General features: G+C 26.1%; 4 protein-coding genes across 8 annotated transcripts; 3 read left to right on the top strand and 1 right to left on the bottom strand.

The window, feature by feature from the left end:
• The first annotated feature begins 18,126 nt into the window (after window positions 1–18,126).
• Window positions 18,127–22,742, top strand: LOC113556432. 4 transcript variants are annotated; one of them, XM_026961369.2, is made up of 10 exons: window positions 18,127–18,266; window positions 18,354–18,446; window positions 18,589–18,636; window positions 18,808–18,944; window positions 19,247–19,501; window positions 20,313–20,544; window positions 20,790–21,758; window positions 21,824–21,978; window positions 22,313–22,400; window positions 22,588–22,742. In XM_026961369.2, exons 1-7 carry the CDS (start codon window positions 18,234–18,236, stop codon window positions 21,756–21,758), a joined length of 1,767 nt encoding a protein of 588 aa, XP_026817170.1. In that variant the 5' UTR covers window positions 18,127–18,233; the 3' UTR covers window positions 21,824–21,978; window positions 22,313–22,400; window positions 22,588–22,742. The 4 variants fall into 4 exon arrangements, with proteins under 4 accessions (XP_026817170.1, XP_026817173.1, XP_026817169.1 ...); XM_026961372.1 differs by lacking the exon at window positions 22,588–22,742 and having other exon boundaries at window positions 21,875–21,978; window positions 22,313–22,528; XM_026961368.1 differs by lacking the exon at window positions 22,588–22,742 and having other exon boundaries at window positions 22,313–22,528.
• Window positions 22,743–22,764: 22 nt separating this feature from the next.
• On the bottom strand, window positions 22,765–32,286 carry LOC113556433 (TBC1 domain family member 22A). 2 transcript variants are annotated; one of them, XM_026961373.2, is made up of 11 exons: window positions 31,956–32,286; window positions 31,533–31,635; window positions 31,303–31,427; window positions 25,789–25,899; window positions 24,970–25,032; window positions 24,764–24,903; window positions 24,254–24,382; window positions 24,001–24,181; window positions 23,584–23,766; window positions 23,305–23,528; window positions 22,765–23,246 (listed from the first exon to the last, which is right to left on the bottom strand). In XM_026961373.2, the coding sequence occupies exons 1-11, from the start codon at window positions 31,966–31,968 to the stop codon at window positions 23,112–23,114; spliced, it is 1,407 nt and encodes a 468-aa protein (XP_026817174.1). In that variant the 5' UTR covers window positions 31,969–32,286; the 3' UTR covers window positions 22,765–23,111. The 2 variants fall into 2 exon arrangements, with proteins under 2 accessions (XP_026817174.1, XP_026817175.1); XM_026961374.2 differs by lacking the exon at window positions 25,789–25,899.
• A 6,935-nt stretch (window positions 32,287–39,221) lies between these two features.
• LOC113556240 (striatin-interacting protein 1) lies at window positions 39,222–52,806 on the top strand. The gene is made up of 15 exons (XM_026961066.1): window positions 39,222–39,645; window positions 39,723–39,839; window positions 42,247–42,408; window positions 42,486–42,607; window positions 42,674–42,837; window positions 42,924–43,088; window positions 43,144–43,283; window positions 47,446–47,787; window positions 47,853–47,969; window positions 48,298–48,425; window positions 48,500–48,727; window positions 48,788–48,959; window positions 49,024–49,228; window positions 52,243–52,337; window positions 52,645–52,806. The coding sequence occupies exons 1-15, from the start codon at window positions 39,568–39,570 to the stop codon at window positions 52,804–52,806; spliced, it is 2,397 nt and encodes a 798-aa protein (XP_026816867.1). The 5' UTR covers window positions 39,222–39,567.
• Window positions 52,807–56,174: 3,368 nt separating this feature from the next.
• Window positions 56,175–57,119, top strand: LOC113558089 (14-3-3-like protein). The gene has a single exon (XM_026963603.1). It carries the CDS (start codon window positions 56,175–56,177, stop codon window positions 57,117–57,119), a length of 945 nt encoding a protein of 314 aa, XP_026819404.1.
• The last annotated feature ends 384 nt before the right edge of the window (window positions 57,120–57,503 follow it).

The following is a 57,503-nucleotide window of genomic DNA, read 5'->3' as shown; positions in this document are numbered from 1 at the left end:
AATATAATTATAATGGTCTATAATTTTTATATTAAATCATCATTATTATTATTATTATTATTATTATCATTATATTATTATTATTATTATTATTATTATTATTATTATTACATATTTATGTGTGCATATTGTCTGGTAACTTGCCGCTCTCCTTAAAAGAAAAATCTTCGGGTTTAATAGGAGAGGTTTAGCTAGAAGCCGAGCAATAAATTTAGTTATTATCATTTTATACATTATTTTAATTTGTAATATTTTTCCTTTTCGTTTTATATTATTCCCTTAATTCTTGTATTTATCAATTTCTCATTGCATGTGATCATAAAGTATGCGACATCAATAATATACCGTTATATTATTTTTATATTGTATTTTTATGATTATAATAATAAAATTATATAAATGTATAAAAACATTTTATAATATATGTATGACGCATGCCTATAATATAATATACAAAACACACAAATTCTCATGTAGTTAAGAAATGTTATTCGGTCCTTACTCTCTTATACCGACCTCAAAGTATTGAAACAAATGTTTGTTAGAACACTAACCATCATATTATAGGAATTTCCCAACTTATATAAGAAACGCACATATTATATATGACATATTACATATGAATTTGTGAATGATACATTAAATACTCCTAGTTGTATTTGTTGATCTACAAAACTGTATTGTTTTAATTTAATTTTAGTGTTTACCGTTGTGGTGAATTTAAATAAATAGTTTAAGATGTATTAACATTAAGAAATTTGCAGTGTTTCCTCTTAAAACGAAGAGAGTCTGTTAAGATTTTATGATAACTTAGTTATTACCTAATTTGTTTATGTTTAATATATTCACTCGGTTGGGCTAAGATGGCAATGTACTAAAGTGTTTTGTCGTGAAACATCACTAACATAATTCTAATTATTATGATTTTATTTTATTTTATTTTATTATTATTATTATTTTTTTTTTTTGTATGCCTATGAAATTGAATGTGTGATTGTGATTAAATAAAAATGATTCAAATAACTTTTTTTTCGACTAAGTATTGTTTTTACATGTATATTATATCCATGGTCACAATCATTAAACATTTATACGTGCCTCTGAGGTGCTCAATACAATATAATATTGACAATAACACAATATATTGTTACTGTATATTTATACACATTTTATATTATATACTTATCTTACGGAGCACTACTACAGCTGCATCTCTGCAGGTGACTCCGTTCTCATTAAAAAATACCGTTTCTCTGTTTAATAATTCGAATATTGCTATGACGCATCAGTACAGTTTTACGTTTTAATAGTCGAGTGTATTTAGTTTTCTCGTTTAGACTCGTTTATACACGTGTATATATAGCTGGTATACCATAAAATGTTCCTATAATGCAACTACAAATGTAATTTTTTTTTTACCGGCAGCTAATCATACCTGTTCCCGTATCCGTATTAATTTAATAACCAATGCTATAGCATTAAAATTATGTATATAACTATGTAACGGACAATATTCCTACCCTACGACCTACCAATTCAAACCCGTGACTCCCCTCCCGTAACCGTACGTGCTATAACGTCGCGAGCCAGTGGCGCCGAACCTACATAATAATATGTACACATTGTACACGAACCAGAGCAACCGTTTCATACAATAATTTCGTTCTTTATGTATTAAAAAGGATTAGCTTTTGGCTTTTCCTTTATATATATTGATAATAAACATCTTTTGGCTTCGAAATATTCGTACGAGTCCACTTTGGCGCCGCTGTTCGTACGTAACCACTAACTATCGTATATGAACATACTATATACTTAATTATAAAATCGTCGACTACCGAAATATGTATAACTTATTGAAGCGTTTTGTAATTATGTATGATTTGCGGAAGAAATAGCAATTAGAGTCTGTGAATCAATCTACTGAAGACTGATGCAATGTTCAAATTTATATAATTTCACATTTATACGATTTACGCTCGTATACTATGTGATTACTAGGTTACTAGGGCATGATGGATTACATTACAAATAACATTATTTTTTGGCGTCTTAAGAAAATGCATTCCGAGTATATAATTTGTTTAATTTAATAGATACTTCAAAGGTGAAACTTTTATTTTGAATTTTAAATCATTTTCAGGTTATTAATTTTTAGTGTATATTAAATAATAATACACTTTATATAGTGTACATTAGAAAATTCAAATTATTATATCAAGAAACATTGTTTTAGTAATATTTATTTACTTTAATACCGATTGTCTAAGTATTTTTCATCCATACCAAATGTAAAAAAGGTTGACAAATTGGTACTGCTTTACGGTACGTTAGGTGTCGAATGAATCACTATTGTAGATGTGCTAAATTTGAATTCAATGATATATCACTTTTTATGAAAAACGATTTTGAGTGGAAACGGTCTGTCTGCATATAATATGTGTATAATTTGTGATAGGTTTTTTTTATTTACTTGTGGTACATATATAAAGCAATAGCTATTAAAACCATTTATTTTATTTTTAGTATAACGGTAGATTGTTATACTTTTTTGAGATAATTTAATATTTAATTATTAGAATGATATATTTTTTACCATATTATAAAAATGTATTATACTCAAAAAATAGTCACAACGCGAACGCTGTCGGTTTTACATGCGTCCTATATCGTTATCCATAGATAGTCTTTTCTTTCAAACCCGTGTTTACCGAAAAATTTGATTTTACCACAGCTGAATGCAGGAAAAAATCTAGTTTTTAAGTTAAATCCTTCTCGTTTAACATAAATTAATTATTCTCACTTAGAAATCTGCAATAAATTAGTAATTATTATCAGTCTACCATACACATTACTGTCTCGCTGACTGCCACAGTCGGCGGCGCTTATAATCTTAATCTTATGTAACCCGAAAACGAACAATGCCTTCTTCACCTAAACCATCTGGCCATGGAAATCTTTTTATATTATATAAAAGAAGAACAGACGTTTTTTATGTTCTAATTTTATGACAACACTATTTAACTTTTTTCCAATTTTTTTTCACAGAGGTATTCCAAATACTCTTGAGTGTCACCACGTCACCATTTTCTCTTTTCTATTTTTCATATCCAAGAGAGATTTAAAGTTTGAATAAAATATTTAATTAAATATTATCTTGTACACACACTCAATTGGTAACACATCTAATAAATTATTTTATTTTCTTTCGTTGAACCCATCAAAGTATTTGTACTTAGATAAATCCTAATAATTTTCCTTTGTAGAAATTGTAGTGGTCATATTATCATATTTTCAATATAAACCTATAAGTATTTAATTTGTTATTCTTATTTTATATTTTACCATAGCGATAAATAAGATATCATTTTTTTTTAAATATTCTATTGAGTTTTGCTACTAGCAAAAATTATATACATATTTGTTTAAATATCTCAATAGTTATATAATAGCAAATATATTTTTTTAATTTGTAATACATTGTGTGTGTGTGTGTGTGTATGTGTGTGTGTGTGTGTGTGTGTGTGTGTGTGTGTGTGTGTGTGTGTGTGTGTGTGTGTGTTCAATTCTAGACTGTTTCCTTAAGTATTCAATAATATAACTGTGTACTCAATTGTTTTGGTTTGGTATTGCGAGAAAAAAATATTCATAAAATAAATATATATTACCTATGTACATCTATATATTTGATAAGAACCTGATATATACCTGATAAAGTTTTTACTATATACCTATTTGCCAGTTATTGACATGAGGGGTAGGATCATTGTTTGTCGATATTAAGCAACACCTAAAAAAATTGACAAAGCCGCCACCGATTTATCTAGTGGTTTTAAAATGATGTTTATTTAATTTTATTATGTTAAATGTTTAGATTCCAACATCGGAACTTGTATAGCTGCTTTTCAAAAAAGATTAAATGTACAATACTGCTTTTTTTACCTTTTATCTTTATGTCACTTAAATAATAAAACCGTTTGTAAAATATTCACTCAGCAGTTATTAGTGATAAATGATAATAATATTAACTAAATTATATAATTTTCTGTATTCTACAACAATATTTAAAATTATATTTTGTATGTCTGTGTGTTCGGGTGTGTTGGCAACATGTTACTATATATGCTAATAATGGTCAATCCGACAATACAAATATTATTATTATATATTCAAAAGTAGTGTACTAGTACTAATGTAGCGCAAAATTCCTAAACACGTCTCTGGTAGACGCCGAGGAGATGAGTGGAAAAATGGTGGCGGATCGGTAACGTTATTTGGCGATATGCAATAATATCGTTGGGCGCGATCAGTATGCATAAAAATTGGGACCCCAACAATGATTAGATCGTTCTTTTTTTAAAAAAAAACAGCAGTTACAAAATCATAAATGAATATCATTAAAATAAATGTGTTTACCTTTTTTCATTACATAACTTCTTTAAGTCTATTTCCAAAACCATTCTTTAAAAACGCTATTTTATAATCATAAATATTGTCTTCTTTTCCAAAAAAAAATCCTTTTAAGATACCCTTTTTAAGTCTTATCATATCATATCAGATATGTCAGTGGAAATTATGTGACATACCCTAGGGTATGACAGTTGTCATACTCCGTGTACATTTTCTTTTTCGAATCGAGTTTAAACAATTCCAAAATAATAATATTTTGTAATATGGAAAAACATATATCCTATAGAAAACCTAATAACTCAGTTGTCAAATTATTAGGTAGGAAACCGTTTTTGTAATGATGTTTGAAGCGTTACATTTTGTTTCTCGTCTCCGTATTCTTTTTTATTTTTTTTTTTGACATATTGGCCTCACATCGACATCATCACCCCGTTGACTATATGTTAACTGAACGTTATAAAGTGTCACTAAAAAAACAAATTTTTACATCTGAAATGTTACCGAATATAAATTCGCGCATAAAATTCAGGATACCTTTTATTTTTAAAATACCTACTAATGTTTTAGTGAAAATATAAATTAATACAAGTCTCGTACACATAATAATTGGATCACTTTACCATGGAACAATAATCCTTTTACGCATGAATACTATGAATTGGGCATAATAATATAATAAATTATGACGTGTTCATTATTGTGATAGTTCTTTGCAGATTGTGAAATCAAACTATATAAAAATAGATAAGTATTGATATCATAAAATTTAGTATCTAATACCTATGTAGTATAATTATTGTGTGTAAATTATTATATAATTCATTTATGTATAAGTAACATAAAATTAAGTATGCAATTGAATAATGTAGAAATATCATTGCTATTCAATTAAATATAGATATCAAATAACATAATTATATTAATAAATAAACGAAAAACAACAATTTTTGCTTTGAGCACTTGCGAAATCACTATCATTGTTAAAACAAATTATAATATAAATATATACACATGAAAATGAATTATCAATATAAATAGGTATACTAAATCGTAACCCGTTAAATAAACTCCAGTGACTGGAGTTAGTAACTTAAAGGTTAATATTAGTACCTACTTAAAAACGTAACCTTTTATTATAGATATTAAACATTAACTGTTATTGAAACTTATTTCTAAGATTAGGAAATACTATTTTAATAAGAACTTATTAGGTAGATATAATAATCATAGATGTGCGCACGGTATAAACAGGGTGTGAATAACCTAATAAGTAATGTAGAATGTAGATTGGTAAAATAAAAAATCGCGAATTTTGTCAAAAAAATAATTTGATCGATTTGGTGATGACCCATTAAATATAAAAGGTTCAGTGAAAAAAAATAGTTTCTTTTAAATCTGTATTAACCGAAGCTAGGGGCTCGAGAGCAGAAGGTATTTATGATTTTTAATAATACAAAAAAATGAAGATCGGTCCAATAATAGTTGAGTACATAAAAGTTAATTAATACTTAAAAAACAGTTTACTATATGGTCATTTTGGAGTTCGGGTGAGCGTCGTCTCTCACATGTGGGTATTTGGCCGTAGGCTTACAATAAATGTGGAACAAAGCTGGGGGAGACTTAATATCTAGTCAGCGTGTATAATATATATGTTTCTATAGTATGTACCCATATTGTACATATTATGTTTATTAACTATAAATAATAATGTAACGATCGTTACATTCCCCCTATACTTTTTTTATTTAAATTCTAATATTTAATAAAAAAAAATACTACAATATGAATCGCTTTTGATGTCACACACTGTTTGTTTTCTCTCTCTAGCCCACGTGCATCATAGACAAAACGCATTTACGCAGTCTGAGTAGAACTCGCTCAATTTTGGTTCTAGAGTAAATATATCTATTATAAAATTAAATTTTGATAATATTTCTGAGTACAAGACGATATTATTCGTTTATTATAGCAATATATTCGTTATCATTATACATTTATTGTATAAATTCATACAATTTAATATTGTGTATTATATTATTCATTATACATTACATATGTATTATTACATTATATAATTACTACAAAATTAATAATTAAAATAAACGTGTAAATTGTATTGGAACGGTGGTCCGTGGGTTTCCGTTGCAACCCGATTGTTCTGAATAAATAACGTCAGTATGCCTAAAAGAAAAACACAACTATCTAGATACACATCTCGCACAAGATTGGTTAAAGTGTGCCGAATAAGAGAGACTTCCTCTGAGCATGCATAATAGTGTTGAACATATACTATATCACACTACTGTTACTTAGTAACCATTTTTTAATTAATAACTAAGTATTTACCAATTGGACGGACAACACCGGGCGGAACAGTTATGTCAGAGATATCACAATACTAACACCGTTAGGCGTCTTCTCAACACCTCGGGCGTACAATAGCGACGAAACAGCTTGAACTACGTGCAGCAGCACAACATGCGTCTCACAAACTTTTTGGTTCTATACCACAACGATTTGCGTTTACGAGGAGTATCTGTTGCAAGTGCCGGTGCGGGTCTTCTAAAGTTCTAACGATGACATTTAGCGTCAACGGCGTGTTCCTCGTGTAAACGGCCTGCGGTACATCACATATTATCTCGCAACAATTTTGGTTTCTTGCGTACCGTTTTCATCTGCCAATGGAGTCGGCACGTTTACTTCAAGTCCACAAGCCGTCTCGGTGTCGGCTATGGAAATACTATGTGCCGGGTGGTCCGACCATTGGTATCCGTTGTCGTCGGACTTGGCGGCTCCAGACGACGTACTCGACATCGGAGCGAATGTTTGTACCGGCGGACCAGCTAAATCGCAACACGCTACTTCGTCATCGGCTTCCGGCTGTTCCGATGACTCCGTTGATGGAACATTAATAATAGGAATGTCCAGTGGTCTGCTCAAGGATTCCGTTGCCATGGCCGAAATTTTGGCATATAAACGGTCAATCTGCGCAGGCATTTCGATTGGTTTGGATCCAAGAATGGGTTAGGTTCCAATGTTGTCAAAATATTAGGGATACTCGCACATTTAATTATGTTCATGGTTTTAATGCGTTGATATAATATTAGATACGATAAACTATAACGATGCAAAATTATTCGCTACAACAGTATGTTGTTCAGTTAGTTCTGAATTGGTAATGAGTAGGGAACGGACTTTAATGCCATAAAAATAAGAAAAATATCCTAAAAAATATGACTTAATGCCATGAAAAAAAAAAATGCTTTAATAACAAAAAAAAAAAATGCCCTAAAAATTTGATCTGATAAAAATATATGTTGTAACTTGTATGTATACAATGCTTTGTGTAATTATTAAAATTTCTAATAATATATTTTAGGTTACTTAAAATATAAATACAAATTAAATTTCTAACCGGTTAATTTTATTATTTAACGTATATAAAAAAATTATGTTGTAGCATACGTGTGTACACTGTGTCAACAATAATTACGTCTGGGTTTATCCGATCGGTAAAAACATAACAAATATTTATTTTTAATTTTTTTAGAATAGATGTTAATATATTTTTATCGAATTTTATTCATTCCTATATAAAAATGACTTAAAAACTAAAAATGTCAAAAAATGCTCTAAAAATGTAAGTCTTAAAATGCAAAAAAATGCAAAATAAAAATTACATTTTTTAATTCCTTGATGTATGAAATAAACTTTGTGCTTAGAAAGCAATATTTTCGGGCATTCAGAAAAAAATTCAGTTTACATTCAAATTCGTTCCCTAGCATAGGTTAGGCCTCATTCGCAGGTTGTATACAACAGTAGCATATCCAGGAGAGGATGGGGTTACTGCACTAGAATTAACAATTTTTATAGTCTTATAAATATAAACGCTACAAGTCCACATCATGATGAAAATTAAAAAAAATTATATGAAATCAGAAACTGAGAAAAAATAAGGTTATATTATGCACCACAATTTTTAATATAAGTTAGATTAAATTTCGCAGGTCATGCCTGTGTAGGACAGGCAAGACCCGTAAACACGCCTATGTTCCCAAATATAATGAGACAAAAATGTATTATTGTTTATATTATGTATACATGAAATAAACACTATAGCTAATCATTTCCTTGACGAAAGCAATTTTATTGATTTTGACAAGAAATGGACAGTGTAAAGAAATACGGAAAATAGTATCATAATAGTATAAACACATATTATTACTTTGTGTTTATTTTTTTCATAAAAATTGTATATTTATAATACATTTAAAAAATTTATGGTTTTTGGGGTATGTTTTAAGACCATATTTTTTTTATATATTTATATTATTTATCTATGTAATATATTACATTACTAATACATAATAATATAATAAATGTAATGTCTTAAAAAAAATTAAAACAACTTATCATAATACTAAATATGAATTGTAAAATGAATTGCAATATCAAAAAACAATAATATCATGAAATGTTTTTAGTAACTATAGGTTGACACAATGAAAATTGAATTCAATTTTAACACATCCGTTACAGTGAGTAGTGACTCACTCAACATCTAATGTACAGTTAAAGTGTTAAGTGGTACCCACTTACCCATATTTAATTGTATTATTCTTTAGTAACGTGTAGGTATTTACAAGTTAACATTTCCATAACTATATTCTATAAACAACAATTGTAGACCAATATAAAATACAACTAGACAAGTTATTAAATTTCAATTCACCTACCCCCTCCCTTTCAACGATAAGTGATAAAACCCACCTATGGCTTAATTATTAAGCCTTAATAGATGGTCCTGCTATTTATGAGTCTTGAACGGTTAATTACAGAATACCTGTTTTTGGAATTTAAAAAATGTATCTGAAGCTCATAACCAGTGTTGAAAAAGAACGAGAAACGGGAAAGAGTTAACTTTTAGAAACGCGAACGAAAAGTTAAAAATAAATAAATAATACGCACGTTACTTTTTTAATGATAATATTGTCTAGAAATTATTTAACGTTGTATCACAATCACTTCGTCGGTTGCTAATAAATTACTTATATATTATACACTGTATAGACAATGTCCATTATCCATATAATATTATAATAGTTGTAACTTTGTAAGCGAAAAAATCTTGTCGAAATAAATAAACTTCAATCATTAGAGAAAATCATTTTACTATAATTTTTAATAATTTTAATTTATCAAAAATTGATATTCGATAATATACTTTAGTATTCGATGAAAATTTCAAATTTATACGCTAAACCTGATAAATTTTGTTAAAAATTGGGTCTCCTTAGAAATGTTTTTCTCGTCACTTTTTGTTAGTTTTTAATTATTTTTTTTAGAATTTATTGTAATTGTAAATGATCAAAAATCAAAAGTTGATACATTCAAAGTTCAATCTAAGCCTAATTAATTTTCTGAAAAAAATTAAAAATTTTTGATTAAAAAGTTGTTTAAAAAAAATTTAATGAATCGGAAACACGTTCGTTTTTTGTAACAGAAACGAATTTTATTTTTAAAAATAACTTTCCTAAAACTGCCCTTATCCAAGTGTAAGTATTAACTACCAGTTATCCTCAACTAAATGTATCACTTGCCCTTATTGTGTAAAATATTAACGAATTAGATGATATTGTAAAAACTGTTATAGTCATCTTTGGATACAACAAAGGTAATTTATAAATTAAAAATTTTAACTGATACATCATGCTCAGTGCTCTATAGGATACTATGGCTGATTAATTACTTGTGGCATCACGAGGAAAAAGTCGAGTTGTCGTCGACGATCATCGTATAAATAGGTACCTGTCTATAGTACTTACCTATACGGGCTATACGTCCTACATATATATTGCTAAATATACACTTCTACGGTTTTCCGTATAATGTACAACGTTTTGTTGTAAACAACGACATGTAGGCCGTACATGAAAAATGCTCTTCTATTCAAATGGGAATAAAAAAATAATATATTTATGTTGATAGTGCATTAAAAAGGTAAGTAGAAATATTATATACATATTATCATGACATGTCCTAATACAATTAATTAATTTATTATTATTTCCACGGTGGCCAAGTATAAATGTTAACCTTTTAAATAGTTTCACGTAAATAAACACATTATTGTAAATTACTAAAAATCTAATGAAGTTTTAATTTAATTTGTAATAGTGAAATTTATATTTACTTCATGACAATAATATAAGTGGTTGAAGGTATATACTATTAACATGCATTGTGTACCTATATTATTAATTTCAATAAAATATCAATTATTCAATTACAAATTCTAAAAATAAATTTAAAATAACTTTGTTATAAAGTATATAACTATACAAAAGAGTCCTTATTCAAAATTAATCCTCAAGCAATAAGAAAATATTAAGCACTGACATATTATAGTTAAAAAAAAAACTTACAGTTGTATCCAATTTTCTGATTTAAGACTTTTGGGTACGTAATTAAGATTAAAAATATATTTACAGATAAACACAAAAATAAAAAAAAACTCTAATGATTATATATTTAGTTCATAAATAGCCAAAATATTTTTAATAATTTATTTTGTAGTTGGTATATCTATATATCTTATTAAGTAACACGATGATAATTACTAAACTCAATTTTGTTTAAAAATAGTGAACTGTAAATTTCTCAGTATCTATTTCACAATTAATCATTAGTAACTCTAATATATTATACCTACGGTTTTTATGAATTTAATATCCACAGTCTGTATGAAATTTCCAACAGGAGCACAGGGCTATAGATATTAGATAAGTTATAATTCTACTGAAAACTTTCAAAGCATTAACTTCTTTACTTAGTCGCAATTCACATACCGGCCAAAATACCTATTTACTAAAATATGATACTTTCAAGTTAAAATATACTTTAATTTTGCTAACAAAAACATATTTTTATCTAATATTAATAATTGATTCTATAAAATCTAATAACTAAAAATATATTATATAACAATTTTCTCATAAATTAATTGGATGTTGTTTTGGCTGTATGTAAATTACGACAAAATTACACCTTTTCTAAATGTCGATATGTAAACTGCGGCAAAAAAATTAACATTATACAATCTGCAACAAAACCGATAAGATTCATTATACAAACTGCAGCACTTTATTTTATATAGATAGTATATGTATATACCGATACGATAATATATATGAGGTTTATATATTCATCATGTATACATATGTTATATAATACATAATACATATATCGTTCAATTAATATGTTATGTTGCGGATACAAATTTGTAAGAAAAGTCCAAATTTATTTTTAAATTTAAACGTAATATAGGTAGGTACTAAATATCGGCTACTTCACAAATAAAGATTTTCACAAGTGATAATTCTACTTAGTACTTACGTGCTGTGTCGTTTAATATTTAATTTAATATGGAACAAAACGGCAAACAATTAATAGTGTTAAACAATTTTAAATTTAAATTTAAATATATATAAAAATAAGTGGTTATTCAACATGGAATTGCTCAAAGAAAACATGCAGAGCCAAACTGATCTTAAACAATACAAATATTACTTTCCAAGAAAATTTTCTACAGTTTAGTGTTTACGTTTACATATCGACTTATAGGAAAGGTGCAATTTTTTCGCAGTTTACCATCTCCCGCTGTTTTATCACCTTTATCTATCTACATTATATTTTTGTTTAAAAACAAAAATAACTAAATTTTATTTACATTTGAAAAATTAAATGTATACCTATAAATTATCTACGATATTCTACATCTACATCATATTATATTTGTATTACATATTATAGTTACACAATAATTGTATATATTTATAATTATAAAATACGAATGATAGTACCAATGATAATATTAAAAAATTTTATTATGATAATATAAAACTATTATTTTCTGTGTCTGATTTAAAGTTCTGTTGTTCGACTTTTTACGAAGCCATATAAATATAACCGATGTACGTATAATAATATTATGCATGTCATATAAAAATTAAATAAATAAAAATAATTTAAATAAAATAAATAAATAAATATATTTTATCTGTAATCGATCTGTAAATATTTTACATGATATGAATTAACTTTTTTCGTGATTAGTTATTATACCTTATATTTTATTGTCTACCTATTTGTATTTATTTATACATAATACTTAGAAGTTCTAAAATAGCAATTATAGATGTATCTGTCTACATATTAACATATAAATAAAATAAAAGATGATAAAATTAGATAAATGGATTACAATTTAAATAACATTTTTAACAGCTTTATATACATAATTATTAAAAGAACGCTACACCCCGACACCTGTATGTGTTGTCTCCGTACTCCGTCTTACAAATATAAAACATAGCAAAAACTGTTTTGTGCGGTAAAGAACCAAAAAGGCTAATCATAACTAAAAATCAAAATTATTATCAACTTTATTTCAATCGATGCAGGATAATGGTAACTCATCCTATTAATTATAAAAATTACAAATATACCAATATATAAAATATTTGATAATCAAAACAAATTACAAACAGAACAAGTTTTTTTTTTAGTTTATATAAAATAAAATATTAAATTTTGATTAAGATACCATTGGTTATCTTTGCAGATGTCCAGTGATAATTATTTATTTATTTTAGAAAACCTTGATTAATCTGATTACACGGTAAACAGTGGTTTAGTCACTCGGAGTCGTAATTTTTAACCACATTTTATTTAAATGGCATATTCAAACAGGTGCAGATGACCGGGTGACCGTATCTGTAAATTTATATTTAACTTTATGTCTTAAATATATCTATTCAGATGTGCTAGTGGACACTGAATTATAAAATCAGCCTTGAACTTTAAAGTATAGGAAAAGAACTATAATTCAAAAAAGTAGCCAGAGTTATTTTAACGGGGATGTTTTAAACTTATATTAAAATGACTACGGCTACGTATTGTTACGAGATTAGTACTTAAAAGTTAAAACGGTTTGAATTTAATTTACTTCCAGCTCATTAATAATGGCATTTGTTCAACTCACAAATGTGTTTTTTTAGATTAATAGTCTTAGAGTTTTTCTTTTTCGATTTTTACTAATGAAAATTTATTTATTAGGTGTCTAGGTGACTATATATAACGTGTCTGTCGAGGCATAGCTTACAACTGATGTATAATACAATGGCGTGGTAGTCGTAACCTACTCGTATTACTGGTAAGATTACAAGTTTTAAAAATAATTGTTGATTAGCATTTAAACACTATATATACAATATGATAATACAATCAAAAGCCGCTTACTGTATGACCGCTCTATTGAGTATTATTTTATTCATTAAAAAAATTTTCTATTCGTACCTATATAGTTTAGTTACAATTAAATTTTAAAACAAAAATTAACTATACAAATAAAATTACTAATTCTTTAAAACTTCTTTCGATGATTGTTGATTACTTTTCTTGCTTTTACAGAACTGATTGAGAAAAATGCAAAAATTATCTGCATTTATAATTTCAAATGGGTTGGGTCACATACTCACATTAAACTTTATGAACAGCTCTCACTACAGTCACAGCTCAAAACAAATTTCCGAGAAAATTTCACTAAAGGTAGTACAATTTAAAGATAACATCATTGTTAAACCAATTTACATAATTAATAATTAAGAAAGAATAAGCTTCACTCAGAATAACAAAAAAAGGAATTCTAAAGTAAAATGTATATGTACAGCAATAATGATGTGTTTATTATCTTATAATGTTATATACCTAGTGACTAACTAAAGATGTATGTGAAATTTATAATACGCCAACTTTATATAGTATCATCGACACAATTTACAATCTATGTATAAAATAATAATTGTATAGGTATTATTATTATATATTCATTAATATAAAGTATTATTTCATATTATTAAAAATGTATACATCATAATACATTATGATTAATTTATAAATTATTAATTTATTATTTTATTACCTATCATAAAGTCACTTTAATCCAAAATTTATTCATACCCATAAATTCTAGTAGCTGCAGGTTTATAAATGTAAAAGATTAAAGCTAGAAAGTAATTCACCTTGGGATATCTTTTTGGTTTATCTCTATGTGTAGGAGCTAATTAATATTTCAATTTTAAATTCTAATTTTTTAAAAGAACTTATAATATAGTTAAACGTGCATATGCGTGTTGTTTTATTAAGACGATAAGTTTTGTAAGTAGGTATGTTTGTATAATAATATCAATAATATTTTTGACGCTATAACCTATAGTGTATTCGCCGTATACAAATAATGAAGTAAATAAAAATATAAATAAACACATTCAAAAAACATATTTGAATCTGCCAACAACTTTACCATACATTCGCATTTACCTTTTTTTTAATTGTTTACTCTAATATTTTTCAGAGAAACATTTATTATTTTTTGATATTATATTATATGTATTTAAGAAAAAAGTGATGAAAAGTTTTAAATAAAAGAAAAATTCGATGTAAGATAAAGTTATTGGTAAATTAAAATCTGTTTTAAAAATAATTAACAATATTAATAGACTATAATATACTAATTATTAATTAGTAATTACCTATATGATAGTCAAAAATGGGTACTTTAATAACCGTCTACAATTTTTTGGTTTTTTCCGAAAAATCATCAAGAATATTATGAATGCATTTCATACCCATTAAAAATGCTAAAGCGTAATAAAGTCCAAGAAAAAAATCGGACTAATTCATTGCAATGGGAAATGATTTAACTACGTATTAAAGTACTTATTTATACATTATACACATATCATTATTCATTATGATATATTCATATCGAGTTACATAATAATTTTATAAAATATGATGCTGACATTTGAAATATTATATTACCTAACCATTTAATCTAAATGCAGTAATACATTTTGTTCTAATTTACGTATTACTTTTTAATTTTTATTAAGCTTTGAATTTTAAATATAAAACTTAAACGCATTCTTAGGTCTGATGGTTTTTTCTTTAATTTTTAACATAAATACCTATGGTTTTAAGCTTTATACGATTTTTTTCTGACCTATTTTCGTAACGCTCTTTTTATATTTTTGCTATCATGGTTACTTATCGTCATAAAATAATCTATAGTTCAATGTTCTTCCCTCTCAAAAACATAAACATGATTCATAAGATTTAAAAAAAAAATAACAAATAAATTATAGTAAATGATTTGCTGATAAATAAAAAGTATTTTATTATAATAATAATAAGAAAAAATATACACTAATTTGAATGTAGATTGTATAGTGTAGGTACCTATGTATAATCTGCGCTAGAGGCCCGTATCTGTCGAAATCTTATATACATAGGTAGTAGGTAGGTACTACACTACCACCTACATATATAAGAATTCAAACCACACCTGAACTTTCAAGCTCTCTAGTTTATTCTATTACGAAAATTGTTTTTATTTAATTGAATGTTTATTATGAGAACTTATAATTAATTGCAACCCCAAAGTTCTTTTTATTTACAAACTATATATAACTTAATTACACACAATTTATTATTTCATTATTGGGTATATGATAAAATTTAAAGTTCATCTGTATAGATAACTTGTTTGCGCCAATCACGATGATCGATAATCATATTTTATTATTTATTGCGAATTTGCGAACCATAATTAGTAAGTATCTATATTCTATATCTACACCAATGACGCACACATCACCACCAAATATTATAAACTTAGATAAATATAATAAATAGCACTTGGCAGGTGCATATACATGAACGTGATAGGTAATACAAATAATTACAATTTTATATTACACTCACCTGAGTTCCTATTGCATATCTATAGGTAGATACATTATATAGTACCTACCTATATACGTTCGGGACTTTGGGGTTCATCAAACTATATTTACTATTTTACTTCAGTTAGCGTACCTATTAAAATAATACGTCGAACGTTAGTCAATAAAGACATAAATAAAAAGATAATATTTGATTACACACTTTCCCATATTTCGCATTTATGGTATCTATCGAAATTAAATTAAAGATTTAATTAATAATTAGGTGGGTGGGTGTTTTAAATTTCAAAACTTCAATTGAAAAAATAATGAATGTGAAGAATGTGTTTTAAGTTCCGATAAATAATGTTTTTAATTTGTAACAAAATAATTAACAAGTTAATTATCATTTAAATAAGTAATTTCGTCCAAATTTGAACTAAAATGTCTATAAAAATAGATAAATGTATTCAATATTTATTTGTCATGCCTATAAATGAATAGTTCAAAGCAAGTTAAGAAAATTTGAAATACAACAAAATATCAAAAATTGTTTGAAGAAAAATACGAGTAATAACTAATAATTATAAAATCATAAAATTAGTTTTGCCTCCTAGTAGAATTTTTTTATAGGTCAAAAAACAAAGAATTTTGTATTCAATTTTCAAATCTTAGGTATAAAAACAAAATTTCTTACTAATTTCTAACTACGACATAGTATTTATTTTTTGAATTTTTATAAAAATTGTTGTCAATCAATATTCTAACTTTAAACTCTTTTAAAAAATATTGTGACAATAATAAAAATGATAATATAAACATTTAGGCGAAAACATCAAGTACCAATAGTCATTCGTTTTCAATTAACACAAAAAAAAATCGATTTTATCGAAAATCATTTTTCCGTTATTCCTTTATTCTATTTTTTCGATTATAAAAAAGGACCGAGAATTTATTAGGTATTTTTGACCCTCTCCCCCCTCAAATTGAAAATCGAAAGATTTTTACTGACACAAAAGGTGATGATTGACGGAAAAAATACATTACCAATTATAAAATCAATACATTCATCGCTCCGCTTCGATTCTAAGTCTAACAAAGATAGGTATTTATCAGTGGCGGTTTATCCCAAAAATGGACCTGTATGCAAAACTAAAAAAAGCCCTCCTCCTACATCTTTTTATTCTAAATAATATATATATTTATATTTTGTAACAATGATACACTGTCATACTGATATCAGATTGAGAAAATGAGAACCATTTGAAATTGAAAACAATTTTTTTCATTTTTCGTACATAACTGTATTTATTTAATTTTTTTTTTTTGTGGAACGTTAAGCAATAATGCCCCCCCCCCCTAAGCCGAGGACCCGTGGCATTTGCGCACATCGGACATATGTATGACACGCCACTGGTATTTATAATAAATTAGCTAAAAATTCCACAGATAGGTACATTTGTCATATAATTTCAATATTATTATTAAATTTATAATAACACGAACGTAAAAAAGATAATTTTTTAATAAGTACTTTAAATTTACTTTTTTCGTTTACATACTTACAATAGATAGCCACTCTAAATCTAAGTTCCTGTGACTATTTTTAATCCCAGTTTGTCCCTGATTATATGTAAAAACTGTTTACTAAAAGGTCTGTTTCTATCACTTATTATTCACTTACCAACTTTTTCAGCAATTTAGTGTTTCTTAATTTCTTGTACCCTTGATTATACATTTAAAAATAAAAATAATAATGATACAAATTTCTTTTCTGATCGTTTTGACGAAAAACAAACTTAAAAAGTTCAAAACATTATGTCGTATAACTCGTATTAGTAAACATTCAGCAAACCGTTTATTTTCGTTACCTCCATAAAACATGCTTTGTGACTGATTGTATTGATATCATTCTGATAACACCGCATTTCACTATTTCAGTATTGGATTTGAGTAATAAGCTATAGTAAAAATACATAATTCAAATGCTTCACTGGTATTTACGCTTAAGAATTAAATTCTTATACCCAAGTCAAGATGGAAATCGATGATGAAGATGTTATCATAGGCGTAAGTACTGAAATAACAAAATATCGCAAATTATTTACCACAAAATAACTAAACTGTAGACTACATTTTGATCAATATTTATTTTAGGGCACAGAATTGCAAAAGTACTTAACTGCTGTCGGATACTCTGAATTTGAAGTTTCTGAACAAAAATGTATTGAAAAGTTTTGTCCGATTGAAGTAAGTCTGCAACTCCAATGATATTAAAATACATTATATACTGGACATCTATGCCTTATAAATTATGTTATTTACCTGTAAACATATTATTTCCTTTGACTTGGTAATTCCTAATTATGTTATCAGATTTTATTTTTAATAGGCACAAAAATGTTCAAGAAAAAAAATGAGATCGACCCAAAATCACAAGGTATGTCATCGATAAATGACTCATCATACTTAAATAATTTTTAAAATATGATAGGAATCTAAAATTGTCAAAACCAAGAGGCAATAAATTAAATACTTCTGAAAAAATTTCTTTAACCCGTTCTTTTATTTTACTATGAATTTACTAAAATAAAAATTTAATTCATTTTAGGATTTTGAATTGTGTGTAACATTAATCAAGATAATCATAGAAAGTCAACTTATTTTCAAAGAAGATACTTTATTTATCAAGGAATTTATTCCATTAGAACACATTAAATATCCTCTATTTCTTACAAAACAAAAAAGGTAAAAATATTAGAATAAATCTAAATGAGAGTTATTAACTTAAGTCTTTAATTATTGAATTTTTAACATTTAACATTAACATAAATATAATATAGTAAATCATAGCATTTTTAGTTTGAGTATATTCACTCAATTTTAAGATTAATTTATTATGTTAATGATAGTACAGTTATATCAAACCTAATATAATTTTAAGAATAATGTTTTTAGTAGAATTTTTAATCATTCATCCAGTCTTACACTACATTTAATATGTTATGTAAATAGTCAATAAAATAATTTTTACGATTTACAATTTTCAGTTTAACTCTCCTTGTTTTAAGCATATTCTGTGGTATTATGAATATGTTTTTTTCAAAATACTGGGATGTATGGACAACAGTTGGTTTATTAATTTTTTGGTTTGGATGTGTGTTCATGGATGTAATATATAACTTGAAACAAAATAGAACAATAAAAAATACTTTAACGAAAACCATTCAATCTATGGAAAAATTGTCTCTGCTGATACAAAAGTCTACTCATTTTCTTCAAGAATGTAACAATCTTCATAAAAGGTAATAATTTCATTTATTTTAATTAAATGTATTATTATAACTCAAATTATAGATATTATATAACAATTATTTAATTTATCAAACTATTTATATTAATTTACCATCTTTTAATACACAATCTAAAAATGTGGTTATAAAATAAAAATATTAATCTAGATTATTCAATTAAAAATGTATTAAAATAAAACTATTATAAAAGTTAATTATACTCTATTTTAATACAAGTTGAATTGTCTCACTATAATGCATCACCAGCAACACTAAACCAAATAAACTGATATTACTTATAGTAGTATTATTAGTTGTAAAACCCTAACACTGGAAACGTTAAGATAAAATGTAAAAAACAGTTTAAAATAATAATACTAGTGGCGTAATTGGAGTGTTGCAAATTTAGCATTTGTAAAATCAAACATTTTTAGTACTTGCAAATTTATTGTTATTAGTCATTTGTTCTTAAAAAATTGCAAATGTGCTACTAAACTTCTAAATATATATTATTGTATTCTCTAAAATTTCAAGGTTTATTATATACCTATATTCTACATTTGTTTTATAAAAATAACATAAATTAAATTTTACATAACTTTTATTATTATTTATACCTATCTACACTTAAATATTCCCAATGAATTATTTCCAAAGAATTTGTACACACATATTATCCCTGAAATATATTTTCCCTTTTTAAATTATTCATTGTATATTTGTTTTGGATTTTTCTGTTATAACTTTTGGTATTTTAGATACCCAAAAACACAACACATTTTTGTGTTAAAATAATTTGTTTTATTTTTTTTTTTTATTTTAGTTATTATGACACATATGCAAGTAAAAATCCTAATGCCTTCAATTACTTGTTGATGCCAGAATTTAAATCTTTACTTATAACTGTGTTACAAGAGTTGATCAACAATCTTGTAAATAATGTGTCTGAAGTTCACACATTTTTCCCTCTAAAAGATTCTGTTTCCAACATTGTTTATTTATATCGCACTGACTGCAAAATTGATTTAAACAACACTTCTTTTGAAAATATAAATGTAAGTCTACCTTGAAATAGTAAATATTTTTATGTTTTAAAGTATATTTAATTTAAATAATATATAATGTCGAACATATGTAAAGCACAAAAAAGTTAAGACTTATCCAAAAATGGAATTAATGTTAGAATAATTATTATAGTATAAATTATGGTTTAATTTCTATTATTCTGTTTTAAATATAAAAATATTTATAAAAAACATACTTTATTCAAATATAATTATTTGTTATATCTATATTTTAGAAAGCCAAGTATACTTACTTTCTATTACAATCAGAATTCTTGAAACAGTCAGCATTGTGTTTATGCCCAGCATTATGGACTCCTTACAGTTCTTTTCACTTAAATCGTCTAATTGAAACTATTGGTAAAATTGAAACAGTGTATTCAAACTTATATAATATTTTATATGACGAGTATAATATCTATTCAATGTTCAAAAATAATAATACTATAGAACATAGTAAACAACCAGTTCAAAATAATAACAGAAATTCTGATCTGAAGTTGAAAATATATAGTGTTCGACATTTCTTGCAGAACATGATGGTGCATGTAAGGTTCATGGAAGATTCAATTGAAAACTCTTCAGCATGCAGTGCTGATAATATAAATAATACATTGAATGTTTTAGTAAAAGAAAGCAATGTTTTTAATGAACTTATTTCTTCTTTACAAATTTATATTCTAAAAACAAATAATGATCAAACAGATAAAACTATATTAATTAATGATTCCATTGGTGTAAGTGATCATATAGATACAGAGACCAATGAACCAAGTAAAGAAATCTGTGAAGATGAATTATTTTTTGGTGTATCTGAAGAACCTACGGAAAAAAAGGAAAATACATTTTGTGATGAAATAGTATTTGATAAGTCTAACAATCATAATTTAATGTTAGAATTGAAAGTTGCACTTAAAGATAAACAAGAAGAATGGAAACAACGAGAATGCAAGTTGTTAGAAAAACATCCACAGTTAAATTACTTTTCTGATGACGAAGAATGTAATGAGAAACATGTCCAATACATAAATAAAGTGCGTAAAGTAGCCGTAGATTTGCCTCCTAATGAAAGTTTTCCTATGCAATTGCCTGATAAAAGCTTTGCCAGTGAAATTGCCATGATCGCATGTAAACGGAATACAGCAATAGAGTGTTTTGGTGATGATTCTGATTCAAATATATCTATGGACTCAAATGATTCTTAAGTAAAAAAAAAGTAAAATATTGATTCTTAAATTATTGTTTATTTAATCAACATTTTTTTTTTCAGATCCAACAATCAATTTCTAGTCAAATTATTAAATATTAATTATGTTTTCAGTTTTTGTGATATGATGTTGTTCTATTGCTGTTCTAATCTACTAATCAATTATTTATGTCAAATGATCTTGGCTTACATAAAACAATACTATAATTCCATTAAAGGTATCCTCATATATTTATATTGTTTTACTACTTGTAGTATTCACTTCAACAATTTATATTGTATACCTCGGAAACTTTTTAAAAATCTTCTAAAATTATTTAAAACTATTAATATTTTACATTAATCCATGGTTACTAATTAATTCTACATAAATTGCATATTAATAATAGCACTGGATTAATAATATCATTACTGGAAGTCAATTATTTGTCTACTAGGTTAAAATAAACTTTATATAAACAAAGTAAATAAAAAAAAAATTCTATTAAATACACTTATAAAGGACTGAACACTGAGATACACATTCTTAACCAAAATGTTACATATTTTCAGATTCAAATAATCAAGTAACCATTGAAGTTGCAGCTGGTTTAAAGGATAATATGACGTTGCAATGTACTAGCGTGCTTCCAAAATACTTGTATGTTATAAGGATTTTTATCTTCAAAAATGTGTATAAATAAGTTGATTAATATCATATTCAGAAATTCTATGTGATATTATGAATATAGATGCAAAAATAAAATATTTAAATATGACTTAACATTATAAATGAGCCTATAATTTTATTTCAATTTTATACAATACAATTTAATGTTATTTTCTAGATCTAAATTAACAGAAATGTTCAGATATGAACCATAACTTTGTGAGATAATTCAATACATTCAAGTTCAATACACCTGTAATTATATTATTGTATATATATATATATATGTGTGTGTGAGTATTTATACATTGTTAAAACCTGGTCAGCATCATAAATTAATGATCATTTATTCTTCTTTTAATAAAATAATTGAAATAATAAAAATAAATATATAGAATTTTCACACTAATGACAATAAACATCAATTCACCCTGTATTGGGAGCACAATAACAATACAAATATTAAACAAAAATAAACTAAATAACTTAGACATTAATCAATATAATATATACAGTAAACTTAATAGTGTAAAATGTATAAATTATGAATTTCAATTTATTTAAAATTAAAATAAACAATGAAAACGGCAGAATAATCAATAATAATAAATCATAATTATCTTAACTAATAAAAAATAAATACGGTTTGCGGTATATGTATAATATATATAAAGATGAGGCACCAATATAACAGAAAAATTATCACCTTTTTGTAGTCAAATGATTTGGAGCATCTGCAAATGTAAACTTCAATCGAAAAGCTTCAGCCACTAATAAACTGATATCAGTGTCTGTCCAATTTTGAGTTTGCAAATTTTGTAACATTATCATAAGACCCTAAAAAAACATTCTAGTTAATAACGCAGAATAAGACAATCATTTAACATTTTATTACCTGGAAATCTTTTTCTTCTAGTAATTCTTGTCGCCAATGCAACAAAAATGCAGCACATACATAAAGCTGAAAAGTAGCAAAACAATCAGACTCTGCTAGGTATGTATCCCATAACCTTATTGAACACCTCAATGGTAATTCTCTTGTTAATAAATTGTTCATCCATCTAAATGAAAATTGTAAGTAGTCGATTCCGTGTTTCATTAAATGTCCATGTAATGTACCTAAATAAATATTGAACATTAACTATCTCATAAAAACAAATAAAACATCACTCACCATCGATCCTTTGAATAAGTTCTTTTAACTGATTAACTTTATACTGAATTCCAAGCTGGGCAAAAATATAATTGTCTTGAATACCATCTAAAAACTTAGACAAACACCAAAATGAATCAGCTTCTAAAGAGTCTCGATTTTTCTTTGATATTGAGCTTACATCAAGTGTTTCAATATTTGTACCTTAAAAATATAAGTTGGTAATTATTATTATTTTTATATATATATACGTTTTCATTCATTAAAGTTAATAATTAATAATAATATAAACAAAATTATATTCTCTTTTAAAATAAAATATTATTTTGTAAAAATATTGTACTTTGGTTTTTAAATATTTCAAATACATTTTTTTAATTTGAATGTATAAGTGTATAATTTGACAGAAATTTATGAATAATATTAATATACTAGTACCTATAGGGAGATATTCCTGTAAAAAGACAACATAAAAAGGTGTAACTAAATCATTCATGCCTTGAACATAACCAGACGCAGGATGTCTGATCGCCCAGATGAATAAGATTCTTTCAAACATTTCTTGCACAGTTGTTTGTTGGAAAAGAGGAGTACTCATACGTGGAATATCAATATGAATCTAGATAATAAAAATACATAATCGTAAACATCAATTTAATTAAAAATGAAAAAATGTTTTCTAGATACAAACCTGTCTATAAGTGTCTTTATACACTTCATCTTTATCTGTATCATAATATTGTTTGACAAGATTTGCATAGTCAATACGCTTTCGATCAAGAGCTTGTTGTCTGCGTTCAGCGCTAGTTGGCAAATAACCCTATAAAATAAAAATAAAACATAAATCAAAGCTGTCATTTTTGTAGTATAAAAGTATGCATCTTCTTTATATTTTACAGTAATAATATTTTTAATTTCAATTCTTTAGATAAACTTATCAAATATTGTAAGTACTTTAATTAATCAATAAAATATATAATTGATTCTGTGCTATAATAATATTAATTATTCAAATATCCTTCTGCTAAATTGTTTTAAATTAAAAAAGTGAAATCATGTGGGTTGCGAAAGATTTTTTGGGAGAAATTTGAGTCGCGGTATTAAAAATATTGAGAACCACTGTATTAGACAATATTTAAAGGTATTGTATGCAGTAATTTAATAGACATTTATTTTTAAGAGACATTTTTAAATAGCTTACTGCTAATAATCTCCACGTCATTGGGCGTACTTCTACGGGTACACCAGACCAGCTAAGTTTCTTCAAATCTTCTAACTGTAATAAGTTACTTTCAAGTAACACTTGGAATTTTGTTAGTTTGTTAGCATCAACTTCAGAATCTTAAATTATAAAAATAATACAATTCTCATTAAATAGTTTAAATGTGATTTATGATTATAACTTACTGGAAAAATTTATTCTATTTTCTGTGTGTCGAGATTCTTTATTAGTTTGTGAACTAGATTCTCCTTGTTAAAAAAAAAAAAAAACAAATAAAAATACATTAATATTATTACTACTATTTTATAAATTTATGTAAAATGATAAATTATGTATTTGACAACAAATTTACAATATAAATGGTAAAAATTAAAGAAAGGGTTTTTTTATATAGGGCATACATATTTCATATTTATTAATATCCATAATTGACTAAATTATTTTTCTAAAAAGAGTAATGTTAGTTATTAACTAGTTACATAACTACAATTATATACATATATTGATACGTAATTTCAAAAAAATGTACAAATTCCAATCAGCTCATAAAATCCCATTAAGCCTTAATATAAAATATTTCTTATCTAATTTGGAAATATATATATTTAACTATATTCTGTATTATGATTTTTATGTTAATATAATACTACTTTTAGAATAAATACTTATGCTATTAGTTCTTATAACCACACTTTTGACATTTTAAATGCATAATGGAATAGCTATAAACTACAATCTGTGTAAATAAATGAATATGGTACATCACATTATATTTTACTAGTAATAGGTAAATACTTAAGAATAACTATGATTATGTATGAATTATTAATTATTCAAAAAAAAATTGATGAATTAGTCCTTTGTGTTATTGATTTAAAAACATTGACAAATTACAATGACAATTGACGTAAATACAAACAACACAATTTGATAAGAAATGATAAACCATATAAGCCATATTTACAAATAAATAAAGATGAAATTCCTAGAACAATAAGACTTACGATCAGAGTTTGAGTAGTTTTTTGATTTATGAATTTCCTCAATCGAAGCCTTATGATTATTAATTACATTGACAGCAGCAGAATGGGCCACACGCTTTGAAATTTTCACGTCTGAAATTCAATGGGTTGAAAACACAAAATAAAACTAAAGGGTGAAGTAATAAACATTACTAATATGCTAAAAAAAATATGCATAAAGTAGTATTTATAACTAAAATTGTTTGAATAATTAAAGTACCAAATACTCAATTCTTAATTGTCTGGTATTATATTTTTATGCAAAAATGATTAACATTTAACTAAAAGTTTTAAAAATAAAATTACCATGGAAAGATTTAAAAAAATAAAAGATTATCTATCAACTACAAATAAAATAGATCTTATCATTTTAAGAAAATTGTTTGTATTGATTCATATATTAGAAAATTATTCTTAGATTGAGGTACATGCATTTAATTTGATTTAAGAAAATGCATTAGAAGTTAAAACTATCTGCATTAAACATCTAAATATTTGATATTTTTATTGAATCTATTAAAATCATTAATTTAAGAACACGGTACCTACCTATCATTGCCAAAAATAAATTTAATTTTTTTTAAATCATTTGAGAAACCAATAACTAATAGGTGATAATCAAAAAATGCTATCTATTGTAATACTTTTAATATTAACTTTTCAAAAAATGAACTTTTAACTTAATTGTGTAAGTAAGTTTTTATTACTACTACAAATGTTTTGATGATTATTTTTCAATTATAATGTGTTTACATAAAATAATTATTCCATTTATAAATTATAAAGAGGGCTTAAAATACGGACAACAAACATTTTTTTTTTTTTTTGAGGACCAATATCCGCTTGACTATTTTATTGGTGAAGATTATCCAGTATTTTTCTTTAATAATAAAATTAAATGTAATAACAGAGTATGGAAATTATTATATTAAATAATATAAATAATATAAATTTATGAAAATTACAAATTATATAAAATATAAACTAATTTATCACAGTCCTCAAAAATTAAATCATTTTACATTTAAATTACATTCACATTAAGTATATCAAATTGTCATAATTCAAACAGTACATTAAGTTAACAAATAAATTATTATATTTAAGTTTTAATTAAACCACAAAGAAAAATAAATAACAAAAAAATATAATAATCAATTAAATATTAACTAGATAATTAATATACAAAACATTTTTATTTTTGAATTAATTATAATTACATTTAAAAAAAAAAAATGATTATTTTAAATGCTAAAAGTTATTTTATATATATATAAATGTTTATAATTGATTTTAAATAAGAATGGTATTATAATTATAATAGTAATCAAATGGTTATTTACCATAGAAAATAATTTTAAGAGCAGTTAAATTTACTCCATTACTCCATATTAGACCACCAATCAGTCAAATGCTCAATTGCAACTATGGCTCATAAAAATTAAAATGCACAATGTGGCCATAAAAGTTATTTTTACTTTTTGATTTCTTTTTTTTTTTTTTGACAGATGTTAATTATATACATGTGTGTCATGAGCAGTATTTCAATTAAATTTAGTTAAAATATACTTTGTATTATCGAATACAAAATAAATAATAAAATATCCAAGTTTGTATTTTTTCAACTACAACAAACTTCAAAAACTTTAAATATATTTTATGAACTTTTTTTACAATTTTACCAAAAGTAAACAGCTGTTTTGCTACTTTTTGTCACCTTTAATTCAAAATAAGTTGGTTAACCAACTTGAAGAACAGAATTACAAAACCAATATATACATGACATGGAGATCATCAATTTATTTAAAGATTTCTAAAAAAACAGAAAAATACAAAGAAGCACATATATTTTACAAATCACCAATAAGCACACCAGCTACTAAAAGAAATTACTATCTCAAAACTAATTATTATTCATATAATAAAAAGAAAATCAGTCAGTTATTAATATGTTTTATATTTTCAGTGCCAATAATTTGATAAATTTTGTACTCGAATTACTTGATATTTTTCCCATACCTGGTTATACGAATATACATGTTATATCCATATTCATAATAATAATGAATAATGTATTATTATTAATATATTCTATTATATTTTTGTTAGAAATATAAACGTAAATAGTAGATACTACTGGCTCTTATATATTACTGTATATTGTCTGTCATTACTATGACAAGGTTCAACCATAGTTTATATTATATACATAATTTATGTACCGAATTCTTATTTGTAAGTTCTAATGCCTGTATTAGTTGTTTTATAATATTATATAATTATTTTTTAATTAATCAATTAATTTTTAGTTCTAAGTTCTAACACATACTTTTTATAAGTTATATTTTGTTATTGTAAAAACATATTTGTCAATCAGTAAATGTATTAAAGAATAAGATTGAGTTACCATTTATTTATATATTTTTTATAAAGAAAAGCTAAACTATTAAGATAAATTTAAATTTATTTTGTTTAGTACAAGAAGTACGATTATTATAATATATTAGATGAAAAATAAATATTATTTGTAGAATGTGTTAACAAATCATTTGATGATAATATGTACCTATCGAAAAAAAATTGTATTATAAATAAGCTTAAACACATCATCTAATTTATCATTAAAATAAATTATATCAATTTTAAAAGTACAAGTATTTTTATATTTTGTTTTGAAGCAAGTTATAAGCATTCTTAAACTGTATATTTTACAGGTAATACAGGTAATACTTTTTATATTATTTCTACTAAGAATTATTGTATTAGAATTAAAATTATATTTTCTTTCTAAATGTATAACAATTTTTAATCTAAACTAATTTTTTCAATGCTTTAGTGCTAATATATTTAAAATTATAATGTAACACTAGCTGCCTGGTAGTAACACTAATGAAGCTACATACGTTTTCAAAACTAAATTTATTTTTACAATACCATGCATACAATTATTTTTCCAATATTATTATAGCTTTAAGTATATTTAATTATCATTGTAGAAAAATTCATTATCCGAGATCAGGAAAATCTTTTTATTTTACATTTTTTTATGTAAAATGCACACATAAATTTGTAATGAATCCAATTTTAAAAATTAATAGAAAAGTAAATACCAACAAGTTGGTTAAGAAAAAAATTATTCATTTATTAATTAACATGAAAAGTACATAAAACTATAAACACCTAATGTAAAAAAACTCATAAAATACTATTTCATGTTCATATATTTTTATACGAACCACATTTAACATAGTACATAATATACCTAATAAATAATTATAATTTAGGTTTGAAAATAAAATATAATTAATTATTTGTCATAGTCAATTACTAAATATCTATTATTCAATGGTATTATTTTACATACTATAAAAATTATTAAATCTAACAAACAATACACTGTTCAAAACATATTTCTAAAACACAGATAAATAAATAAGATAGATTTTTAAAATAATTTACTAAAAATAAAGGGAGTGATAATTACAGATTTAATTCATTTAAAATGAAGTACATTTTGTACGATACTATTATTATTTTAAAATACATATAATTGAAACTATAAGTTTCATAGCCAAATTATTTTAAAAAACACTTAGAAATTTAATTCAAACTTTAAAATAATTAATAAAATATGAGGTTCTTTAATTTATAGTATCATTATTTTTCTAACATACATTATTTAACATTTAAAAACATAACAGTAGACTATACTTTCTCAGTCATAATCTTAAATTAAATCTTTCCCTCAGCAATAATATACATATTTATAAATTAGTGCTAAAATGAATTTAGGCCTATGAAATTTAAGATATGAAGATGCACTAAACCATCAGAAACTAGACAATTCAGGCATTTCAATCTATTACCCTCCGTTTATTACCTCTGCCCCTTGTTTCAACAACTCACTCTACAATGACTTTTACATTGAAACTATCAACAAAATTTCTTTAACCATTATAAAATTCCCCACGCCAAGCTAGCCACTCATACCAATCCGCTTATAGCCATTCAAGGTAAAGTAAATAACCCAAATAATATCTTCCATCATTTAAAAATTATTTAGTGATTAATAAATACAGTAGAACCTTGATTATCCAAACCTCCGTTATACAAACTGCAATTACCGTATCCAAACATTAAAACTCGTATCCGCGACTTGGCTGCAGAAAAGTGCGTTGCAGTCCATCGTCAAATAAAAATCGATAATTTTGACAAAAAAATATAACAAACATTATCTTATATATATGTAATGTATTTCAAATAATGTAATGTATGTAATTCTAATAAAATATTAATAATAATAAATATGTATATACATATTATAAAATATTTAACTGTTTTAAAATTTTTTTTTTTTAATTTCCAATATCCGAACTTTTTCATATCCGAACTAGGTGCGGTCCCAATTAGTTTGGATAACTGAGGTTCTACTGTATCTAACACTATAATGCCATATCTTGAGGATTCTGTCACTGGACAGCCTCTCTCCTCATATTATCCAATATGTCTATTTCCGTAATATATATATATATACCATATTTGCTTATTGTACACAAGCTACAGATTGTAAATTATCTATTTTTAATAAAACAAAAGGTACATATAATTAATTTTGTTCTGAAATAAGTAAATTTCTCTATTATAAAATATCTGAAACAATAAATTGTATTGTTTTCATTCAAGAAAAGAAAAGCTAGTAAATTATAGTAAATTAAATGAAAATTGCATGGAAATAGTAATAAAAATGAATTCAATTGAGTTCAACATTTAGAAACATTTACAAGAGAAATAATAATTATGATATGTACATTCATGAAATTTAATTTAATGTCTTTAATCTAGACAACATATATTATGTGCATAGGATGTTTATGCTAAATCTGCAGAATAATTTTAATAGGAGTAATTCTTCCTTAACTTTATACGTAGCCATAGCCATCTACTTATTTAAATAAGTTATATTTTTTTCATTTAATTTTTATTTTACAATATATTATGTATAAATATAAATTTTATGATTTTACGTTATATATTCTCCTGCAATTAAAAATTATAATATTTCTAAATATATTAAAAATTTAGAGCAAGTAGAATTTTTTTTACGGTGTGCATTTTCATATATATAAAAAAAATTGTTTGTGAGCTCATACTACATAGCATACACAAAACAAACTACAGACTACTTTGAAGTACATTATGTCTGAATTTTATTATAATCAGTAATCATATTATATATACTTCAATATTCAAGAACAATAATAGGAGAAAACAAAAGTGGAAACTATTTGTTAATATCTTTAAGTCAGGAACAACAACTGAACTCAATTTCATTTTTTAAGAAACTTTCCATGCACTTTATTTTATTACCTATAAAAATGTTTTCCATTTAACCATTTTCAAAATGTATTTATTAAATACAGGCAAGTATATATTATTTAGATTTTTATCAGTCCAGGATAGTACAGTATTAAAATTTGAAAATCATAGATTCTTTACCTGATATACGTAGAATTTCATCCTCGGCTTCGATTTCCCATGCATCACTAACACTTTCTTGGAAATCATCAAATGAAGTCGAAGCTGAAGAAGAAACAGATTTGCTTTCTTTCTTAGGACTCGCCCTGTAATTAAAATTATTCTGATTATAAATATTGCACAGAAGAAAAAAAGCGTGTTGAAATAATTAGTCAGGTAAACAATATAACAAATGAAAAAAACCATATTACCTTCCAGGAAGATTTCTTATGTTCTTTTTCCAAAACGAATTCTTGAGGTTCATGTCATTGTCGTTGACATATTTCTGTACATGATCGCCCATTTTGCCAATATCTAAACGCATCAACGTTACTACGTTAAGAACAGTCTTTGGGGGACATCGATAAAATAAAAATGTCAATATAAAATGTATAGGTAATTTGTATTAGTGAACAGTGCTGATTGGACTTATGGGCGCGTTACATCCGCACTCCACACACAAACTACACCGGTAGCCGTGAGTGTCGAGAGTGTACCGGCAAATTGAGCGGGCTGAGGAAGTTATCGATCAAGAGCCCCAGGACCCGTGGTCTTTGCGGCCCACCGGTAAGCAGAACAAATGAAACAATGTGGACCCATGGGTTTTTATCGGGACGCGCAGACACACTACTCACCTAAATCGAACATCGCTCGGTTCACGGGCGCCAAGACGGACGGACGCGACAAGCACGGCGGTGGCTCTCTGGTCGTGACGGGCTCATGGCAGCGCGAGAATACGCGATGTTTCCCGAAAAGGCCGAACACGTAACGGCGGGCGATCGTGCCCGTTAGCGCCGACGACGGGTAAAAAAACGTACGCGGACGGGAACAACGTTTGCGGTATGGTAGGCCACGGGGTTACTGTGTGAATTGTGTAACTTGCGAGCGAGTAACGGTACACTGGCCGTGGTGGTTACGTCGTCGTCGTCGTCGCCGCCGCCGCCGCAATGCTGTCACCCTGTCGTTCGACGGTCGCCGAGAGTAGTGATACGCCGCCGTGACGTCACTTATCTCGCCTCAGAACACCGCTCACGCTATCATCAACACAATTGATGTGTACAACAGCCGGAGCGATGGGAAGGTCGCTTCGTCGCATCGTTCGTGCGACTCGGCCGGCCGGCTGCCGCGGTACGGCGTACGGGTCGACGGCCTGCGCCTCCACGCATACGTGACGTCGCATTCCCCGCCGCCTATATACACTATATCGGCCGAGACAATATTTTTCCGCTTTCTCGAGGCGTCTGATTCATTGTGTAAGTCGTGCTTAAGGGTATACATCACTCATCGTGTCATTCATTCATCGACGAAATTTGAATTTTATTCTTCGATAAACGTGTGACGAGTGGATGTAGAGACGGTGGTACGAAGGGCATTTATTGCGATTTGTCGTCTATCGTTTGTAGGTATATTTCTATACGGTTTTTGATTTTTATGACACTTTTCTTTCTCTATAAAATTACCAAGCGTTTTTTAGGTACCCCTCCTACCTATAATAAATTATATTTTGAGTATTTATCGGTACCTAATCTGGTCGGCCTTTCGAAACCCGCAAACACAAAAACAAAGGGGAGAAAGTGAGTACACCACATTGCTGTGCAGTAACTAATAGTATAATAGTATAGGTGTAAGTGTCGAGTCATGAGTGTAAATACCTACCTCGTAGTTGAGTACTTAAACGTCTTAAACTAGTAACTCAATATTACTGTAATATTTATATGCATTAAATTTGATTCCAACAATAAATCATCGCATTACCAAACTATATCAGCCTAAATTATTAAGTATATTTTATGATAATATGATATAATTATATCGTTATTAAGCACGGACTAAGATATCTTAGTCCGTGCTATTAAGTAATGTATCTAATCTAGTAGGTTGATTTACTTTTTACCGAAAGCATTACATTTGAAAATATCATTACTCATTAGGTGCAAAAAATAAAATACATATCAATCATTTAAATCATATCATTCGGAATTAGGTACATTAAAAAAACTAAAATCTAAAATCGTTTGATGAGAAATCGTTATTTTACACGTGAATATCTAACGTCTAAATTTAAACTTTAAGTCTTCAAATATAAAAATCATTGAATTGGACTTTAAAACATCCATTAAAGTAACTCACTTGACGCCTACTGTACAGCAGATAGGTACTTTAAGACCACTTTTTTTTTACATTTATAGAAAAAAAAATCGTAAATTTCAAATATTTATAAATATCTCAAAAATAAATATTATACCATGTATATGAAATGCTAATGAAAAGATTTGGTGAACATTTTATGTTTCTACACTTATTCGTTTTTGAATGACAACAAAAAATCAATTACCTATGCCACTAACTGATTTTATGTAAAAAGTCTCCATTTTTTCCTCATTTTTTAGAATAGTACAAGAAATTTTTTACTTTAGAAACCCCAAACTCCAAAGTATTACTAGATAGTAGATACATTTTAATACCAAAAAGATATTTGAGTTGAAGATTAAATCGTTTTTAGTGGTCCAAAAAGGAGGTGATGACAGGTATAAAATATAAATCATTATTCTTAGTAAAATCAATAGGTACTTACATTCATCGTTCCACTCAGCATCTAAAAATATAACATTTTAATTGTAAAAATGGCTTAAGAGTTAAAATGCATTAAGAAGTAAACATTTTAAAAACTATAGACATTGTGCAGACATCTATTACTTATGTATTATTTCACATTTGTGAGATAAATTTATAATTTTTATTTTTTATTATGTGTAAGCTTAATGTATATTTTGTTTTGAATATATATAAAAAGGGAGATGTTACATAGCTATGATACTAGTTACCTATTCTAAAGGACCTTCAAATTGTTCTAATGTTTGCAATGCTTATTTTAACATCATAATATTATAATATCATATCAAATTGTAATTTATTTTGTAGATGTATTAATAATAAAATAATTATTCTACAAAATGCAGTCATATTTATTAATTTCTGATATGTTAGGTTAGGTAACTGCCATTTAGTATTTGGCGTATTGTAAATTGTGAGTCGGAATTTTCAACTTCGTGAAATAAGTAATTACTTATTAGTAATGAACTGATGGTTCCATATTATTAATATAAAATGTGCGATATGTGGGACTGCGGTCTGCACATACTTATTTCTTTGACTAGGTACTACTAGCGATTACGTTATCCGATCTAACTAGTCAAGCGTCCGCAGCATTCTGTAGCGGCACCCGATTATTACCACGCCGACGAAAACACGGCCAGTGAGCAATCAGCAATCTATAGTATTTATAATCAATGTAAGTACTAATACATTATAAATGTATAAAATACCTACATTATGTCATTATAGTAACAATAAAATATAATACAATAATTAATGAGCATATAATGTAGGAAAGAAGGGTATATTATATATTATTATCTAGAGATCAACATTTCCGAAAAAACACTGAATTTTTCGAAAAAATTGGAAAAATGAGGTTTCATTTAAAATTTCAGGAAAAAATGATTTTAACGAAAAAAAAAATAGTATAAAACTATTTTATATTGGCATCAGTAGTCAAAGTGTCATCAGATAGATAAGTGAAATTATTAAAAGTGATCAAAAATATGTTTCTTCATATGACATGTAACACTACTGATATAATTGTAAATTGCAACGTCAGGGTAATTAAGCAACAAAATTCCAGTGGCCAACACCAGTGTTTCGTTTTAGATAGGACAAGTTTGAAACTAAAAGAGTGATCGATTGATAATGGTCAATGACCTGATAGGTCGACAAGACGTAAAAAATATATCGGTGACTTATATAGGGAGTTCTTGTGACGGAAGTTCAAGAAAGAAGACAAAAGCTATCTGTCGGCATCGATGACCGTTGTGCGTCGCGCGTCGTTCGGAACCGTTTAGGGCAGTCCATCAGATATTCAAGTATCCAACATAAAGGTGAATCTGTGTTTGTAGTGTCTATGGCTGGTGTCTTAAAAATTAACAATATTTTCATTTTTAAATGAGTAACTAGATTTTTATTAAAAATTGTTATTTTATTTTTATTCAAAACGAACCAAAAAATGTATCTGTTTTTTAAATGACGTATTTAAAAATAAAAATGTTTTCTGAGTAGGTAAGTAAAAATATTTATATCTTCGACTTAGATTCTGGTTCATGATAACAATCGAATCTATGGTTGAAACTTGGATGCAGAGGTTGATGGGTGGTCAAAAATAGACTATTTCCGCGAATTTCTCTGTAATTTTTAAAAAATAGAATAAAAGGAAATGGTTTCAGTAGTTAAATTGGTTTACGACAAAACTGATTTTGTAATTTTGTTTTAACTCAAAAATGAATAGTTGATACTTGATAGTTTTACGACACATTAATGCTATAGAAACTGTGCAGGAAGACAACCAGCGCTCTGGGGAAACAACTTAATGTTACGACGATAAACGGATCAAAACCAGCTATCCCCGCACCTCACTCCAAAAATATTTATGGTGGCTGGAATAAAATACGAATTTATTAGTATTATTGGTTCTTATCGCCATCTACCGAGAGTTTTATTGTATGTCGCCGAAAACACGGCCAGTGAGCAATCTATAGTATTTATAATCAATGGTATTACTGTATTAGCTGTAGATATCCATGGTGTTCCATCAATGCTACACACACACACAAATTATTAGTAGAGAAATAAAAAGTACTAGAATATTAGCACATACTAAGACAAAAACAATACTAACTTCATTCTTTTAATACTTTTTACCCACTTTTCTTTAAGTTCTTTTTCATGAGGTCGATTGGAAAAATTAAATAATTTGTGACCAGTTAGGTATGTATAACTACAATTTACAACACAGCACATTTTTTAGCCACTTTTCTTCTTATTTTTGCTCATTATTAAAATCTTATGTTATAAAACGCGTGAGGCTTTGCCCGAAATCCATTTGAGCGCGCTTGCTGTACTAACCTTAGTTCCGAAACAGAAAAAAAAATGCACTCTGGTTGCTGCGGCACTACCCGTATCCTAAACCCGTCCAATAGAAAAATAAAAGATTTTAAGTCCACCGATAGGTGTTCCGTACCACTGATACTGATGTTATGTCTGGTGGTGATAAATGTCATTACTTTAATTGTAATACAACTCGAAAAACGAGTAATAATGTTTTTCATTTAATCCCATCATCTAATGTAGAAGTATATAGGAAATGGATAATAAACTCAGGTAAGTAATTTTTGAAACTAAATAATTATTAAAAAAATAAAATGTACCTAGGCTTAAGTACATAAGCTAATAATATTTCATGTATTACACATTTTTTAGGAAACATATGCTTAGAAGGGTTAAGTCCGAAAACATTAAAAAGAAGATACATTTGTTCGGATCATTTCGGAAAACAAATGTATATGAATACCGATGATCCGAAAACCCGTCTAATGCCAAATGATTTTCCAGTAAAGTATTCAGGTTTATATTTAAAATAAACATAATAAATAATATATAAGTTATGGGTAGCTAGTACAAATAATACTGACACAAAAAAGGTTTTAAATATAAAAAAGAATAAAATATTGATGTCACCAATTATAGGTACGGATCATGATGATGAGTATTTTGAACATTTAACTAATTTTAAGAAATGTATACAAGTAGTTTAATAATAATAAATGACTATTTTACTTTCATGTTTCGAATTTAAATCTGGCGTAGTGTGACTACAGTCTACAAGTAGTTAGCTAAGTCATAGGATTATTCTATCGTCCAGTGGCGGCGTGAATAGCTATTTTATGAGGTAGTTGCTTCATAGGAAAAAAATTTTCACGCCACTTCTATGGTTAAATAACACGTATTTTTAAAGGTATCTACGTGTAAACGAAAATTTGTTGTGTAGTTTAAACTGTTAGAGTAAATATTGTTTATTTGCTTGTAACAAAAAACAAACATTTCACAGTTGAAAAACATTAGAAAAAAAGGAATAAAATGTTTGTATACGATCTAAATTTCTTACATAACAAATTACTAATTAGACGAACGATTTACGTCGGCATTAAACTCTTGCAAATGTGTCAATTAAATCCTTGCAATTCAATTCGTTTAACATTTTATTCTCTATCTAGAAGCTTAACTGTTCAACTTCTCATCAAGTTTACTGGACCTTAAATAGTTTTTTACGCATTTGAGGCATGAAAACGATCTCTCGGTAGTACAATTGGACAATGGTACACTCACGAAAATTCTTAATGCTGTGTCAATATAGAAAACTTTAAAAATAATAAATTCGAATTCTATTTTAAAGCAATGCCATTGTTTTCAATAATTTAAAATAATCGAATTGGCTGTTGTGGTTATAAGAGTTTTTTACAATAACAAAAAACGATATAATAAGTCTCACCAAGTCTGCAATATGCAATACCATCAATATCGAAAAAAAAAATCCCTTGAAAAATATGCTGCTTCTACGTGCCTATAGTGCCTGCATATAAATACGCCACTGAATGCGGCGGTGTAAGGGCTCCTAAAATTGTTTGGCCCTAGGCCCAAAATTATTTTAATCCGGGCTTATAATTGCACTGTATTTCTGACAATATAATTCATATAATTATACATATTATTTAATTAAGATCAATTAAGTGTGATAAAAGCGGCGTTGCTTTGAAACTAGTTTGAAACTAAAAGAGTGATTGATTGATAATGGTCAATGACCTGATAGATCGACAAGACGTAAAAAATATATCGGTGACTTATATAGGGAGTTCTTGTGACGGAAGTTCAAGAAAAAAGACAAAAGCTATCTGTCGGCATCGATGACCGTTGTATTTTAGATTCTGAACGGAGTGATGAATGTATTGATTTTACAATGTGTGTTTTTTTTTATTTTTATTTTTGTGTCTGTCATCACGTTTTGGAGTAGTAATAATGCTTTGATTTTCGACTTCAGCCCCTCTTTGAAAAGGAAAATTCATCTATATAATTAATTACAATTATTATTAATCTAAATTTATAATTAGAACTACTTAAAACCTAATGTAGTAATGTCTGATACAATATTTAACATAATAATAAAATATACAAATTTAATTTTTATGTTTCATACCTATTATAATATATAATCATTCGCGGCGTTTGTATAAATGAGTAATTTGTAAATAATACATTATATTATTATACTATACAATTGACTATTGACTATTGAGTATAAATTGTATAACATATTTTTTAATATACATACATAATAATTATAATATATTTAATGCTAATGCCTATATCTATTTAATATTTCTTATCGACTATCAAAATCAAATAAAAAAACTATTTACTATAAATAATATAAATTTGGAATTCGTTAATAAATAATTAAAATTAATGTATAAAGTATGGAATCAATCAGTGTCTGTGTTGTAATCACGATTAAAGAAATAGTATATCTTTAATCGTGGTTGTAATATTGTAATTAGTTACCAATTGGCAATTGGGACTAATCTCACAAGTATCAAGCACTCAAGTATAGGTACGATTACTTTTAATATATACGTATGTAGTTCGGGCAGTAGGCAACTAGCAAGTACCTATTAAGATTTACGAATGTAGCCTATATTATGTTTATGAAGGTACTGAGAAATAGTTACATTGAAGTATGAATTATTAAGTAATAAGTACGTATCTGGTATGATAATAATGAGCTAACAGCTTAGCTTTCAAGTTCTAATATTTAATGTAATTAGTGCGTCATTGTGGCTTTGCGGTAGTATGTAAGCGATGTATCGTTACTTATCTTTGGTGGTTACGTTATGATACTACTTATTGATAATCAGTAACCATAAATATAATTTCATGTCTAAGATGATAACAATAGTAATCAATATTGATAACAATTTTTTCATTAACAATTATTTACAATATCGTAATTTTAATTAGTAGTCTATTACATTTAAATTATAAGTATTTTTTAGTTTACCAACAATGTTGTAATTTCAGTGTATCGTTGTTTATATTTTGGACGATAACAGCTTTAAAAGTTAGCTTTCAACTGTATAGGTGATTTTCATAGCTTGTTGTATTCTTGTATTTCGTTTACATTTTGTTGAATCACAATTCGTTTGTTTCTTTGGTATGTTATAGTACATTCAGGATAATTATTTTTTGTTTAACATCGATAGAAAATGGTATTCGTTTTTGTGAAACATTATATAACATGTAATATCATTGACATTCTATAACAATTTTGTGATTCTATATTATATTCAACATTGCTTTACAATGGATGTTTTTAATGGTAAACGAAATACTCCAAAACTAAAAGACTCCATGGGCAGAAAGCAGAAACAAGATTCAGAAGTAAGAAAATTATATTCTGGCCTTTGGATATTTGTCAGCTACTTAATATATATATATATGTAAATATTTTTATTTAGGAAGAATCTGACTGCCCCGATCTTGAATATAACTATGGAGATACAGATACTCACCTCTGTGAAATGGCAGAATTGTATAGTTACTCGGAATTAGAAGATTACCAGATCAATATTCAGGTAATTACAAACATTATATGTGTAAAGAAAACTATAGTTGAAACTATTTATTGCATTATAGCTATACTCTTATATTATATTAGATCAAACAATTTAAATATCAATATAATCGAAATAAGTAATATGAAAATTGAAATATTATCAGATAGTAATGAATGTTGTCATGATAAACTTATTTGATTTAAATAGTTATTCTTTAATGAAATACTAATACCCAGTGGCGCCGAACTTGGGATTGAAGTTTGGTCATGACCATACCAAATTTTTAGAGGTGGTTAATGTTGTATACGAGTAACAAATAAATTTATCCTATAAACCACTATAATATTACTAATATTGGAATGGGATAAATGGTAAAATTTAATTAGGGTGACTGTTGACCACAAACCATTCAAAACTTTGTTCAGCGCCACTGCTAATACCTATAGGCAGAATCATTCAACTTATCCCAATATTTTAGCTTAAAACCTCTGTTTATCGGTTATCAATATACTAATTTGTCATGAAACATTAATTGTATGAACATTTAACTAACTCATTCACTGTGTATAACTCTAAATATTGTCAATCAACATTGTTTGTAAGTGCTAAATTACGCCAATTAGTGTCATTTACCTCGTTATTAAATGAACTACAATTTGGTTAATGTTATGATTAAACTGTTGGTTTTTTGTTAGTGTTTTCTATAAGTATTATTTCATATATATGTGCGAGTCGTATATATAAAAGATAAATCACATGGATTTTAATTTTTAAATTTTTTTTTAAAACCCCAATTTTTTCAGCATTGCAACAAATATGCTCAAAAAGATATACAATTAACATGTTAAATTTCTATAAAAAATAGAACATTACAAATATTTTTTAATTATTAATATTTATTTCAATTTAGTTTTTGTTATTAGTTAAAGATAAAGATGATAATACTAAAAAGTAATATTATTTAGCTTTGAAGCTAGACTTCATCAATTTTATTATTTATTAAATTTTTAATTTTTCATACTATTTTATTTATTAGGTAAATTAAATTAGAAGCTAATTTATGAAATCACATTTATTTTAACTAATTAAAATGATAATAAAAATGTTTAACAACACTTAAAATAATGTAAATAAGCAATTAAAATTATGTTAACAACTTTATTTTGCAATTTTTAAGTAAATCATAGAAACAATTACATAGGTTATGTATTTATATGATTTATATGGAATGGCAAAAAGTTCATATATCAATATATTCTACATAAAAAATATTATACATCATTGTACCTTTAGTTTTTTTGTTCACCCATAAAAATATACCAAAGAAATGGTTAATATTCTACAAGTATAACATAAATAATAATAATAATATTTTAACATTATGGTGAAATTTTTGAATAGCGTACACTTTCTATCACAAAAATTGTTTACACTACTCTTAGGGAGTTCAGTTTGAAATGGATTATTATGAATATGTATTAACAGTACTAAGTTAATATGCATAATATAAGTATATTTTGAAATATAACTTGTTTAATTATTGTTATTTATGTTCATACTATATTTTAAAAATTAATAAGTTAAAATTGAAATGCATATCTAAATAAAAGTGGACAATGTACATAATATGATACCTTGAAAATCATCCATTACTTTGATTTGTTTAACATCTTTGCTATTAATTTGAAGTATTATTCTATAACTATGATAAATATTATCCTAAAGCTGTTTATTATTTTGAGTATTTGGTATTTAAATGTTTACCTATAGTAAAGTAGTAATGTGTTCTAGTATCTAAAAATAATGTATACATTTAGAAGTGTCTGCAAAGAAAAGTTTAACTGTATTATATAAATATTTTTAAATTTTGTATAAAAAATATTATTGATGTATTTTTATTAGAATTTTTGGTTTTATTAATTGTTTTTTGTCATAACTGAAAAGTTTTTGTTGGATATATTATGTTAACAATATATACAATAATTCAATATAATAAAAACAAAATTGAAACACATTATTTCAATATTTTTAATTATGCTTGGTTTTAGCTAATTTAATCTTGTTAGGCTATTAAATAAATAATAAGTTTTTGATACATTTTTTTTTATTTATTTATTATATTTTTGTTTAAGAAAATCCCTTTTAATATAAACTTGCTATAGGCATTATCTCATAAAAATTAATTTTAATGCAGATATTTGATATTCACTGTAAGTATCAAATATAATAGTATACTATTATAATATTCAAAATTATTCTATGAAAGCTAGGTCAAAATTAGCTGATAGTATTAACCAATTGGTCAGTTTGACATAAATGATTGAACATATTTGAATTAAAAATGGATCGTTTAAGGTTTATTTACATGCGTTAGATTTTCATATAGTAAAATATTAATATCTTAAATTTAAAATATTTTACTTAGGAATTTGAAGGAATAATGAAGGCATTGGACTTTAAACCATCATGGCATAGTTTAAGTGTAGAAAATAAAAATATGGTTGCATCTAGACTTCTTGATTCATTAGAAGTATCTGACAAAACAAAACGGATGAGTGCAGCCAGATGTGTATTATACTTGTTGCAAGTTTGTAGTCTATTTTTATGAGATACTATATTGGTTAATAATTACATATTTTTTTAAGTTTAATATATTATTTTTAGGGATGTTGGGCAGAATGTCAATCAGATAAAGATCAACAGTCAAATGCCAAAGAAAATGTACTATTTTTATATAAATTTGGTGTTTTTAATATATTTGTAAATCTGCTGAATATGGAAATAGAGTAAGATACATATTATTGACAACTTTATATTATGAATCTGAAACTATAATTTATTTATTTTTTAAGGTCAGTGCAATTTCATCGAAAAACTCAAATTAACTGTACAGATTCTACAAATTTAAGAATCATTTTGAATGTGTTGTACACTTTTGTTGAAGTACTCAGAGTGTCAGAATTTGAAACAGATGTCGAATTCAAAGAATTTAGAGAAAATCTATTATCAGATATAGGTAACTACTATGATATTTTGTTAAAAAGTTATTTAAAATACTACATAGGGCTCTATATAAAATTCTAACCTATGTTTAAATTTTAGGTTTACCTTATACAGAAGATCATATAATAGTAAAACTATTAGGCATGATAACTAAATTTTGCAGTGGACTGGCATCATATTATCCAATGAAAAAAGTTCTGTTATTATTGTGGAAGTTGATTTTAGTTCTTCTAGGTGGAATGGACACATTGGCCAACTTAAAAAGTATACATTATTCATACTTCAAATTTTCTACTTTATAAAAATAATTGTTTGTTAGATGAATACCGTAAAAATGTAGAATTACCAGAACTCCAAGAAGATCCAATTGAAATAATTAAATCAATGCGGTCGTCTTCGCCACCACCAAGTTCCACAGATATGATGAATGCACAAAAACGTGGTACCCGCCAAAAGAGAGTAAGTAATATATTTTGTAATATTTTAACTGTAAAGGGCTTAATTTCAATAAATAACAGATAAATTAAAACATACAACAAAGTATGTGCTTAAAATAATTAGTATTTATTTTAAATTTTAAAAATTCAGTAAAAAAAAAGATATCTAAATGTATATTTTTATTTATAATTTATCACAGAATAATTAAGAGAACACTACACCCGCATGTGTTGTCTCCGTCTTACTTACGTCATCATAGCAAATTTGTGTTCAGCAGAACATATTTTGCAATATTAGCTATAATATTAGCTATAATATTGCAAAATATGTTCTGCTGAACACAAATTTGCTATGATGACGTAAGTAAGACGGAGACAACACATGCGGGTGTAGTGTTCTCTTAATTATTCTGTGATAAATTATAAATAAAAATATACATTTAGATATCTTTTTTTTTACTGAATTTTTAAAATTTAAAATAAATACTAATTATTTTAAGCACATACTTTGTTGTATGTTTTAATTTATCTGTTATTTATTGAAATATGTTGGTCATATTACCTAACAATATTGTTTAAGACTTCAAATTAAAAAAGTGGGATAGGGTACATATTCTTGGTATTTAATAATCCTTTCGCTTTGTTCAGCTTTGTGTAGGACACTGGTGGATGTGATACTAAGTAAATGCTTATAATATTATAGTCAATTTATTATGTATTAAAATATATTATGATCAATTTAAAAGACATCTTTTTTTGTTAAAAATAAATTATATTTGGAAGCTATATTTTTATTATCAAAGAAGATTTTAATTATTTTTACAGTGAGATTATCGGTTATGTTATATGTTACATTTTTATTATTTCTAACAATATATTATGTATTTTATTCATAATAATTAAAGAATAGGATTGAAAGTGTTCTCACAATATGTAATTACAGAATATTTCACAGTTTTCTTTTTAATATATATTTTAGCATTGGAATTAAAATATCAATTTTTAATCAACTAATGTTTAAATATTTTTTTCTTACATTTATGTTAGTTAGAAAAAATAATAATAACAATGATTATGAGTTTTATTAAAATTATAGGAATAATTCTCTCATTTAACAAAGTTATTATAAAATGTTCATATACCATGCTAAATTTTATATATTTTGTTCACTTTGTATAATTATAGTTTTTGTTCATTCCGTGAAATGGAAACGGTTTTAAAATATTTCATGAAATTGTTTCTTTTTCATAAAATATTCATCCCGATTTTAAATTTTATATCATTTTTTGCAATAGGTTCTTAATAAATTTTGATAAAATATATTTCACTACGTACAGTTATTATAATTTTTTTAAATTTTAAATAATACCTCAAAATTATTTGTTTATTACATATTAATTAAAAATCTTATAGGTTTTATGCATAAACATTAAAATTGTATTTGTTTAAATATCAGTGAAAGTTATATATTGCTATAATTAATATTTAATAATTAAGTTATAATATTATTAATATTAAATCTATATACAAAAAATATAAATACGTTTAATTTACAAAATGATAAAAAAGAAAATTAAGTATAATATAACCTTTAAGTAAATTAATTTGTTTTCATTTTTATTTATTTAATTAATACTTTTTTTATTTCTCAATGTAAAAAGTATTCATGCTACAATATTTATTAACAGTTTTTTTTTAAAAATACCTTTGTTCAAATTTATTATTTTCATTTAAAAATTTATAAATTATACTAACTACAATAACATAGTTATACTTGATTATATAATCCTATGAAAGAAAATTGGTCGTTAAATGTATGTCCCATTTTATACTGAAGAGTTAATTAGTTTCTTAATTGGTAAATTTGAAAAAATAATTGATTATTTCTTAGATGGCGTATAATTTAAATGCATTATCATACAGATTAACTGATGATTCTACTTCTCTTAGCATTTGCGAAGAGGTAAGTTTAGATAGTGCTGACTATTTTTCGTGTAACCATTGGATAATCATTAAAGATTTGTGGTCCTGTTTTTGTGTTGTTCTGTTAATGTTATAATGTATATTGTATTTATTTTGTGCACAGTCATTAATTACACAAATGTTGTATCTAATTTGTTAATCATTATGAGTTATGTGTAAATTTTAATTAATATAAATAAGTTATAATTTTTCAACTATCAATTTAAATATTATTAATCATGCTTATTTGACATTTAAAAAGTGCATTAAATTCAATTTAATACTTATATAATGAAATAAATTTTAAAATATAAATACATATGAGTTATTAATAAAGTGGGTAAATATATGATAAAGATGAGTTGTTTAAACTAAAAAATCTTAATATGATATTATAGGTCCTCAGCAGAGTATTTAGGGGGTCCATGGATACTGGACCTCTAGAACCGAAAAAAAAAAAGGATAACTGAATATATTGAAATATTAATTTTATATTTTATTATAATATACCTAATTTTGATTATATAAAACTACATAGACTATACACGTTATAGGGTAAAAAATAATCCAGGTATATTTTACTACAGTAAACAGAGATAAATAGCTGCTACAGATAAAAACCCATAATTCTTGAAAGATTCTTGAATTGCATGAAATTGATGATAATGCACACTCTTCAGTTCAGTTATTACTATACAGCTATTTCTTATTTAATATATGTTGAACCCTCCCCAGAAAAAAGTTGAAAATACCCCTTTATAAGTCCTATGTAAATACAGATGTAATTAAAATTAATTTATGGTTCTAACATGAACAAATCATTTGTGTAAATATGTCTTGCATCACAGCATGTGTTCAATTAAATAATTATTTTTTTGTTTTAGACACAATTAATTCAATTGAAATATTTTAAAGAAAAATACTACTTTATACTAATTAATATGGAAACAATTTAAATGCTCTAAAAAAATAATAAAAATACCTTGAAAAAATACAATTTAATACATTAACTGCTTTATGACCTCCGGCGATCATACTATAGGTTTTAGTTATGCACCAAGCATATTTTTCAATGTCTCTAAAATTTGTATATACTATATATTTGAAAAAAAATTGTAATGATTCCCTCTACGCCATGGCCCTTATTTTAGTGCATTATTGTAGCGCAATTGATAAGTTAATAATATAAAACCAAATTAATTTATGGTCGCCGACGGTCATGTGGCGTGGTAATAATGATCAACTTTGAGCGCCGGCGGACATAAAAGTACAAAATTTGAACATTGCAGTATGACCACCGGCTGTCATATGGCGGTTAACGTTTTAATGTACTCAACAAAATTATTTTAAAAAAATGCTTTTAAAATTATTTTTAACATTGAAAAAATTGGTTTTGTTGTTATATAAATTCTTATTCTTATTAATTATTTGTATCATCATATCATTCATCTTCTCTTATCTTGTTTTTACCCTAAAATAATAATAATAAAAAGAAAAGATGTAAAGAATGAATGTTAATTAGTTAATAGTTTTTCATTATGTTTAAAAAAAAATTGAAGATGGAAATTTTTTTCTAGTTATTTGCTGTATGACTTAGTTATTATAGACTTAAATATTATAAAATCTATATGAAATTTATATAAACATAAAATTCATAATATTTATCTTATATTAAAAAATTCTAATTAAAATTGAAAAATAATTAAATTGGAGATAAAATGGGTAAAATTTGGGTAATCAATTAAAGTGATTTACTTTACATCAATACATTGAATAATATTAATAATTTTACTTGGAAAATTGAAAATATAATTTTTGGAGTTTGAGTCTCAGGCAGTTTTGGTCTATCTAAAACTGGTTAAGAGTCTCTAGTTGCTGCCTGATAAATATCTTTAGATAAGTCACATAAAACATTTATTTATTTAATGAACAGTTGTTCACCCATCATTTAAAATGGTTATTTATCTCAATTACTTTTTTAATATAAATAATGCAATTCTTATTTTGTTACAAATAAATATAAGTTGTCTTATTTGTGGAGTACCACCCATTTATCATCAATGATAAATATTAGATACTAGTTGGTATTCATATTCAATATTTATCAGCATCATATAATGTATAGATATAGTCTTATGTTTAGAGTATTAAATAATAATTTTGCAAGAATATTTTTCATATTATTTTTTAGCATTAATTATAATTTTTATAACCATTCTTAGGGCCTGATAAAACAGAGTTCATTAGATGAATCTCTTGTAGTCATGGATTTATCCTATCAAAATGATGAAGATTTACAAGATTATGAAGATCAACAACTAGGCATGGATGATATTTCTAGTATGAAAAATATTCAAGAAATAAATGATTATAGGCCACAAACACCACCTACGCCACTTGTTATAAAAGGCCTGCCATGGGTACCTAAAGTTCGTCATAAAGACTTGCAATTTTTTTTGGATCAAACTAGAATTAAATTTCTTGGTTTTAAATTGGATAATGATATTGAGACATTAATTGGCTTACCTGATCCAATACACGAAAGTGTAGCTATTCTCAAACAAGTAAATTACAACATTTTTTTTAAAAAATTTTTATATTCATTATTTTAAAAATATTATGTTTTCAGTATATGTATACTTCATTAGCTGATTATCAAATAAAAAAAGAAGAAACAATACAAAGAAATCCATTAATTATGGGCAATGATGATGTTGAGCAAACACCTGCAGAAGTTTTATATCAGGTCAGTGATGTTTTTTATGAATTAATTATATCTAAACCAGCGGTTCTTAAACTTTTTTTTTACGTACCACTTATGACTAAAAATAGAACGATCCAAAATCCAAATTGTACAGTTAAATACATTTCTTTAAATAATAAAACAGTAAAATACTACAACTACAGAATAATTATTTTTTTAAATAAGATTTGAATTATACTTATAATTAAATGGGTTTATTATCCAAAAACGCGGCCCTCCGCGTACCACAGTTTGAGAACCGCTGATCTAAACAATTTCATGGTCTATTAAACTATAAATTTTAATCTAAACACAATATTAAACATTTTAGGCAATGTTGCCAAATTTACCTCAGCATATGATAGCATTATTAAAAATATTATTGGCTGCATCACCTACTTCAAAAGCTAAAAGTGATTCAATCAATATAATTGCTGATATATTACCAGTTGACGTGCCGTATGTAACCAAATCACAATAAAATTAATTTCATAAGTATATAGTCATCAATAGCTTAATATTATTTTTTGCAGAATGTCATTTTCTGAGTCAGTTAAGCTGGAAACTGATATCAATAGACAAAAAGAAATTGTAGTAAAAGCTATAAGTGGTATACTGCTTTTACTACTGAAACATTTTAAAGCAAATCATATTTATCAATTTGAGTTTATCTCTCAACATCTAGTATTTGCAAATTGCATACCTCTCGTAATCAAATTTCTGAATCAAAATCTCGTATCTTATGTATCATCTAAAAACACGTAAGCAATTTAATTTTTGTTGTAATTTACTAATAATAATTTGGTTTTAAACGGTTATAGGATTCCAATATTAGATTTTCCAACATGTGTTATTGGTTATGGACCAGACCTTTCATTAGATAACATTGAAATAGGAGAACTTCCATTATGTTCATGGAGAAATGTTTATTCTTGTATCAATTTATTAAGAGTCTTAAATAAAATAACAAAATGGAAACATTCAAGAATCATGGTAGCTAAAGTATAATATTTTGCTCATATGAATCTTAATTGAACTAACTTTGTTTATGTTTTAGATGCTGGTCATATTTAAATCTGCACCAATATTGAAAAAATCATTAAAAGTAAGACATGCTATGATGCAGCTTTACATTTTAAAACTATTGAAAATGCAAGCAAAATACCTTGGCCGGGCATGGCGAAAATCTAATATGAAAACTATGAGTACAATATATCAAAAAGTTCGACACAGATTAAATGATGATTGGGCATATGGAAATGGTAAAAATTAAAATAATTATATTACTATAATAATTAATATTTTCATACTAGTTTCTATAAATTGTATGTGGAATTCTCTTATCCAAAAATAATTTATTATATCCTAAAATCCTAAAATATACATACCAATTTTTAATGTTTCATCAACTATTTTTAAAGTTGTGTGATAAACGACACATCTTACTCTTTTTTGAAATTAGAACCTTTTTGGTAAAATATCATACCACTGACTTTAAGTTATTTATAATTTAATTATATGTTCAATTTCATCTTAAATAATTTCTATATCTGTTATTGAAATTAAAAAAGACATTCTACAAATGTAACAAATTAATGATCTCTACAAATATTTTTTCTTACTTTTAATTATCTTAGAATGTTCAATGAACACCATGCAGCATAAAGTGCCTATAATATAGTGTGTTTGTAATGACTTTTAGACATTTGTGAGAAAGATAACAATGTATGCACAATTGTGTAATACAGTTGTATACTTCATATTATATAATAATTTATTTAAGACTGAGAGCTTAGATTGACTAAGTCAGAGATTCCCAACCAGAGTGCCGTGAAATTTATTTAGGGTGCCGCGAAATTATTTAAAATATATTTTTAGTCTATAGAACGTAGTGCATAGGGTGCCTCCGGATTTTTAGAAAATGAATAAGGGCGCTGTGAATCAAAAAAGGTTGGGAACCTCTAGACTAAGTAGTCTTAACAATATGGCTGTGATAAAGTCTACAGCAAGTATTAGTGCCCATATTATACAGTATATACAGTATTCATATAATATATAATAGTTTTAAAAATTATGTATAGTGGCATGATGTTATTAATTCTAATATTGCTAATTATTCTAATATTAAATAAAGTTTGTCATAAATAGTATGGTATAATTTTTGGTACTGCTTAGTCATACAGTTAAGTATTTAGTTTTTACGTATACCATACTATGTACTAATAGTATCTACCATACTAATTAAAATAATATAGTTATATATTGATATAATATAATAAATATATTTTAGATTACCACAAAGATTTATTATTGCTCTTAAATTAATTATCACAAATTTACATTGCATCACTATATTCTATCGGGCTTTTAACTTATATGTACTATCTATTCATAAAATGGTCTTTTATATCAATAGTTATTGCTGTTATATTTATCTACCTGTTTTAGTAAATTTAAAAATAATATTTTTATTATTGATCCTCAAAAAAATGTAAAAGTATAAATATATAACAAATACCTAAAATTCTTGACCAAATAATTGAAGGGTACTTTTTTTAATAACAAATTAATTCGTGCATTTATCTATCACAAAAGAACCAATTTTAATAAATATTGATTGTTTACTTATATCTAGGGAATGGATTTTAATTGTATATACATATTTTTATTAGAATGCAATATTTTAAATCTGATAAAAAATGTGTACGATTTAGATCATTCTAACTGAAATAAACCCAAATTTACTTTACATATTTTTACATATTTCGGTATAATTACATATTTTTACATATTTGGTAAATAAGTACATATTTTATTCATATTTTAGTAATTTTAGATTTTTTCATTGATTTTAAACGACGTTTAATATCATCTGCTTCATCTAAAACAACAAGATATGTAATTTTTGACAAAGATATTTTAATAGGAAAAATTCAACCAGGCTCTCTGGAAATTGAATACACTTCTTCTCATATAGTGAATAAGAATTATGCTGTTGATGTGAAATGATCTTTTCACAACACAAAAGTATTCCAAACCGTCATATTTTTTTATTTGCAAACCTATAACAACATGTTGTTTTTCATTGCTTTGTTGCAAGATAATATTCATAATTTTATACACCTACATTATTTGTATTATTTTTATTCAATATTTGTAATTATAAAATATTTATTTTTTTGTAATTTTCAATACTAATATACATGTATACTTAAATACATTTTTTCAATATTTACATATTTTGGATTTTTTATTCCATGGTTTAAGAAAAATTGATACATATTTTTTTTACATATATTGATTTTTTTATTACAATAAAATACGTTCCCTACTTATATCATAAATTAGTTATATTATAAATAAGTAACGTCAATACAATCATTCATCACTCATTATTTTAAATTGGATTAGACTAACTAAGAGCACATTATGGTAGGAGATGGTAGGAAATAAGTATCTACTTGTCTCCTGCAATTATATGTCACTAGTGAGTCAAATCAAGTTTAAATTAATGAGCGATAAATAATTGCAATGGCATTGTATATCTATAATGTTATTTAATATATTATACTTATACTAACACTTGTTTCAAGTATATCCTATCGCTATCCTATTAAGTGTATTTTCTTTGGTGAACATTTTAAAACTATAAAAGTTTTACATATATTTTATTATTTTTATCAGCAAATATTGTATTACTATTTAATGCAAAGTCTCCTTTCACAACCAATTTGATTTAATATGAATGTTAAAATTTAGGTATATTTAATTTTAAATTTTCTAATACAGTAAATTCCCGTTATAACGAATACCAATACAACGAAAAATCCCGTTATAACAAAAGTCATAGAAGTCCCCTACCGAAAATCAAGGCTTATAAAGAGCTTTTTCGAATTTTCTTTACAACGAAAAAAAAATTCGATCCCCTAGAGTTTGTTGGAACGGGATTTTACTGTTTATTATTTCGACAACATAACAATATTTACTAACCACATTCAGAAAAATCTGAATACTAATTCTGCATATTTAATATAATGTTCCTCAGTATTATTATTCAATACCTAAAAAATTAAATACATTTTTTTAATATATCAATTGTTTAAGGAGCTAATTAAATATTTTTATTTAAGTAGTTATAAATTAGGCTTTTGCTTTTAATATTATTTTTTGAATATGACCTTATTATTTTGTAAATATTTATAATATTTATATACTCGTATGAATGTTTTATGGAAAAGCTTATTAAATATAAATGATATATAACAATTTTTTTTAGATCTTGAAGCACGCCCAACTGATTTTCAAATTGAAGAGCGGTTTTTGAGATCGGCAGTTGATAAATTCCATGCACGGCGATACTCTCCACAATATGTAAATATAATAAATTCATAAAATCATTAATTATCTTTATAATAATATAATATACCAAATTGTTAACTGTTAATTTCATCAGATATTGCGTCTAAAGTCAAAAAAATAATCAATTTGTTTTAAGTTGGTAATGTTTTTCTAACAATCTTAATTCTTAAACATAGTATTTTCTATAGTTATACGAATAAGTATAATACTACCAATGTTATGGATATTATTAGTGTAATAATATGTGTAATTTAAATTAATTTATTGGTTAATTAATTATGTTTGATAAAATATTTATTTAATGATTATTTGATTAAAGGATGACGAACTTACACCCAGTGATTTTTCAATCAATACTGCTTTAGGAAAACCTATTAAGTTATCGGGTGAATTTAAACAGCATTACCAAATTTGGTTGGATCAAGAAGTGTTTCAGAATAACATTGATTGGAATGCATTACTCACGGACTTAGAAATTTAAATTAGAAAAAGTATAATAGTTAGGTGTAATACTTTTATATTTTTTAAAATGCATAATAAAATAATTAAAATTATAATATCCAAAATAATCATAGTATTTTTGTTTACACAAAAAATATACATTAATAGTTATTAATTTTTGATACATACTCTTATTTATTTATAATATAGGTACTTTGATATGCATATTATTGAAAAAATGTTAACTTGTTATTCATATAATAAAATATTATGAACATTATTGGATATTATGTAAATTACTTAAATGTCTCATTTATTTAATCAAGCAACTATTTTATTAAAAACAAATGTACTTAATAGAAAAACTCTAAAAATGTAAAAATAATACATGTTTGATTAAGCGAAAACTTTACTTTATTTGAATCTAAATCCAAACACAATATTTTAAGTATTTTAATTAAATTTATTACTCAAAATGTTTTAAATAAACATTATCATGATTTATTTAAGTATGCATTTCTAAAACTAATGATTCTTTTAAAATTTAACAATAATAGAATTAAAAATAAATTTTAATTTACTTGTGGTTAATTTTATTTCATTGAAAATTTAAACCGTGCACCATAACTCAAAACTTCAAAACTAAATTACTTGGAAGGTCCCATAATTCAAAATTTTCAGTAAACAATTTTGTTGAACGTGTAATTAATGATACTTAAAAATATAAATATCAAAACATGACTGTTGGCATTTTCTAATTTTTTTGTTTTTATCGTAATTTACAGTTAGAACCAAACTTTCTTTAGTAATCTAACCAAAATATTAATTTCTTCTCGTATAACAAAAAAAACCTCTTTATTGTAATATGTAGCTTTAAAATATCTAAGTTAACTCAAGCATTTGTATGTCCTTCCAACTTTAATAGTTATTAAGATATTATTGAGATCTATTAATTTAAATAAACAATAGTATGAGAACCATATTTGTATTCTATAGTCTTTTTAATTGTATAATTATAAATTTATATATTCACTGATTGAATTGTATGATTACCAATATTTTTGTAATTTTTGTTTTTTAATATTAACTCATTTATTTGATAAATGACTGAATACTATTCAAAAATAAATAGTTAATTACTGAATAAACCTACTTTTAACGCGTATTTACTACACATACCCATTTTAAAATTAGTTATGATTGTATTGAATAATTTATGTACAAACTTCTATGGCTATGATAAGTATGTGTTTATTTTATTGATTAGTTTTAATGGCCTTATATTATTAAAAATATTAATTATAAAATTATAACTAAAATACTATTTCATTGTATAATAAGTAGATACTATACAACATATTTATTATATATTCAATATTTATTCATATAAATAGTCATAGTTAATAATAGATAAATTTAACATTAAATTAGATTAAACATTTTACTTACTCTTAGTTATTACTTATTATAATAATATTAAATTAATTTCCTTATATATATATTTTATGTATGTATACAAGTAAACACATAGTTTAGCCTATTTAACATATAACACTTTTTTTTCTGACTGTTATTTTTTCGTATCCTTAATTACCATTATGTATGTATATTTGTTAAAAATATCTAACAAACTTTATCAATACTTTAATCTCACCATTTTCTAATATTTTTAATTTTTTATAAATTATAGATATTTATTATCTTTTTTTAATTTTAAAATAAAATATATATAATTTATCTGGACTGATAATAAACATCAAAATATTTAAAACAAAATGTAATAAAAGAAAAAGTGATTATAGTAAAATTAAATAGGTACCTATAAACTATAAGTTCACTTGTGATTTAAACCATTGTTATTCAATTTAATATTTGTGTTATTACTAATTTCCACTATTTGTCACAGTTCATTCTTAAAAAAGGTGCTAATTTTAAAAATAGAGTGAATTGACAATTAAGAATATTATGTAAAGCATCTCATTGGTCTTTATTTATATTTAAATTTTAAAACAAGTAATTTATGATAATTTTAAAGTAATCCTATGAAGTGCATTAAATAATATTCTTACTTTGAAGTTTGTCAGGTTTGGTAATAGGTTAATTCATTCTAATATTAAAGCTAACATTACAAAATTAGTTCTGATGTATGTAAATTTGCTAAGTAGTACTATATTTTTAAAATGGACCAAACGCAAGATTTTGTGATGTCCTATTAATTAATGAACATTGCCAGTGCTAAAATAAATTTCAGTAGTATTTTTCTTTTTATTGAATTGAATAAATAATTCTAATATTGTACTAAATTTAATACACTCAAATTAATTTAATGAATTTTATAATACCTTAAGAAGTACATTCATTTATAAACTTAATTATAATAGTCTTCTGTTTACAACAGCACATACAATTAGGGTGAGCAAACTTTTTTTTTTCGTCACAAACTGATGTATTTTTAGTTAAAAGTAGATCAGGCCTGTTTATTATATCTATATCATAAAAACAAACACCTCAGAAAATTTGTATACAGCAAAACCATTTTTGTATTAATAGCTTCAACATTGGATTTAAAGTGAATTGGTCTAATATAAAACTTAAATACTAGAACATTATCTATTTGTTCGTATATTTATTTTTTTACGAATTATGAGCTTTTTTAAATTGTGAAATGAACATATTCATAACTCAATTAAAAGATAAAACGTCTTAAAAAATCAACGTACAAAACTAAAAGCTCAGATGATGTTTACCTAATAAACCTAACATTTAAGTTTGATAATTGGTCAATTCACTATTACATTAAAGCATTTTAAGTAGATTAATTAGTATTTATAAACAATGGTTGTACATTTATAAGACGGAGTAAGCACATGCGGTTACATCCTCTAAAGAGATAGGTAGGTAGTTTTAATTTTGTACCAAGGAACAAAATCGACCATTGATTCTCCCAACCATTAAATTGCTGTAGATATTGATGTGTATTATTATATAAGTTATTTATTAATTTGTATTTTTATGAAATATAATAAATACGTGACCTTATCGAGTAATAATCTATATAATACAATATATATTTAACCACAAATAATGTTATCATTTTCATAAACACTTGTGTATCAATTAGGTATTATATATATTAATTATATTATGTATAAATGTATAATCTATTACTTGCATAGTGCCTTTAATATAATATAGACGTACAAATTTTTTTTCTCGTTGCTGAGTAATAAACAATCATTTCGTTTAACGTACGAGTGTTTTTTTTTAATAATTTTTTTTTTCAAATCAACACATTCTTTTAATATACAAATATACAAGTGAGTTGATCGTTGAGATACACTCACACAAACACACACAAATCTCAAACATACGCCGAACGATCTTTACACGCACAAACGCGCGGAGAAAATGGACGTGGAACAAGTGCCAACAGTGGAAACGAAGGAAAAGTGCCTGTGGAAGGCGAAGCTGGCGCAGGAGGCCAACCGGTTTGAGGACATGGCCCGGTACATGAGGCGGGTGGCCGAGTGCGGGGAGCCCATGACCAAGGACGAGGACAACATGCTGGCTGTGGCGTACAAGCACGTGCTGGACACGAAGCGCTCGTCCAGGCGGACACTGGTGACGGTCGAGCAGAAGGACGGCATCGCGTCGTGGGAGGCCGAGGTGACCCGCAAATACCGCACGCGCGTCGACGACGAGCTGCGCGCGCTGTGCACCGAAGTGCTGTCCGTGGTCGACAGCTGGCTGACGTCCGATCGCCCAGAGACCGCGGACCCGGCCACCGGCGTGTTTTACTGGAAGCTGTGCGCCGACTACAACCGGTACGCGGCCGAGGTGATCGACGACCCTGATGACCGGGCCACGGTGGTGGCCGTGTCCAGGGCCGCTTACGAGCGGGCCGACCAGTTGGGCCGTACATCCCTCCGGCCCATCGACCCGATCCGGCTCGGACTCATGCTCAACTACTCCGTGTTCCTGTACCAGGTGTGCCAACAGCGGCAGCAGGGCCACGACGTGGCCAAGCATGCGTTCAACGAGGCCTTGTCCGAGATAGACGCCATCGACGATACCATGTACGACGACTCGACGCTCATCCTGCGGCTCATCCGCGACAACCTGTCCATATGGATCCAAGAGAACGGAGGCGAATTGTACACCGCGACCACTGAGGACCAGGCGGTCGTTGCAGTGGACCCGCAGCAGCAGGTGTCGACCGTGCCGGCGGAAGACCTAGTGACTACGGGCGCGGTCGTCGCTTCCACCGTTCTGCTGTCGCTGTCGCCCTCGGCCGTCAACGTCGAATCGCAGCTTGACATCGATCGCCAATCGTTGCAGGACAACATTGATTAAATGTCGGACGACATTATTCCTCAATACATCACAATAACGTTTTTAAATAAAACCATTCGTCCGTACAACGTTATATATTATACTACACATATGACACCATATTATATATATCATTTTAATATATTTTGAAAATAAAATTTATTAGCCTCTTCTACCATTTCTCACTGCAGGTGGTTAAAAAATTTCGCTGAAAATCGTATATGTTTATATTAGAATGTCTATGATGATTTTCTTTGTTTAAGTAAAGTATTGTTTTTAAATACTGTATACGAGGCGTGTCTTGCAGGGGTTACGGATTTTTATTACTTTACTCACATAAAGCTTGTGATAAAAACGAACAGCTAACTTACACTGTAATATACATTATACAAGACATATAAAAAT

The sequence above is a fragment of the Rhopalosiphum maidis genome, chromosome 3 (genome assembly GCF_003676215.2).
Source record: "Rhopalosiphum maidis isolate BTI-1 chromosome 3, ASM367621v3, whole genome shotgun sequence".
Lineage (NCBI taxonomy): Eukaryota > Metazoa > Arthropoda > Insecta > Hemiptera > Aphididae > Rhopalosiphum > Rhopalosiphum maidis.
This window is presented reverse-complemented; position numbering and strand designations above follow the sequence as displayed.

What these genes read in the sequence shown, in the direction of transcription:
- LOC113556432 (XM_026961369.2), top strand. Translation starts at nt 18,234, where the DNA reads ATGGAAATCGATGATGAAGATGTTATCATAGGC. An exon ending in ATGAAGATGTTATCATAGGC is followed by an intron (nt 18,267 to 18,353) that starts GTAAGTACTGAA and finishes TATTTATTTTAG; the next exon opens with GGCACAGAATTGCAAAAGTA. An exon ending in GATCGACCCAAAATCACAAG is followed by an intron (nt 18,637 to 18,807) that starts GTATGTCATCGA and finishes AATTCATTTTAG; the next exon opens with GATTTTGAATTGTGTGTAAC.
- LOC113556433 (XM_026961373.2), bottom strand. An exon ending in TGACGTGGAGATTATTAGCA is followed by an intron (nt 24,383 to 24,763) that starts GTAAGCTATTTA and finishes TTTATTTTATAG; the next exon opens with GGTTATTTGCCAACTAGCGC. An exon ending in ATAAAGACACTTATAGACAG is followed by an intron (nt 24,182 to 24,253) that starts GTTTGTATCTAG and finishes TTTATTATCTAG; the next exon opens with ATTCATATTGATATTCCACG.
- LOC113556240 (XM_026961066.1), top strand. Translation starts at nt 39,568, where the DNA reads ATGGATGTTTTTAATGGTAAACGAAATACTCCAAAACTAAAAGACTCC. An exon ending in GTGTATTATACTTGTTGCAA is followed by an intron (nt 42,409 to 42,485) that starts GTTTGTAGTCTA and finishes TATTATTTTTAG; the next exon opens with GGATGTTGGGCAGAATGTCA. An exon ending in TATGTATCATCTAAAAACAC is followed by an intron (nt 48,728 to 48,787) that starts GTAAGCAATTTA and finishes AAACGGTTATAG; the next exon opens with GATTCCAATATTAGATTTTC.
- LOC113558089 (XM_026963603.1), top strand. Translation starts at nt 56,175, where the DNA reads ATGGACGTGGAACAAGTGCCAACAGTGGAAACGAAGGAAAAGTGCCTG.